Below are 72,089 nucleotides of genomic sequence, written 5' to 3'. Positions count from 1 at the left end.
ATGTCTGAGTGCTGTGCAGTTTGCTTCTGAATTAGAGGCAGAGGTTCCTTATGATGCTTCACTTTGTATACATGCCTGACTTGCTTCTCTGCTTTCATGTATGTGTGTGTGTATACACACACACACTCTTATGTGTATACATATATATATGGCCAGGGATCTGGGTTTTCTGTTTCTTGTGGAAAAATGAGAATTTTCCCGTTTAAAGAAGAAAGTTATAGATTTTCCCTTTTGAAGCAGAAAATCACAGATTTTCCCCTTTAAAGGAGAAAAACCTGGGAGACCATGAGGCTGCTTGGAGCTGGGGGGAGTGGGAAGAGGGCAATCGAAGGCAGGGTGCCGTGTGCACATGCACATTGCTGACAGTACAGCCAGGCGGCGTGGTGAAGAGCAGCTCCCGCACCTCACTGCAGGTAAGTCTGTGGGGGGCAGAGGGTATAGGCGATGCATAGGAGGATGGGGGGTAATACTGTGGGGATGAGGGCATAGGAGACATGTGGGAGGCTGGAGGGGCATAGGCGATGCATTGGGAGGGGCATGCGGGGCATGTGTCTGCCCCAGGTTTCTGTGCTTGCAACAGGGCATGGGGCTGCAGCCAGGTCAGACCTCTGCAGGCCACCTCTGCAGCCCAGCAGGAGGAACCTGGCACAGGAGGGCATTGTGGGGTGAGGAGCCTGCCACCAGGAGCACTACACTGCTATGGCTGTCAAGGTGATGTGCCCCTGCCCAACTGGCAGCACTGGGGAGGAGGGGGCGGGGGGCGGGCACAATTCTGCACCACCATTGCTGTGGCGCCTCACCTTGGTGGTCATGGTGGTGTAGCTGGTGTGGGGGTCCTGGCAGCAGTGGCAGTGTGTAGTTATGCCCCCTCCCCACTGTTGCCAGGCAGGCAGGCAGGCAGGGGGTACCTCACCTTGGCAGCCATGGAGGCAGAGCATTTCCTCCTGTGCTGGGTTCCACCTGCCGGGCTGCAGAGATGGCTCCTGCTTGGTGTTGGTCTGGCCACGCTGCAGCCCTGTGCCCCGCTGTGGGTGCAGAAATCTGGGGGGGCATCTACCCCTCCATGACCCCCAAACACATCACCTATGGCATTGCCTATGCCTGTACACCCCCAGCTCCCCACACAAACCCCATGGAGTGAGGGGTACCACCAGAACTGGGGTGGGGTGAGGGAATGTGAGTCAGGAGTGAGGGGTACCAGCAAGGCCGAGGGAAGTCAGTTGGGAATGAGGAGCACCAGCAGAGCTAGGAGGTGTGGGGGACTGCGGGTCAGGAGGGATGGGCACTGGCAGGGTTAGGGGGCTGCAGGTCAGGAGTGACGGGCACCACCAAGGCTGGGGGCATAGGGCACTGTGGGTTGGGAGTGAGGGGCAACGGCATGGGAAGGGGCAGGGCATTGGCATAACAGTGCTGTTCAGTGCTACAAAGCAGTGGCGGGGCGGTGGGGAGGGGGGGTGAATGAAGGGGGCAGGGGAAGCTCTGATTTTCCATGATAAAAATCCCAAAAGCAAATGCCAAAATTTATAGGTATTTATAATTTATTTTATTATAATGATTGAGGCACTGGTAAGCTTCCAAATTGATTTAAAATTGTAAATATATCAATAAAACATTGTGTTCATCTGATACCTCTATATATATAGCGGTGTTTCATATTAATCATGGAAAAACCTGGATTTGGGGTTTTTTATTAGGGAATTATGGATTTTTTAACAGAGAAAACCAGGATCGCTGTATATGCTGAAATGCTATGCTCTAGAGCAGCATTTCTCAACCTGTGGGTCATAGTTTCATAGTTGGTAGGGTCGGAAGGGACCATCAAGTCCAACCCCTTGCCATGGCAGGAAAGAGCACTGGGGTCAAACGACCCCAGCAAGGTGTTCATTTAGTCTCCTCTTAAAGACCCCCAGGGTAGGAGCCAGCACCACTTCCCTTGGAAGTTGGTTCCAGATCCTAGCCTCCCTGACTGTGAAGTAGCGCCTCCTGATATCTAGTCTAAATCTACCCTCTGCCAGCTTGTGACCATTATTTCTAGTCACTCTTGGTAGTGCTTGGGGGAACAGGGACTCCCCCAATGCCTGCTGGTCCCTTCTGACTAGTTTGTAAATGGCCACTAGATCCCCTCTCAGCCTTCTTTTGTGGAGGCTGAACAGGTCCAGGTCCCGTAGCCTCTCCTCGTAGGGCATGCCCTGCTGCCCCCGATCATGCGAGTGGCCCTCCTCTGGACCCTCTCCAGGCTGCCCACATCCCTTCTGAAGTGCGGCGCCCAGAACTGGACGCAGTACTCCAGCTGCGGCCTGACCAGTGTCACATAGTGGGGGAGGATCACCTCCTTGGACCTGCTTGAGATGCACCTGTGGATGCATGACAAGGTGCGGTTGGCCTTCCTGATCACGTCCCCACACTGTCGGCCCATGTTAATTTTGGCATCAGTAATGACTCCAAGATCCTTTTCTGCCTCTGCACTGATGAGAAGGGAGTTCCCCAGTCTGTAGGTATGCTGCTGGTTCTTCCTCCCCAGCGCAGTACCTTGCACTTGTCAGTGTTGAAACCCATCCTGTTCTCATCCGCCCACCCCTGTAACCTGTCTAGGTCTGATTGCAGCCTATTCCTCCCTTCTAGCATGCCCACATCCCCCCACATCTTAGTGTTGTCTGCGAATTTGAACAGGGTGCTTTTCACCCCCTTGTCCAAGTCGCTGATGAAGGTGTTGAACAGCGCGGGTCCAAGGACCGAGCCCTGCAGGACCCCACTGCTCACATCCCTCCAGGTCAAAAATGACCCGTCCACCACCACTCTCTGGGTGCGGCCCTCCAGCCAACTAGTGACCCATTTGACTGTGTAGGTGTCGATGCCACAGTCCTCTAGTTTTTTAATGAGGATGGGGTGAGAGACAGTGTCGAAGGCCTTCCTAAAGTCCAGAAAGACTACGTCCACTGCTACCCCTGCGTCTAAGGATTTTGTGACCTGGTCATAGAAGGCCACCTGGTTGGTCTGACAGGACCTGCCTCTAATGAACCCATGTTGGTTGCCCCTAAGCATAACCTCCCCTGCTGGCCCCTCGCGGACATGCGCCAGGATAACTCTCTCAAAAAGCTTACCCAGGATCGAGGTAAGACTATCTGGCCTATAGTTTCCTGGGTCCTCCTTCCTCCCTTTTTTGAAAATGGGAACCACACTGGCCCTTTTCCAGTCCTCTGGCACCACACCAGAGCATCACGAGTGCTCGTAAAGCCTTGCCGGGGTCCCGCAATGATCTCTGCTAATCCCCTCAGCACTCTGGGGTGGAGGTTGTCAGGACCTGCTGATTTAAATATGTCCAGTCCCTCCAGAAGTTCCCTGACTAGGTCCTCACTGACCCTGGGCCTGGGTGTGCCTCCCCTGGGGTCTATGGGGGTCCCGGTTGGGGGGGATGACCTGGTCCCTGCTCAGAAAAATGGAGGCAAAGAAATTGTTAAATAGGTTAGCTTTGCTGTCTGGTGAGATGACCAGATTTCCTAGCGTGTCCTGCAGAGGCCCCACGTTACCCGGTACCTTCTTATTACCTCCTATGTATTTAAAAAAGGACTTCTTGTTATCCTTGATTCAGGTAGCTAGTCCCAGTTCCAGGGGAATGGGTCCAGGGGACAGATCACAGAGCACAAGAAAAAATGGAGAAAGAGCCTGATAAACAAATGCCAGTAAGAGGAGCAAGAGAGAAAATCCTAGTGCAGTTTTATATATTCACTGCATTCACTGGTAGTGATCCACCAGGGGGAGATAAAAAGTAACTTGTTGCTGGTGGATTATGGTAGAAGCCTGGCTCCATAAGATTTATTTATCTATAATAAATATAGAAGGCAACTATAGCCCAAGGAGTGGTAAGTTCTAGGATGTACCTCTAGGACCTATTTTTATGTAAGTTATGATTGGAATTAAGCCTTGACTTCTTTCCTTCCTAGCTTTCTAATGAAAGGCTTTTCATTGGAAAATCCCTCCCTGTTGCTAACATTACTGCTCCTTTATGGTCAGTAGCATCAGTTAGGGTAGGGGCGTCAAAGATATGGCCTGTGGGCTGGATCCAGCCTGTGGGGCCTCCCAGTGTGACCGCCCAGTCTGACCTGCTGGACTGCACTGTACACAATGCCTGTTCTGGATGCTCCATGATATTTGCCCCACACAGCCTTACCCCAGACCAGCTAGAGTACCTGTCAGATCACGTATGCTGGGTAGGGAAGAGAGGGTCCCTGGCCCTGTGCCACTTATCTAGCCCATGGGGCCAGTTGGGTTGACACTCCTGAGTAAGAGCAATGGTAATGGGAGACACAGGTGTATTTGCTTCTATGTAATCTGGAAGTGGCCTAAACAGGTTCAAATAATGTGGCATTAAAAATACTGACCATGGAGTGGTGCCTTATTTACACTATGGTCCTCTGATGTTGCAATGGTGGTAACATTTTCAGAGCAACCAATCATCCATTTTCAGCTCTAATCCTGCCATGTTGTGTAGAAGCTAGCGGATAAATTGCACAAGCAAGAAAATGAAATGAATTTCCAAAAGATACACAGTTGCCTCCAGTTGTTGATAAAGTTGTAAAATCAGGGCATGTCTATAGTGTTCCTGCTTGTAACAGGCTCTGCTCAGTCACTCTTGGTCTATAGGCACCTGTAACAAAGTGCATGGCTCAGGCCAGGGGCTGAAGCTCAGCTGCAGAGGGTTAGAGGGTAATAGCCTGCCTACCTACCTAGGAGTGGTGGGCCAGCTGATGGGGATGATTGGGTGGCCCTGGAGGAAGTTAAAAGCTCCCAGACAGCTGATACTGGAGAAGGAGGAAGCTGACAAGAAAAGTATTGCTGAAGCTTGGGCCTGTGGGCAGGTTTTACTGGTGTTTTGTTTCTGTTTAGTTTGAGTAGGAAAGGGTGAAGGCTGGGTCCTGGGCCTGGCTGAAGGAACAACAACCTACTATAACACCAAACCAAGCTTGTTGGATGAGCTTTAGTTGAAGCATCCCCATTGCTATTTTGAAATGTGGGACACTGATTACTTGAGATGTGAGTGTTTTAATTTTAAGTGGCTCCCAAGAGCTGTGCTAATTAAAATGCTCCCTCTCCCCCCAAGTCCTGGAGCACCTGTATAGATGCCCCTTGTCTGGATTGCTTTCACAATGCTCTCACGCTTTCAGTGAGTTTGTGGGAAGGACTCCAACGGAAAAGGGGTTGGAACAAACCCTAGCAAAGGGGTGTGTGTGCATGTGTCCTTAGTTGTACTGATAATTATTTGTAGTAGTTTAACTTTTAACAATGATTTCCCCTTGGCATGTTCCTAATGTGCTTACATCTTGGCTCAACCCCAAGGTTACTAACTGAGCTGAAAGTTTCATTTTGACAGACTGTTGCTTCTTCCACATCCTGCCTGCGAAGAGAGAATTTCACTGTAGCTCCAACCTACCCCAACACTTTTAACTCGCACCAAGCACCTAATACTGCAAATACTTATTTATGTATTTAACTTTGCTACAGCTTATAGTTCCATTGCTACCATAACAAAGCAATATGCATCATGTGTAGGTGTCTAGCTGATTTAGGGCACAATGCTGTAGCTGCTGTTGAGATCTAGATGCTGATATCCAGACAGTCCCTGACCAAGGAGTTTACAGTTTAAAATTGATAGCCAATCTGTAGCCCATGTGCCACAAGTGGCATGGGCAGCCTGTGTGGCAGATGGCAAATTAGCTATGGGACAAACAGCACAGTGGCAGATAGGACAAGAAGCAAAAGCAGAGGAGCAGATAAGGCAGGAAGTACAGGGAAGGAAGCAGAAAGTAGAGCAACAGATAATGTGGGGAAAAGGAGTCAGTGGCCCTTTGGGAGGGCATGGGGCTAACTTGTGGCCCATGCCAAAAAATTTGGCCTCTGCTAGATTAGAACATGAACACACTGAAGTTCAAAGGAAACAGTTATTTTAAGTATTTGTCATCTCTTTATCTGTGTTTTATTATCTTTGGGAGGAGGGAGGAAACAGTGGCTCAGGGGAAAGCATCTCTGATTTGAATAAGGGCGGGGGGCTTGAAAATGGGAACTGGGAGGTTGTTCCATGCATAGGAGGCAGTATGGAAGATAGGTGTGTTAGTAGGGGCAAGGGTGATAAGATTTTTTTTTTAAGATCCAATGTGTGGGCTGGTCTGAATGGGTAAGGATGAGAATTTTAAATTTGATGAAGTGAGCAAAGGGGCATGCTTCTTGCAATTAAAATGGAAGAGGGACATTCTCTGTTTGGGCAAGGCAGGTCACGTTGGCTGTGATAACTTGAGCTGACTGAAGGGAGGGATATTGGTAGGGAGAGGCATGTGCATCCGGGAGCCGGGGATCTTGCCTGGCTGTCACCCTTCCCTTTCTCTGATGTTTTTTTTTTTCTTGGCTAGAACCTTTTAGCTTTTTACTGTGTCCTGTTCCCTTCCTGCAGCTGGTTTTTCTAGGACAAGCATTTTCTGCACAATAATGATTATGCACCTAGTTCTCTTTTCTGTTTGCTCCGCTTAAGCTCCATCTGCTGGTAAAACCTGGAATCTGTATAATTTTTCAAACTGAGCCAATGTCACCCTAAATCTATTTTTCCTTGGTTTGAAAGGATTTAACATTATGCATGTTTATACAATCATAGTCCACTTGTCTGCTCAGATGAAAGATTAAATTTGTTGGCAACAAACTCAGCAGCTCTATGGGGAAATTCAGGTTAAACTCTGTATTTGAAACAATATATGTTTGGCACTTAAACAAATAATTGTGCCTGTGTGGGGAGTTATTGTTTACTGTGCATTCTTATCAGCATGGAAACTGCTGAGCAGGTTTTAATTATGGTCTCTGAGCTGGTGCTAAACACAGCTTGTCCTTGCCTACACTTCCCGATAAAGTGTGGACGGCCAACACTTGCTCGGCTGACAACCAGATGATTTTGCTGGTTACCGACCAAAGTGAAAGTCATCTTGATCCCATTTACAACTTGATGATATATGGCGGTACATTCCATAACTCGGCCATAACCTGAACTCTTGCCTTTGGACTTTAAGACTTACAAGCAGGCTGCTTCTGTATTCTGGGAATCTCTTCCCAAAACTGGAGTTCAGAATAAGAACTATCCTTTTCTCATGTCAAAAAGGACATCAGTCACTTGGTTTCTCCATGTTGAATATTAACGCAGTGTGTCTTCTGGCACACCGATGGAATTTTTTTCCTACTTTTGCTGTCCGGTGATGAATAAAGAGATAAGGTTAATCCTATGTAGTTGAACCTGTTCAAGGAGCCGCCCTGGACATTGCCATGGAAACAGATTTTTTCAGCCTACAAACATAATCCTACTTTTAAATACTGCACATGGGCCAGCATCACCAATGACTTGCAAAGTTACATAAGCGCAGTGTTGTAGCCAGCTTCGCAGAAGGCATATCCATCAACTTCTATATGCGCTAGGGCAGGGCTGAAGGTCCTGTTGCCTATCCCACAGCTGTAAGAGGGAAGGGGACAATAAACTTTGTATGGGGAACTTCCTTTCAGGAAATGTCTACAGCTGAGGTGAGGGCAAATTGCATCCTTCTGTGCAGATGCCCCCACATCCTTTGAAGGATCCAGTTCTGCCCATACCTATTTCTTCAGAAAGTGACCACACGGGCCTTCCAGTTCATGGCTCCACACTGCCCCTTGGGGGTAACTCTATGCATGGGCTGGGGGGGAAATAGCAGCTGGGGACAAGTAGTTAGCAGCATTATTTGGGGGGAGGGGCAGAAATCTGCTGTGAATAATATGGATTTTCCTGCAATTAGCCATTCCTTTTTAACTCCCTCTGCAACGTTGACATGCGCCCCCCAAGTCTGAGAAGCAGCAGAGCCAGCTTCAATATTAACATTTTGTTAGCCTGCTCGTTTTATGCCTGTACATAAAACCCACGGTCATAACCATGTGCTAGGCTTTCATGTGCTTTATGCACGTGCCCACTAGAGAGAACCACACAACAAGCTCTCGCATGTGTTAGATCACTGGGCTTTGTTTGTGCATCAATGAAGTGTCGTCCCATTAAGGTGATTCTCGGCAGTGTATTTGTTTTATCCTTTTTTCCGGTTCCACGTTTGCTTTGATATTTTTTTTAACAATAACAACCAGAATAAAGCTCTGAGGTTTAATATAAACGTCAGTTTTGTTTCAATATTGCACTGTTTTTTAAAAAAAATTCTTCAGCTATAAGAAGCTGGGTTGAAAACAAGGGCTTTGCAATTCTCTTCCAGCAGCACTTCTCTTCCAGTGTCACACACAACATCTTTTTGCAACAAGATGGCTGACACCTCCTTCAAACAAGATGGTTGCTTTAAGACTCAGGCTCTAAAATGGCTATATCAAGTTGTGTGCCTGTGGGTTTGTTTTAATTTTTTTTTAAACTTAAGCCCATGCATTTCATAAGCTAGGTCTAGGGACAAATGCTTCTTACGTCTGAACTCATACTGCTGGTCTGAACAGACTGGCAGTTGTTGGTTTTGGGGGTTTTTCAAATGGAGAATTAACCTACATTTAGGCAGAAAATGTGACCTAAAGCTACTGGACATTTTTACAAGGAAAAATGCTACTCTTTAAAAAAAAAAAAAAAAAATCAATATTTTCCCAGGGGACTTAATGTTTGAAATGAATTAACATTTTGAAATGGACTCTGTGCATGTTTCTGCTTAGTGAACTTTCATGGAAAATTACTTCTTTTTGTATATGGTAAAAAACTATTTTTTCTGTGAGTAATAAACACGGTTCTTTAGAGCTTGCTACATATACCAAACGAGTTAGTTGCTTATGCAATTGTGATATATAGGGTAACTAAACATTTATGCATGTGAGCAACTTGCCTCAAATTGACCTATTTCTTTGATGGCACTTGCATACATAAGGATTGCAGGAGCCAGCCTTCTGCTATCAGCTGCATGTTGTTTGGTATTACTTGTCACTAGTTTGATACTCACATAGCACTGTTATTCTTCAAATGCCAATTATCTCATCCCTGAACTTCAGATAATCTTTTACCACACATTAAACCCCTTTGTTAAAGGAAGCATCATTAGCTGCCACGCTTCATTTGGCTCAGTCATTAGCTGGACAGAAAGAAACAAGAGATAAGAGGATTGGAGGAAGAGAAACGTTATGAACCCGGGCTAGTAAAGGGAATGTGCAGGCTGGGTGATTCTGAGTGGTATTGATTTAAAAAAAAAAAAAAAAGATCTTATTGTTGTTGTAAAAAGCAATGATTAGGCGCAAATTTTAGCAGTTTTAACTAACAACTTGGATGCCTGACAGCATTTTTAGCTAGCACTTGATTTCTTTTAATCAAGTCTAATTCCTTCAAAGATAAGTTAGATATCAAACAGAACTACGGACTAGATACTAACCTTGGTCGTGAGGATCTTAGGCCTTTAGGCAATCAGGCTAGATGATTACAATGGTCCCTTTTGGCCTTTATGTCTATGAATCAGAAATTACTATGGAATTGAATAGAAAATAATAAACTTTAGGTAGGCTTCATTGGAAACCTTTGTATAAAATTTCATATAAAGACTGTATTTCTGCTATTGAATTCTGTAACTCGGTAATATGTTCTGTAGATTTTAGAGTGATTTCCAGAGATGTTCATTACACTTCTGTAGGGATCAACTGCCCCCCCCAAGTTATAACAAACAGGATTTTAATGTGGAGGTGAATGTAGCAAGAAGTATTCATCACTTGACTGTGATCCCTCTGTTTATGTGCTCCTTTCTTCAATCCTTCTCTTTCTTCATTTAAGTAGTAATAAGGGACACTTTCACATGCATCTGTTTAAGCACTTTAAAATAAACGAGCTGATAAAAAAAATCTGCTTTTTGCAATACGTTTTGCCAAAAAAAAGCAACAATTCTGAATTTCAAATATTTGCACCAGCTCTAAACACCAATAATACTATTTAATAATTAATTCAGATGAAAAAAGTAACATTACTTTTTAGGGACAATTAATTTTGAAAAGCTTTTTTTTTTTTTTTTTTTTTTTTTGGAAGTGTGAATTTGAATACATTTTCCTTATTTATCCTGTGAAGTGGAAACATAAGTCAATGTAGAGCTGGCCTAACATTTTCATGCCAGAACTGGCCTAACATTATCACATTTAAGAAGCAGGATGATTTATATTACAAAGGCCAAGCCAAACACTTTAAAACATTAAACATTAATTTAGTACATCTGCAAAATCTCAAATATTAAAGATGACTAAAAAACGATCAAGAACAATTCTGGAATTGCACCTCTTGTTTTGGGGCAAAATGCAAATTCTTTCCCCTATTTAAAATTAAAGGGAAAAAAACCCTGTTTTGTTTGAGAGAGCAGTAGATAAATTTAAGAGTGAAAAATTAGTCACCACCATGACTAATCTGTGAAATACTGAGCCTTGAAAAGCATCACCTGAAATTGCCATTTTGAGCCTGTTTCTTATGGCAGCCATCTTATTAGAAGGGGATATCAGCCATCTTGTTGAAAAATGTATGCAACAGCTTTGTTTTTCTGTTCTTTGAACAGGTAAGGTATTGATTGCCACCCAAAACCATGATGAATAATTTTCCATATTTAACTATTCTCCAATTGAAAGATGTATTTTACAATTTGATTTTTGTTATTTGATGTTTCTATCTGCATGATTAACAAATAAGCAAAATGAAGCATGGTATCTACTGCTGTCTTGACTGAGTAGTTTAATGTGTAGCACGAGATTGTCTGAATGCAGGGCAGGACCAAATTGCTGTTTAATAATGTTCTAGCAGGCATCAAACTACCAAATCACACACAGTTGATTATTTAATTTGCAATACCACGTTAATTTATAAAACAACAGTCTGCCTGCATAGGACTATGAAAAATAAATGCCTTTTGTTACACAGCAGTGACATGACAGGTAATGCAGTTGCTTAGGGGGAAATGACAAAACTTTTTAATGTCGGTTAGCTAAATCAGCTAGGTTCTGCTGACAGTTCTTAGTATTATCATCAATACTAAGTATTTTTAGAAGATGCCTGAAATCAGCAACAACATCCAGGTACAGTACCTTATTGTATGCAATACCATGGAGTATGGTTTTCCTTGACAAATATTTCTTTGTTGAATTTGTAGTGTTTGTCTTCATCAGCTTTTTTAATTAACATGCCTGTTATGTACCCATTACTTTTACTAGGCCCAATTCTGCACTGCTCGGGCCAGTGCTGTGTAATGTTGTGGGTACTGTCTGCTCTGTGGGATAGGTGAGGCAGTCCACAAGGAAACTTAACAGTTGCTACATTCACATCTGGAAACTCTGGAAAACAATATGTATCACAATGTTAGTAACAAATTATTTTGAAAAAATGAATTGGTCACAGCTTTATTGTACTGGATTGACTACATGACAGATTCTGCACCTGTTGCAATCTAGGAAAATGTATTGAATGCCGTGCCAGAAAGATCAAGTCCTTTGTTTGCTCAAGAGCTTCTGTGTCAACAGATCGTTCACTTTGGTATTGCTCAGGAAAACAGCAATGAGAGAAGCTAAAAGTGTGGCCGGAGTACTGGCATAGCAGGAGTTAGTGATGGTGGAACTGCTGGGGAGAGATGGACACCCGTGGGGGCAGCCCTAGAATCAGGACCTGGCAGGACAGGGATGTAGATCTCCATACAGAGGTCTCAGACTATAAAGATGAAAATCCCCCTGCCTGCTAACTACCGTCTCTCCACAGATTGGTGGGATTGTCACCACTTGTAGCCTGACCTGTGATGGTGCTGGTGGGGCCGGTTATCCAGCTCAGGTCTACCCAAGGGCAAGCAAAGCCAATTGTATCCCGTAGGCTGGAAGCCCCCCAGGCACCCGAAGCAGTGGCTGCAGCATTGACAGCTTCCCTTGGTACCAAGGAATAACACTGAGGAATAACCTGGGAGTATGAAAGCTGCACGTGGCAGATCAGTGCAGCGTGGCCTAGTGGCAGGTGCTTCCAGTCGAGCCCTACTGACCCAGGAACCTCAGCGTGAAATAAGTCAGACCCTGTGGCCCCACTCCCATGCCTGCTTTTGATCATTCCCCGTGCTCCTACACCCATGTGCGTGCATGTGATGCTGTACACCCATCCTTTTAACAGATCATTGGTATTTTCAGGCCCCTCCTTTTAGTAAAAGCAGCTAATGGTTTTTGCTTGTTCTCAGAGGAGCCCTGTTCAGAGGCTCTCTCCAGGTTCACTGAGCCTGGAGGGAAAAATGAAGAAGGAAATTTTTTGTATCTGAAAATTTAATTAAAAAAAAAAATTGGGTGGGTTTTCTGTAGTTGATTTTTAGGTTTTTTTTTTTTTTTTTTTTGTGGGGGGGCGTTGTTTAAGAAAGCAGAGAAGCCAGCCTTAAAACGTTAGGTTATTTCATAATACTCGGGTTTGCCTTTATCTCATGTAGGTATCTTGAACTGCATTGGGGGTCTTAGAATATTGAAACAGTGCTATGCTAAAATGGAAGCAAGAATAAACATTTGCATCCATCTGCTGACACCTGTGAGAAGAACAACTTCTGCAAGTTTACATTCTCATTGACCGTGAAGCTGAAAGGGTGGTGATCCTGCCACACTTTTGGCTTCTCTCATTCCTTGGAGTCTCAAAATAGCAGATTCCCTATGCCTGAAGAAGGGTGACTGCGCCCAAAAACTCCCCAAGAACTTTTTTCTGACTACTCAGTTGGTCTAATAAAAGATATCATATTTACTCAACCCCCCCCTTGCTTGCCTATGTCCATTAGACCCTTGAGAGCAGCCACCAGCCTGATCCCCCTCCCTGCCAAACCAGGGGTTGCAAACTTACCCCCGTGGGCGTGAAGGGGTTAACAAGCAGCCGCTCTCCTGTGGGAACTACACCTCCCAGCATGCACCGCTCCCTCACCCTCCCCTTCTGCAGGGTGGCCTAACTTCCCGGCATGCAGCTCTCGTGCCCGGCTCACGGCAAAGGACTCCAGCACCCAGCAGGCAGTGCTGTGCGCGGAGGGGCGGGTTCCAATGCCCTTCTCCAATGGGAAGTAAGGGGGGAGGGGTTATGCAAATCAGACCTGGCCGGGTCGGGAGCCTGGCGGCATCATCGCCGTCGCTGTGCGGTCGTGTGAGCGTGACGTCAGCGTCAGCGCGGCTGGACACGAGCGGCAAGATGGCGGCGGTGCTGCTGAGGAGCTGCAGCCGGCGGCTGCCCCGCCTGGGCCTCGTGCCGGGTAAGGGCCTGGCCTTTCCGGGGCGCCGCGTCTGAGCCTCGCGGGGCTGCGGCCCTCGGCCCTGCGCGAGCTCGTGCGCTGCTGCGGAGGGAGCCCGGGGGGGGGGAGGGGAATCTGATGCCTGTGACTCCCTCCCCTCCCGTGATTCCCCCTCCCCCCGTTTGACCCCTGCGCAGCCGAAAGGTGAACCCAGCCGCGTGGCAGCAGCGGCGGCGCAGAGGGAGCCGTTGTCCCCGCGTTGCCAGGGCTTAAATACGAAACGATCCTTTTGGCAGCTCGAAACGATCGGATTCACTGCGAAACTCTCGGGCGCTGAAAAGAGACTCGGGCAAAGAAGTCGTGTTCTTCCTGACCTGGCGTTGCTCGCTGTCAGGATGAGTGAGTGAGAGCCGGGGGTCCTCCACAGTGGAGCATTTCTTGTTATGGAGGCCAGCCCTCGCAAGGAAGTGCTGCTGGCAAACCCCAAAGTTGGTTAAGGCTCCCTGAGAGGGACTACCTGTGCGGCATCGATTAGCGGTCTAAAAGATGACCGTATGCTTTCATTACTTTTACTATGATCGTACAGGGGTTGGCATTTATTGTGCAGTTGCGGTAATGATCGTACACCTGGCGCCGCGGCGCTGCCCCTCAGCTTCCCGCGTCCTCTCCCCGCTCCCTTCCCGACTCCTTCCTCAGGCGTTAGCCCCCCTCTCTCCCTTTTCGTGGCTGCTCCTCAGACCACCCGTTCTTCTGATGCCGGGTCGCTGTTCCCCGTCCTGTCTCTCTCCTCTTTACCGCAGCCCTGCTGGCTGGTTTTAGCCCTAGCTAAAAGTCTGAGCTCAAGCGCGGTCCTGCGAGCCCCGTTGTGAAATGACTGACGTGGAGACGCTGTCAAGACGGCCAGGCTTTGACGTGTCTGAATGAGACACGACCGTTTAACCATCACGGCAGCAGGACGAGGGACGCGCTATTGTCTGACCCTTTTGACCTCTTGTTGCAAATGCTCCTATGACTTGTCCTTACAAGTTTTTTTGGTTGTTTTTTGTTTTAAAGCTCAGCCCCTCATACCCCCAAATCCAAGTTTTTTTAAAGTAAACAACTGCTTGTGAATTAATTGCCTCTAGCTTTTGGTTCAGGTTTAAATTATTTGGAAGCCCTGGAAACTGCAACCTTTTAACATCGGGAGTGAGGGCTGCTGTGTCAACTTACTTGGCCATCAGAGGTGCTGTGCTGGGTCAGGTGACCGGCCCAGGGAGCCCTGGTATCCTGCATCAAAGAGTGACACAGAGTACAGGCTAAGGGGAAGAGGGCATTTATGTAGGTAATGTCCAGACTGCTCTGTCCCTTGCCCTTCCTCTCTTGCAGCTTCTAGTACTTCAGGTAGTGACTTGATCTTGCAGTTGTTCACAAGTGACCTTGAACCCTGACCTGCACGATTCAGTCACTGTTGAGGGAATACAACTGTCTGGGGGTCAGACTTGATGAGCTGTTCAGGTCCCTTCCAGTCCTAGAAACTATGAAACTAAACTGCATGGCTGTGCCCAGTCCTTGCTTGGCAACATGGTTCCTTGTCCATTGTGGTAAGTCCACTCATTTTGAACTCGTCACCCACAAGTTGGATTTTATTGACGTTATGCTTCTGCTGATCTTTGTTCAGTTACTGCAATACAGGTCTAGGTTTGGGCTTAATTTGAATTGTTGATAAGAATGAAAGTAAGAATATCTTGGTACTGATAATCTGAGCTATCCAGTCTTTGTACTCTATTCTGCATCTTAAATGAAATGTAAACTGCTAAGCTATGACAGTAAATAAGAACATTGTCATCCTTATGGCATCACCGTCATGATAAATGAAATGTTTTTTGAACATTTCATATTACAGGAGAGTTGCCTTACTAATACATAGTATAATCACATTTTTAGTGCATTATATTGGCATGTAAGTCACATGCGCTTAACTGGAACATACAACTATTGTTAACTTAATATTTTATAAGAAAAAAGCCCATTTGTAGCAGTTTTGTTTTGCTTTAGTGCCAACATAATCTTAGTTCCTCTTCCTCCAGTACCTAAGTAGTCTTAATGCTTCTTAGAATCCTGAGTGTTCTGGTAAAGATCAGGTCTTACGCCTCTGCGGTGACTTGTTTCACATTTAGACTTTTTTCATTTGAGCACTTTAAATAGTTCAGAACAGAACGGTATGCAGTCTAATCAGTGCTGAAGTTTGTAAGGGTGTGCAAATTTTAAAATAAAGGATCCAAGTTATTCCCCTACTGGCTTTCTGTGAGGCAAGATGTTTATCTACAGCTCTTGTTTGCCTGGATGCCTGCCTTGGTTCCTAAAGAGGTAATCCTAGTTGATGGTTTTTTTTAAAGGGTCAGTGTCAGGAGATAAAGGCAGTAGATCCTCTCTTTGTGTCAGGTGATATAGGCAGTAGATCCTCCCCTGTTCGTACACATTTGGGCAGCTTTAATGTGCCAGGAGCAAGAAGCATAACTCTCCTTTCTCCCTGTTCTGTGGCCGATACGTGATTTGTTCTCTTGCACTGCACATGACTACAGGTCTGAGATTGTAGCACAAGAGGCTCTTCGGATCTAAGCAGGCTTAAAATTGAAATGAAAATATTGTGGAATCTTTTAACGAACTTGTGTTTTGCATCTGAAGTACAGTGCCTCAGAATATATTTCTAAATAACATAGTTGTTTACAACTCGCTTTAAAGTCAACCATCTTCTTGAACTTCAGTCTGTACACTAATTAATTTTTTTTCCAGGTAACTTGGGAGAGCAGGCTTGTCTCAGCTGTACATCTCTGCGGTTGATAAGGAACACGTAAGTAATTGGAAAAATAATGATGTTATTTCTCCAGGGTTCTAGAACTGCCCAACCACCCTAAAAAAGGATGTTGCAGTATTTGAGATTTAAATGATGAGAGCCTGGAACCAAAGTTTTAATAGTGTCAGTGGATGTTATTCAGAAAGAATTGGCAAGGTTTAGACACGTTCTGGAGGACCAGGAAGACAGAGAGAGACATCTGAGTCAAAGATGACTCCTAGGTTATGAGCCTTACTGATGATCAGAATGGCAGTGCTACCCCCACTTTTCTTCATCACTGGGGAACAAGTAGGTTTTGGTTGTTGTAGAAGATTAGATTCAGTCATATAGAGCACAGAGGTGTTAGTTTGTGCAGGAGATGAATCTGGAGGAGAGCCATAGATTTATGAATTGCCACTTAAGGCCGGTGGTAAAATTTGTGCTTGCAGATGAAATTACCCAGAGATAGTTTGGAGGAGGTAGGAGAAGAGACCAGGGAAGGAGGCTAATGATAGAGTCATGTGGAACTTGCACAGAAAGCTGAAGAGGATCCTTTAAATAAGGGTTGTCCAACTTCTAAACCCCCAGGGTCATGTGTCTCAGAGACTGTACCAGTTGGGGCCATGTACCCTGGGAGGGGTACCAGACAAGGTATGGGCTATTGGGCTGCTCACCTCACAGATGTTATCCTCGTACCCCCACCCCACCATCTGCACTGCTGTATCACATGAGCAATCCCCCCACCCAGCATGATCCTGATTTCCATGTGTCCCTGTCCCCTTCTTCCCTCTTCCAGCCCCAGACTTACCTTTAGCTTCCTTCCCTCACAGTTATGGGGAGAAGGAGGCAGGAAGTGGCAGTCAGAGGAGGGAGGGGAAACCTGGAGACTGGCTGCTGTTGCAGCTGGAGCAATGTGGGGAGTAGCGACTGGGCAGGGCTGCAAATGTTCTACAGGCTGCCAGTAGGACAGCCCTGCTTTAAAGGATATGGCAGGGATGCCTAGAGAAATAGGAAGAGAACCAGAAGTGAGACAGGCCCAGAAGCGGAGAGGGGACAGAATTTCAAGAAAAGGACCATAGCTGTACAGTTGATTGTGGTGGGCTTGACAGGTCAAAGACATGGATGAATTTTTGAAGTCTTTCCTTAAATACAAACATGATCTGCTGTCATTGTTGGTGACCCCTCAGGTCAAGTAAAGGGTTGTAGATGTGTCCATTGATGGCTAAGAAAGCCGATCCTAGAGCTGCAGACTCTCTGGCAGATGCCACAGGTGGTGGTTAAAGGGAAGGTCAGATCACAGATTTCTCCATGTTGTTTCCTTTCCTTCCATTTCTGTCATTTTTCTGCCTCCAGGATGAGATGGTTTTCCTCAAAGTAAGATGTACTTTCTCCTAGAAGGGATTGCCATGTAGTGCTGTTCCAAACTAGTTTTTCCCAATTGGTGGTATCATTGCTACACTTAATGTTCTCGTTGAGGGTGTCCTTGAAGTGTTTCCCTTGGGCCCCATGTGTTCTTTGTCCTTGGCTGGATTGGGAGTATAGCACTTATTTTGGTAAATGTACATTAGACATGTGCACACAATGCTCTGTCCACTGCAGCTGATGTTGCATAGTCAACACTTCCATGCTGGCGGTGTTAGCATCTGTGAGGACACTGGCATTTGTGTGACGATCCTCCCACTTTATGCCAAGGATCTCCCAGAGGTAGTGCTGTTGAAGGTGTTTCAAGCTTTTTACGTGGTCCCTGTAGGTCACCTAAGCTTCACAGCTATAGAGAAGAGTTGGGGTTATCACAACCTTATGTAGTAGGAGCTTTGTTTGAGTCCTGATGTTGTGATCATTGAACACATGATGATACAGTCTTCCAAAGGCAAAGCTGGCACATTGGATCCTATACTGGATCTCCTCATCAATGCTGGTTTTCTTTGAGCGATGGCTGCCTAGGTATGCAAAGTGTTCAGCATTCTCCAGCTCTGTCCGTCAACTAGGATCTTTGTCTGGGGAGCTGATTGGCCTGGAGCCAGCTTCCATGTCCAAGAAATCTATTTTCAACAATTTCTGTAGTCTGTATCGGAACTTCTCACTTTGTAACTATTTAGTTTCTGTCCCTTATTACAAGCACAAACTGACCTCTGTACATGGACTCAATGTGCCTGCTTTTAATAGTATAAAATGCAAACTCAAAAATGATGCTTTGAGGCTATTTTGTTAATCTCTCATCATTTTAAGTTATGCATGTTGTTATGTCTTGTAGCCTTAAATTGGCGCTGGACATCTTATAAGCAGTATTCTTCATACCTTTTATCTTCTCAGTAGAAGAATATTGCCAACTTCTTCCAAAGAAGAATCTTTCAGTTTATATATACTTTTTAATTTTCTTCTAGTGATGGTTCACTTAAGTTTTCAGAAATTAAATTTTGTCCCTGGAATAAGTGGTATAATGTTTGCAAAGAAATGCTTTATTTTTCATATGTAACAGTGGTCTAATCCCTGCTTTAAGTGCAAAATTTAGTAGAAAACAATAATAAGCGACTGCTTTTTCCCTGTGGTTTAATATGGTATATTAAACGATTCTAAAAGTATTTTAATTTGTTCATAGTAGTCAGGAAAGAATCTGAGGCAGTTGTCCTGGGGAGTACCACACTTCAAATAGCTCTACAGTAGAAAGAGATTATAGCCTGCTGCTTTAAGGGTATAATGGTATCCATAACATTTTAAAGTCCATCATCAAATATGATTCAAAGCCAATGAAATTAGAGGGAAGAGTTGTACTCTGAAAAGGTGGTGTATAGGGATTAATGTTTCTGTGTTGTCAAGATGTAAAATTTGTGATTTTTTAAGTTTAAAAGAAATTTTTTTTTTAACTGCCAGTCCCTAGGAACCTATGGTGGGATCTAGAAATAAAGCTGTGGGGGTTTTCTTTATATGCGGTAACCTATGTATGGTAACTATTGTGAAGGCCAGCTGATGTCCTTACTTGCACCTGTGCAATCACAGTGTCATGATGGAGTGTGCTGAAACATCCAGTGTGATCAAACCGATCAGCTGACCCTGACTGAAAGCTGAAAGGAGATACAGTTTGGCTAGTGTCACAAACTGTCTGCCCTGGGCATGACTGGTATCTGGTTATGTGCCCTTATTTTTTCCCCCAAGAGCAGGGGTTTGAGAGAGGATGGTAATCTGCAAGTTCTCCAGGTTTATGAAATGTGTTTTCTCATACTTTATGATACTGTTATAAAGCTGCAGTTCTTCCACAACCTTCAGTTAAAAATTGCAATATTACTGGTACAAAGTGACATTCCTGTTGAAACCCCTATGGAAAACCTTTCCAAATTCCAGCAGCTGCACTGATCACAACTTAGAGAGGCTAGCTTTAAAAATGTTCATGTAATTTTTTGAGGTTTTTTCAGGATCATATTTGGTTTTTGCTCTTTTTTATACTCCTGTTGGGCACATTTGTGTTTATCGGGCAGATATGCCTTTTTATTAAAATCCAGCAATTTAGGTTATTCTTAAGGAAATACCAGTTGAAAACCATGCAATCAAAACACTTTAAAAATATTTTTATAATATAGTCCTGAACTTGGGAGTTTAAGGTTGACTTTCAGGCCCATTAAAACTGACCTGTTCAGGTTTCTAGTGTTTGAATATTGCTTCTCGGGATAAAGGGAGGTGCCTGTCAGTTCATTTCTCTTTTTTACCCCCATCGAGTTTCAAATGTTGGTAAAAGACTTGACACTTTATGACTCTTCTTTTATGTTCTCTGTCATTATATGGTGCTAAAATATTTAGGGATGCTACAGATGCTAAAAAAAAACCCACCAAAAAAATCTGGTGCTTTACTTCAAACTCCTGGCGCTTCTGCGTTGAGCCCCGCGCATGCCCAGAAGAGCCATCATGTTAGTTGGGCCTGGCTCACCCAATGTCTGTATAGATTGGGCACTTTAGTGCTGCTTTTTTGGTGCTTTTATCTAATAGCTGATTGGATTAGCTTTAGAAAAAAGCTCCAAAAGGCCCTGCTGAAGTACCCGATCTATGCAGATACTGCAGAGCTGGGTCAAAGTAACACGCTGGTGCTTCTGGTAAAGCGTGCTTTTTTTTTTTCCCCTTTTTTTTTCTTTCCTTTTTTTTTAACATCTGTAAGCAGCCAGGTTGGATTATGAGACTGAAGGGTGCCTCTTGCATTAAGTCCAAGGAACTGCACTGTGTAATCCCTCCCATACAGTGATCAAAATCTATCTCATAACTTGGTAGCTTGTTTGCCACTACCTGAAGGCTGTTTGAGAATCTCGTTCCTCTGTTAGTGAGTAGCTTTTCTTTAGTCTTCTGCCTAAATATTTATTGCCCATTCTTGCCCATTTGTTCTTGTGCCAGCATTGTCATTTAGCTTAAGTAGTTCTCCCTGCTTGGCATTTAGCTTCATGATATATTTATAGACAGCAAACATATCCCATCTCAGCCAGCATTTTGCTAGACTAAACAAGCCAAGCTGTTCAGATTTCTTTGGTAGAACCATGGTGTCCATTCCTGGATACATCTGTTAAATAATAATAAAATAATAGAACAGGGAAAGCTAGCTCTTGATTTTTGTTAGTAAAGCAGATGGAGAAATGTGTATGCCAGTGGAGTATTTAAACACATACATAGCAATCCATAACTGCTGACAGACAGGATTTCTGAGGTGGTTTACACATGTTAGTACTGTACAACAGACTTATCTTTCTGCCTTCTATCAAAGTTAACTGGCTTGTGTGCTCCTGGCCTATGCTTCAGGCCCAGCCTGTCATCGAGTTATTTATAATGAGCAAGGTTTTCTCTTTGCACTTCTTCAGTAGGGGAACACACTTCAGGATGCCAGTAGGGGAACACACTTTTCCAGCCTACTACAGGTCACAGGATAGGCGCTGTGCTATACAGTTGCAAATGTGTAAGGTGGTAGCATTCTCTCCTACGAGCAGTTTCTCTTGCAAATATTGGACTTGAGCAAGTAGCTTCCTTTCCTGGGCCTCTTCCACCTAGAGGGCACTTAGCCATATGTGCACATTTGTATAGAAGATGACATTGCAGTATGTGGCATCAGGGTGTGTTAGTTTATATACTCTGTTTCAATTGTATTTAGCATTTGTACCTTTTTCCCCCTAAAAACAAAACAAGTGAGTCAATTCTTGGTAGTTAGTAACCATTATAACATACCATTTTGTACTTAAATAGAGCCTTTACACTAAATTTGGTACTCACTTTTCACAGGAGGATACACTCCTGTGAGAAACTATATCTAGCCACCAGGGTGGATTGATTTAAATCAAGTCTGTTTAAATTACTGATTAAAATTGATTTAAGTCAACATGCCAAAAGGCCTATTTATAAAATTTATTTTTTATCAACTTTTCGTGTGTGTGTGTGTGACAATAATCTAAACATACTGGTTTACAACTAAATACAGCTTTTATAATAGATTTGGTACATATGTTTCTTAGGTACACAAACATATATAATTTAACATATTTGAATTAGAAATCCTACATTTTAGGATGCCATAATATGGTGAAATATATATTTTTATTCACTAGATAAGATTACATTTTTGCTCATATTTGTATCAAGCTGCATTAAGATGGCAACTTGAATTTAAGCATCCATTTCAAATGTATTAAACAAAACTTTAATGTTCTAGATACAGAAACTTTTTTAAAAATCAAAACATGGTGCACATACAACTAACTAATTTATTAAACTCTAGTATTAACTGTTATAGTTGTGGCAGAGTGCTTCTTCAGCGGTGGCCTTGAAGCCCCTGGAGCCCTCACTTTCTGGGCAGTCACCACTTCATTTGCTTGCCATGCCTTGATATTTATTATTATTATTATGAGGGAGGCTGCTCCAGAGCTTCCCAGATTACTCTCAAATATCACCAAGTGCACTCTGGTCCCTGCCTTATGCATTAATCGTATGGCTCCATTCCTCCCCTACACCGTGCCCTGTGCCTTGCAAATGGCATCCTCATTGATGTTTTCTTTTCTTAGCTTCTCACTAGGCTCCGGACCCCTCTGTGTGTCCCTAGGAACCTCCTCCTCCCCTTGCTTCCTCCCCAAACCTCCAGACTGCTTTAGCTCCTCTCTGTGGTGGTGCTCCAGAGTTGCAGTGCTGCTGCTGAGGTGATGTTCTCTTAGCAGGCGCCATATCTTACTGCTGGGCATTTCTCAGGGCCTGGGCTTATAACTAGCTCTAAGCCCTGCCCTCCTCCTGAGTCAGGTGACTCCATCTACCTGGGCTGTCCTCACCTGTCGGCTCCCTGGGTCAGCTGAGCTTCAATTAGTTCTGGCCTGCACCTGCTGGCGATCTCGCAGCTCCTGCATCTCTTAAAGTGGTGGCACCACAAGCGCCCTGTCACAATAGTATTAGAAGTATGAACTGTGGGTAGTGAAGTAAATCAGTTATTTCAGGTCACATTGGGGGAAATTTTCTAAAATGCCAACGTGAAAGTTGTTTGAGCTGAGTTTGGATCCCTTGGCTGCCTTCAGAAAAGCAGAAACAAACTGGTTGTTATGGGAGTATTTTGCAATTTCACCAACGTTTTCCTTTATTCCTGGAGTACTTAAATCTTTGACTAAAAGGTGCATCAAATGAATACTGTATCGACATGTTGTAAGTTTCAGGTTTGCTTCATGCTCTTTTAGGTTTCTTCTCATCTTTGCTAGATCTGCAGCATTACCTGTGACAGTGTGCACATGCCACTTGAATTTTGCTCACTGTTTGTTATAGCTTTTACTGCTGCTATTTTTACATATGTTGCAGTATGGGCATTTCCTGATATATCAGTTGTTTCTGAGAGGTAACCAATCCATTGTCACATGAGGAAATGTTATTGGATTGTTGCGTACATTGCTCCATCCATCAAATTTAACACTTTTCCCTTCGATGTTTTTGCACACTGTTCAGTTTTCTTCTCATACATTGTATCCAAAAGCCTTTCAGTAGTATCTGTTTTGCTGGGTGGAGTGTAACCTGGTCGTAATGATTGAATCATGTCAGTGAAATATCTGTTCTGAGCATGATGAAAAGGAGAGTTTATTGCATGCATAAATGAACTGAACAATCTTTTCATCTACGTTATCTTACTGAACTTTGGTTTTATTATGAACTCATTCATAATTTTACTGCATAATGAAGAAAGTCTCTTTTTTGCATACAGGTAATTCAGTCTCAGGTATGTTTAGTTGCAGTACTCCTGGTGATACTAGTAGATGATTCTGAAGTTGCAGACACTACAGATAATGGACATTCCTAATTTCTTGCATTTAAGCTGGACCCGGAAACAAAATGGTTAAAAAGTCACTTTCACTGAATATTCCTTAGTGCATTACTTAAAATAATGGGATTGTAAATGAAAGATCTCTCCTACAGCAGATATTATTTAAACAGTAACTAAAAAACATAATTTTTCCAAGCCCAGTTTGATAGGGAAAATATTAATTTACCAGCATTGCAAGATATGGAAAGTAACCCATAAGAATGGGTGGCTCAAGACATGACTACATCACTTTCTTCAAGTTCATTGCCTTCTTCCATCCAGGAAGAGCACACACCAACTGCTGAAGCTTCCTTAGCCTGACAAAGGGTTTTTGAACCCGAAAGCTTGCTTAATTACTATTCTCCAACCATTTGAGTTGGTCTAATAAAAGATATCAAATTCACCCAAGGAACCTTGTCTGCCTGTTGCCTTCTGAGAAGCATTTTTCATAATGTTGTTTATTTACACTTTGCATTTGGCACAAGTTCCTGTCTTTCCCAGTGGCACAGGGATTTTTAAATTATTCCTAGATAGTCTTTTTTGTGACCTGAAGCCATGGCATTTTTTTCCTCCAGTTTCCAGGTGTTGAAATCAAGACTAGTGTGTGCCCCACAGAATGTTGTTCCTTTTCCTTCCCTGTTTTGAGCCCAGGGTTGGTGTTTCTATTACACACAATGCTCTTTACTCTACTCCCTCTCTGTCCTCCATACAAGACATTAACAACAAACCAAGATCCCTTCTCCCCTCTTTCTCACCCCCCCCAAAGCCTCTCCAATCCCTTTCCCTTAACAATCCATGCTTTCTGCTATTGTAACCCCATGGCTTTGTGTACTGTAGTATTTTAGTTTAGAGATATGGACAGAGCATTGTAAGTTAATGTTTATAGGGGTCCACTGATAGAGATTTTTGAAGCCGATATTGATTTTTAAGTATGCATATTGGCCGATACTGATCCGATTTCTGATATGTAGCTCTTCAGCTTGAACAGCTGCATCCAGCTGATAAGTCTGGTGTGGGAGAAGGGGAGGGAAGAGGTGTGGAGGGGGCAGATCAAGGCCCCTGCGGTGAGGGAGGGAATGGGGCTGGGGCAGGTGCTGACAAGCCGGGGCAGAGGGGTTGCGGGGCAGAGCCAGGAGCAGCTTGTTGGGGTGGGGGGACGTGTGCCCCCTGATCTGCACAGCATAGGGCGGGCTGCAGCTGTGGTCTGGGGCCAGGGCTAGGGCGGGTATAGGACCAAGGTGCAGCTCATCGGGGGGTGTGGAAAGGGGGGAAAGGGCAGCTCCCACCGCTGCGCATGGCTCATCCAGCGCTCCGGTGCTTGTCTGGTGGCTCCCGCCGCTTGTCTGGGAGGGCCTGGGGGAGGGAGAGGGGGATGTGCCCCGGTCCAGCCCACCCTGTCCCATGCAGATCCGGGGCGTACCCACCCCCCCAAACTGTGCCCTCTGGGGGAGCAGCAGGGGGAGCCACCAGACAAGCACTGGACGAGCCCCCCCACCCTGCACCCCTTCAATGAGCTGCATCTCTGTCCTGTGCCTGCCCTGGCTGGGCAGCCCCAGCCCCTGCCCCAGCCCCAACCCCACACCTTCCCTCACCACGGGGGCCTTGATCTGTGCCCCCGCACCCACTCCCCTCTCCCTTTCCACCATACCAGACTTACCAGCTGCACGCAGCAATCAACACTGCTGGCTCTGCTCCTCACTGCCTACATACTGCACTGCAACTACATGCAAGCATGGGCATTAATTGGACAAATTATTGACCATGGTGCCGATCCGATATTGGACTGATTAGGGGTGCACCTCTAAATGTTTACATCTTTGAACATACGCAAACCTTGTTTACCCGAATCCAAGAGGACCCCGAATTTCAGTTGACCACACAATAATTAGATTCTATACATGGATAAAGTATGCATTTATCATAATTTTCCATGTATAGAATCTAATTATTGGAGGACCGTCTTACATTCATTTCCTCACTGCTTCATGTGGTGGGAGGACAGGTAATGAAAGGGGCAATAATGACGCAGATGGTGTGGGGGCATGTGGTAGGATGTGCTGGTGAGGCAGGTAGTGGAAGGGCAGTGGGAGGCAATAAGGGGGTTGGTGATGGAGGGAGCAGCAGGGGACAGGTGGTAGGGGCAGGCAGTGTGGAGGCCCCCCTTACTTTTGCTACAGCACTAGCAGACTGCGTGGGGCACTGAGCGTGGCTCCAGCCTGATCCCATGGCAGCAGCACAGAGCTGGCACTGCTGCCACAGGGCTGGACTGGAATTGTGCTTTGTGCTCCAGGCTGCAGTGAGGATGGAGCATGCTGGCGCTGAAGCAAAGATAAGAGGGGTTGTGATGGGTGGGAAGGGGTAGGAGGGAGGGGTGGGGGGAAGCAGCATACTCTCTTCTAAGATAAGGGGCTTTCCCTCCTATGCTAAGGGGGGCGGGGGCAGACATTGCCTTTTAATCAAGTAAATACAGTAACTGAAGTACCTAGAACTAGAGGTGCATATATCGGTCCATATCGTATTGGCACTGATAAAGGAAAATTGACATTATTGGTAATTGGCTTTTTTTGGCCAATGTTGCTGATAATGCCACCAATAAATACTGTGTGCATGTGTGCAGCTGCAGCACGCACATGGCCAGGAATGCAGCTGGGCAGCTTGGAGAGCTGCATCTCACTGGTAAGTGTGTGGCGGGGAAGGGTCATGGGGTTGCAGATTGAGGCTTTCGCAGTGTGGCCCTGCTTAGGGTCTCCATGGAAACCCGCCTGAGGCATGTGGGGAGGGGCTGCTGGGAAACAGAGTCCGGCCACCAGGCAGATCCGCCATTTTGCCCACCCCTGAGTTGGACACAAAAATAATTAAAATAGCTTGTCATTTAAATAAAATTGCCTTAAATATGCTGGATACATACAGACAAAAGTAAATTTAAATAATTTAAAACTGGTTTTAGTCGAAGGAAGTATTGCCTGTAGAAATAATTTAACTAGTAGTTTCTGATCGCTGTTCTTTCAAGATCTCATCCTCTTGTACCCGGTTCTGATTTTTAGAGTGGAAGTGGAAGACGACCCCGCTTTTCCAGTATCCAGTTACACTTTCTTATCTTTGAATGAACTGAAATTAAGAAAATTCTCTATGCTGGTGGAAGTAGCTACTGCTGTCAGAAATCCGTTTATCATTTCAGCTAATTCTAGTGAGGGTGCTTGTATAGTGATTTTCACTGTTTCAATGACTGGACTTTCTTTCAAACGTGGGTAGCAAACATACTGCTTAATAAATGTTAATGTGTTCAGATTTTTATACGTTGTTATAATTTCAGAATGAATTTTAAAAATAAACAGTTAAATAAAAAATACTTTTACTGGCCATTAGACATAGAAGGAATCAAACAGATTTAAGTAGTGCGGTAATATAGTTCCTCTCTGAACTGGCAGAAGACTAATGCCATAGAAAGGATCCATGTTTTACTCTCACAAACATGAAGACACAGATGAGCTCTACTGACGGTACTTTGCAAGGCCTCTGTTGCAGCAGGCATTGCTTAACCATGCATGTCACGCAAAACTAGGGATGTTTCCATCTTTCCTACAGGTGCAGACTCGTATCCTATCCTTTGCACTAACTAGTCGTAGTCTACAATGCTATTGTGACAGGTGCTTTGGAAGTGCCTGCAAACAAATACTTAGAGTAACTGAGTTATGGAAAATATTAGGACCGCAAATAAAATAGCTTTATTTTTGAGTTTTCTTTGTGGAGAAGAATCAAAGCTATTTCTCTAAGCTTTTTAGAAGTGACTGTTTTCTATTTCAGTAAATACAGAATGAAGTGACTTAAATTTCTTCATTTTAATAGTATATTTATTACTTCAGTATTTTGTAATAATAGGAAAAGTGCTAAATGCAGACCATCTTGAATGTAAGGAGTAGTTGTGATATATGCATGATTTAGTGTTGTTGTTTATCTATGGATCAGTGCCTCCATAGTCACTTTTCAGACTACATTTAATTCCAGAAAAGGAGCAGAAATGGTTAATGATCTAGTATCCTGTTGTCTTGTACAGACTGTTGGTAAGCTTGAACTGGATGCTTAAGCAGAACAAAAAGCTTCTAGAGAAAAGGAAAAATCTAGGCTTGGAGATAAGGGGGGAAACTTCATAAGAGTTGGTTTATATCAGACTAATTTTCCCTTAAATCTAGCAGTGTGTGATTTCTCTGCAAGTGTGCTATCCAAATGGGATGCATGGAGGGCTTTAAGTTGCTTCTGATTTTCTAGATTTATTTCTCCATCTAACTTTTAAACAGAAAGCACTTGCTTCTTCCCGACCTTCCCCCATCACCAACAGTGTTGTCAGAAAAACACTGTAGGTAAGATTTTAATGTTATGAAGTGTAATAATCACCTTTTTCAAGTGAAATTTAACATATGGATCTTAAATCCTAAATATGCAGTAAAACGTTCTCGAAATATCTGCCATTAACTGTTAAATCTTAAATGTTTCCCTCTCTCTCTCTTTTTTTTTTCCCCCCTCTCTAAGGAATGTCCACTTTAAATGTTGTATTAGTGTCCATCCTGTTTACGTTTACTCCAGAAAAGTTCATGATAGTTTTTGGACTAAAGGCTCTGAACGAATGTACTTAACAATTGCGAGTTCTCCTGACTCACGGACACCGCTTGAAAGTATAGGCATTTTGGGGCCCCGGTACCTTCCAGTTCGGTGGTGGCATTCTTCACGTCCCCTTTATGATGACTCCATGGTGGAAAAATCACTGAAGTCTTTAAAGGATAAAAGCAAGAAGTTGGAAGAAGGAGGCCCTGTATATAGTCCAGCCGAAGTAGAGGTGGTTAAAAAATCGCTTGGACAGAGGATTGTGGATGAGCTGAAGCACTACTATCATGGCTTTCGATTGTTGTGGATTGACACAAAAATTGCTGCGAGAATGCTCTGGCAAATACTACATGGCGCCACTTTATCTCGTAGAGAACGGAGACAGGTACTGAGTACATATCCATATTGTTTAGTGCTTTGAGTGAGTAGACTACTTGCTTGGGTTAAACTGAGTGGGTTCCTTGTTTCTTGTATTCCCTGTATTTAAAATATATAAAAATATACTGGTATCTCTAAGTAAGAAATTTGACTGGGTATTTGCAGCTGATGGGAGGTGGGGAGGGGTACATGGTCCAGTTCGTCCAATATGTACACACATGTATTGTTTAACTTAATTCTTCCTTACTCTAACTTTTTAGCCCTAACTGTAGAATTTTGGTTTTCTTAAAATTTTGGAACAGAAAACAAATTATGTTAAAGCATAGACTTTACTGGACAAACTTATTCTATCTGCTCGTTTTCCCACTAAATAATTGGAATGTCTTTTGCTTATTGTAGCATGAAACATATATATGTATATTTTTATCGACAGTGGCATCAGGGTGTTTGATTTGTTATTATGTTGCTACAGCATGAATACTTGTTAATTTAGTGACTGATACTTTTTATTTTGCAAAGTACAAACTGTTTATGAAAACTAAAAAAACCCTTGTATACGTGCAGTACAGAAAAAGTAATTTAGCTTTTTTTTATGACAAAGTATGTATTTAGTGTATTTATGCACTTTAAGTTTTGTAAACTGTTTTTTCCTAATACAGTCATTATGTGAAAAAAATTTTTTTTTTTTCTCAGCTTTTTCTAACATACAAAAGCATTTGGAATACTGGGGATAAACAGTTTAACAAAATCTTTGAAATCTAAGCCATTTGAATTATTATTAGGCCGTGTAAAACAGAATGGATAAATGCATATTCTTTTTTGTATGCACACACAACATACTAATTCAGAAGCACTTTGAAGCAATATACATCAATTATGAGACTAGTTCCAAGTAAATGGTTTTTTTTTCCATTCAGAGTTTGACATAAAAGATATATTCCAATGTGCCAAGACACTGGAGCTACATTCTCAACTGATTTTTAAACTAAGCTTATAACTGATATAAAAAACTTGTTTTTGAGATTCTTTAATGCAAGAACCAAAAATACACGTGTTCCTAAAAAGGTTTTAGAAAAGTTTGATTTTCTTTTTTTTATGATGTTACCTGTCATTCATAATACTCTGAAATCTCCAGTCAATAGACACTCTTTAAGAGCTTTAAAATGCACTAATTTTCTTTACTATAAAGTTACTGATTTTAAATAACAAATCACAAATGTTTGTTTCTGGCAGTAGAGAATTGATGTTGGCAGTGTCCCTGTAGCTTTCAGAGCTTAAGCCCCAAGGATAACGGGTAGACTGAGCTCAAACTGGACATGGGGTGTGTCCACACACGTGCTTTAATGTGCAGTAGCCTATTTTACTGCACATTAAAGCAGTGTTTAAAAACTGCTGTTATGCTAATGTGAAGTAAAATAGGCTACTGCGTGTTAGTGTCACCTAAAAAGCATGTGCTTCCACTACTGAGCATTAAGGTAGCCTAATGCACATTAATTTAGTACTTCACAGTGGAGGTACTAAACTTAATACGCAGTAGGACAATCTCATTAATGCGTGTGTAGATGTGCCTCAGATGTGTGCAAGATTTTGTCAGAACTAACTAGTTGTGTTTCAGATTTACTTCAGAAATATATGAATGTATTCTTAGGCTATGGGTACATATGTAGTTAAGTCAGCTGTTTGCTCTGGAAATTCAAGAGAAAATTTTCTTTTACATTTGACTCACACGTACAAAACCAGGAAGGTCCTTGGGTATGAGATTGGGACATCTTTCAGCTGAGATGTTTAATACTGCAAGAACATGTGAAAATTGCTCAGAAGATCACTCATCCTTTTTATAAGCATCTTTGTACCATGTTTACTGGAAGCCCACACGCCATTTCTCACCTCCACCACTCCCCAAATCAGCTCTTCAAAATTGGGGTACATTTTTTAAGCTGATTTTGTTTTCTTTACTGAAATAAGAGCAGTGTAGAATAGAGCAAACAGACATTGAGAGTCAGGACTGCCAAGATGGCTCCTATTTCTCCATGGGCCTGCCAAGAAAAGGGGTGGTGTCCAGTATTAACCCTCTCAAAACTGCTGGTGAGGCAGTAGCTTTTGGCAGAAGAGCCACTGAGTTGGGAGAGGGTGAGTGAGCTGCTGCATGCAGTCTGCAGGACCTTGATGAAGCTTGTAGTGTGGAAACAGCATTTTATTATTTACAGGAAGCTATATAAAGAACTTCTTGCTGTAGAGAAGTAAGAGACTTATTACTGCAACAGTTTGGCCTAGTCTTGTTGCTGTCCTGCCACACTAGGAAGTTCCTGCTACCGCATCCAGACTAGACTGTCTCCCAGGATGCTACACCTCTTGGACCCCCTACCTTTCCAGGAGGATTTACAGTACAGTCTGCCATATTTCTGGAAAAATCTTTTTCTCCTACATTCTGCCTTCTAAAAACAAGGTGCATATTTTAAGTTGGGGATGGTGATATGTGAGAATATATTATATTTAATGAGGGCATTGGTGCTTTTGTGAATTATAGGTAGGCAATAAGAAGATTCTCGAGATTTAAATCTCCATATATGCAAACCCTGTACCAAAGGCTTATTTTTATTACATTGGCTTTAGGTCTTCAAGTTAGCCTTTTAAGCCTTTTTAGGCTTATTTCAGTTTGGCTTTACTCACTCTTAGTATGAAAAACATCAAACACTACTACAATTGGAAAAGATTAGAGAAGAAAAATCTTCCACTTGATGTTTTGGACACCACCTTCAGAACAACACATAACACTCCCCAAATGCCTGACAGTGTCAAATACATTGACAGGTCCAGGAATTGGATAGTCCCTGTCACTACCCTGTCCGTTGGCCATACTACTCATGTACGGTCACTTTATCACCTGTGTAATCAGTTTGTGAAAATCTCTCCTATGAAATGGGAGCACCAAGCATGTTTTAAAATAAAACAAATGATAGACAGGTGTAGGCACGTAGGGGCTGTCCCCTGGACAGAGGGTAGGTCTAATGCTTGAAGCTTCATTAACTCATTTTCTGCATTTGGTAAGTTGGTGGGTGCTCTTTCAGCTTACAACAGTGTTCCTTTTTATGCTGACTTTTTTATACTGATCAACTGCATGCAACTTTTCCTAGGGAATAAAGGGCACAACTCTGAGGGCACTTTGTGCCATTCAGAATTAGGCCCCTAAATGCCAAATAACTTGAAATATGTCTTTAGTTCAAAATGTACCATGAAACATCACCTCTGAAGTGCAGTGATTTTTTGCCTAATAAGATTTGGCTCTCTAAAGCAGAGCATCCAGTTTAATGTTATACACTAGCAGAAAACTTGTCTGGGAAATTTTTATCTGATTGTTTGGATATTTTAAAATAGCAAAAATTATTTACTTGTTACAAACATTAAAACTGGAAAGAAAATAGATTTGATTGTAGATGACTAGTTTTTGTTGAAAAATGTCAAGGTATTTTAATATTAGTTTAAAAATCGCTTTGATATTAAACAGCAGGATTTCTAATTATATTGGCTATTTTTCAACCTTCAAGATTTCATGTAAGCTGTGTGCTGTTAAATATAGCAGGATATAAACGGAAAGCTTCTGTATGAAGGTGGAAATGCAGCATCACCTCAGCAGCTGGGGTTGGATGTAGGAAGGAGACAAGTCAATGAGAAAAGCTGTATTAAATGCACACAGCTGAGTTAGAAACAATATTTAAATGAAATTCTGGAACTACACATGGTACATTGACCATTCGTGTAGGTGGCTGTAGTATCTTGATTAATACTTGAGTATTTTGTTTTGGAAATGCTAGAATCATATTGAGTGTTTGGGCAATTAAGATGTCAGGGCTGACACCATGACGTCTGTTATAAAATCTTGTTCCCTAGTAATGGTCCAGGTGTTTGTCACCTAGACAAAAATAACAGCACATTCTTCTTTGTGGATTATATTTTATTCAAACATGGCATGCAGTCAGTGATTATGGGCTTGATTTTTATTGAACTAAATAGTTGCATAAAGTTACATTTATGCATTTTGGCTGCCAACGGGGGAGGGCACCATGTTCTGCCAAAAGAAAAGGTGGTGGCAAACAAACAGTTTGCTTTTTCCTTCTTCTCTTCCCCCATCCTCCTCTGTGTGCGTATAATCACTTCCTTCTGGGTCCCATTTTCTTGCTTTGCTGAGAAGAGTATAAGGAAAGCACCTCTGTGCTGCTTATAAGGAGAAAAAGCTGCTGACTGACTCATGTGATACTCCGTAGTTCTTATCTCTGCAATCTGAGTTTTGCATTATAAAAAACCCATATACACCAGTGTAGTCTAGAAGAGAGGCGGGCAAAATACAGTTTGTGGGCCGAATCATACCTTTTAGTGTATGATTTGGGTTTTTTTTGAGTTCTAAGGTGGCAGCCCCCCTCCCAAAAAGAGTATTGCTTGTGGGGAGGAGGCAAGGGGAGGGACTTCTAGTGGCAAAGGTTAAGGTCAGGAGTTAGGGTGTGAGACTTCCAGTCATGGTGATCAATATGGTGACCATGTATCGCTTGACAGCTTACCAAAACTTGTTAAGCAGCCCTCCAGCCAAAATAATTGCCCGCTCCGGTCTGGAAAGCTAAATAAATCTAAGAATAATTTTTTTGAATTGTTTTATAAAAATTTTAGTTTTTATACATCTTCTTCATAAGAATTGTATATGATTAATGAAGAGTGAGGGAGTGTAATATGCTTGAGTGTGAAATTAGAGTTCCCTTAAAGTTAGGGTACCAGTAGATGCACTTTTTAAAAAAAACCTCTTTTTGACAGCTTTCAGTTTTTGAAAGAAATCAGCATACTTATTGAGAAAGTAATAGACACCTTTTCAATCATGACATTAAAATCTTCTGAAAAAATAGGGTGATAATTATTACCTATGCAGAGCTTAAGTAGTAGTAAAAACAACCATTCTAAAACTGGCATAATTAAAAGAAACCAGCTGAGCAAATATGGACACACACAGTAATATGGCTAAATTGTCCTAATTCTACCTTTTTCAGAGAAATGTGTTTAAATAGTCCACATCAGCAGAATCTGCAAGTGGAACACATATTTTTATAGCAATTTAGTTCATGGTGACGCCTTTTTTCAGAAAAAGAAGAGGAAAGGAAAAGGAAACTTGGGGAGGTAGAAATTATGCTGGTAACAAGAAATGAGAGAGCTGCCAATATTCTGGGTATAAACCGACTAGATCAGGGGTGCTCAATCTCTAGCCCACGGGCCAGATCTTGCTCCCAGTGCTGGGTCATCTGGCCCCCAGGGCTCCCCATGGATATGTGGGGTGTCCTGTGGGCCGTAACCCTGCATGCTAGACTGGGTGCACAGGGCAACATGAGACCCAATCTTGGTGCAGAGCCCCTGGAGCACGATCCCAGCTTGGCGGACCAGCCCAACACCATTCGTCTGGCTTGTGAGGCTGATACTATGAGTACCACTGAACTAAACTGCCCCTGATATCATGATCGTATGTTCACATATGATAATTCTGTGCAAAATATGAAAATAACCTGATTTTAGCATGCAGCTTCAGTAATTGCAGCGCTTAAAAAGTATTTATAAAATAAAAAAACAAACAGTAAATAATTTAAGTGTGTGTTGTTCATTTTTGCAAGACTTAAATCCTCCAGTGTGTGTACACACATGCATGTAATTTGGTTGTGCAGATGTGGTATCCTTTCTGTTAGAGACTGTTCATTGCATTGGCTATCATCGTTGCCCTTATTTCACAGGTACGGAAAGAGATCGAGAAAAATTAAGGGATGTGTTTTAGGACAAGGCAAAAATAGAAGCCAGCTGTCCAAGAGCCCTAGTGCTCGTGTCATGTTAAGTTGTACGAATAGTGATAGAAGGATGAGCGATGTAGAAATGTTGCTGCAGAAAGACTGGGTCCTGTTTTTAGATAGCTGTTTTATTAACAAGATCTGACTCATCAGCTACTGTTCCTTCATGATAGAATTGTCCTTCTTGCAGTGCATTGGTCATCCGGTACTTTCCTTTTTCTTCCCAATTCTAAGATTTTGTTCAATGTGTGTGGCTCCTATATCAAAGGCCTTGCCTAAAGTGAGCTTTTTATTTACAAAAGTGCAGCATATTGCATCTGGGGTGATTGTGCTAGTACAAAAAAATCCACGAGGTAATAGTAATTTTGTCAATCAAGCCACTTACTGCCCTTTGAAAAAATACCAGTATATTTTCTTTTTCTGTGTACAACTAGAGACAGCAAGGATTTATCAGTTAGAAATGCATGTGTTGGATCACTGTAGCATGGCAGTAAAATGCTGACCTTTTTGCTGAGTTTACTAACTGCTGAAGGGTTTGACTGACCTGTGGTTCTACACTTCTCTCTGTCTACACACTTTAAGCCTGCCAATTAAAACACAGTCTTTAAAATGCAGTATAATTCAAATCGATATGAAATGTCGCTAACTGAGGATGCAAAGTTTTCTTAAAGTAATTCTTGTTTGTTTTTGTTTTTCTTAAGAAAAAAATATAAGGTTTTGCAAATGAAAACTTAAATGAGTTAATGGCCTTTAGCAAAATCTTATCTTTACACAAACTGGCAAATGAGTTATATTTCTGCCTTCCCTTTCTTTCCTTTCTGGAAGTAATTATGAGCAGATTTCCAAGTAACCTAACCACAATGAGGTATAGTAACATGACTATAACAGTTGAACCATTGCTTCCATCAAAACAAAATCCTGTCAAAATGTTGGATTTATAATTGGCTAGTAGGGATCTTGCCCTAAAGGTATCAGGCCATAGAGGAATTAGCACAGTTTCTGCTGCATTGCAGAGCTGAGCCAAAAAGTGAGAAATTGCATAGGGTGTTTTGATGAGTATCATGAAATTTCCATGGAGCTGCCTCTAGTAGGGAGGATAGGTTAGGCCATAGGCACTGAGACTGAAAGCAGCATGTATTAAGGGCATAGATCTGTGGACCCAGGGTAGAGAGGGAGCTGTAGCAATTGATGAATTACAAATTCAAGCTACAGAGTGGTTGTATGGGCTTTTTATGTCCTCTTGCCTAGCATTTTGAGAAAGTGTAATTCTCTAATGTCTTGTTGGTTTCAGATGAGCCATTTCACTTAGACTTGTCAGAGGTTTGTATTTCACCCTAAATAAGCCACATACCCCTTTGTGTTTTATGTGGTATATTCATAACCCCCCCCCAATGTCCCACATACCCACCCCTGCCCCACACACTGGGGGGCTGGGGGCAGGGGCAGTGGATCAGGAGTGGGGGGGGGGGGTACTGGGTTGGGACTGGCCATTGATGTTTAAAATTGGGTCCTGGCCCAAAAAAGGTTGAGAACCACTTACCTTAAAGGATTTTAAAAGAGATGCTCATTTCCCAGTCCCATTGGCATGCAGTGAGGTTTATTTTGTTCTTATTCTGTAGTTAAGAAGTGGTGAAACATTGGCACTAAACTGTAGTGTACAGTAGTTAAAAAGGTAAACACACATGAAAGTAGCTTGAACTCTGTCCTGTCCTGCCATTTCTGTTGTTTTAAACTTCCTTTTTCAAAATAAATGCATTTGCTAGTTTAAATATTAATTAAAAAATGACTCATATGTACATTCTTGTTCTCTCTTAATGCATAACATTTTTCTTCCAGTTCCTTCGGATATGTGCTGACCTCTTTCGCCTGGTCCCTTTCTTAGTCTTTCTTATTGTTCCATTTATGGAGTTTCTACTTCCAGTAGCGGTTAAGCTGTTTCCTAATATGCTTCCTTCAACTTTTGAGACAAAGTCTAAGAAGGTAAATTGCAATGTGGTATGGATTGGAAAGCCCATCAAATACTTTAAAGAAATTTGAGTTTTTAACCTGTTCTTTGGATGAAGTGTGTGTCCTGTTAGTTTATCAGCCAAAAACCCCTCAAAGAAACCTTTATAAGCAACTGCCATGTTATGGCTCTTGATTGCAGAGTGCTAGCACTTTCAGGTTATGAACTGATCATTGTTTTTCTTAAACACTTGTACTAGTTTGTTAGCTAGGGAAAATGTTTTAGCATCCTGCCAGCTAGAATCCTGTTTGTATGTCTGTGTTAAGTAACATAGAGTGAGAATATCTCCAGTCTTTCAACTTTTGATTCAGGCCACCTTGGCTGTAGAGGGGTTCCTGGCCATCTGGGAAAGGCAGATGGATGTGATGCTAACCACATCACTGCCTGTGAGCCATTGACTAGGGAAATTGGCTGTCCTAACTATGCTAGCACTTACAAAGCTTTTATATCGTTATGTGAATTGATAACAGAATATTCTGAGGCATGTTCTTTAAAGTAAATCTTGAGAATAAATACCAGTAATTTTAGGATAACAATTCTTATGTTTCAGATTTCTTTAATTATTCATTAGAAGCTAGAAAATTTAGACTTTGGGTTAAGTTTGCAGGAAAATCCAATCTAGATATTATGGAAATTTACAATTGAGGACTACCTTTCAAGTGTCCAGGGGGTGTGGAGGAATGCCCCTATCTTGTGTATGAGTTCAGGGAAGGACAAAATCTTGTTTCTCATTATAATATTGATCTCTCAGTGTTGAATCTCATTTGTTTGAGTTGCCAGTAACTTGGAATTAAGTAATACCACCACAGCTAGTACCACAGCAATTTTTGCCCACTCAGTTGCTCCTAAATATGTTATAGGTGGTACTTATCCATCTGAAATTTTGGTGAAAGTATAGCTAAGATACTCTGGTTTAGAGAAGCCTATGAAATGCCCTTCTGAATGGGAAGAGAGGGAGAAGGGAACCTTGGTGACTATACTTCTGGACAGGCTATTTTAAGGAAACATGCTTGTATTTTACAGGAGGAGAGATTGAAGAAAGAACTGAGAGTAAAACTTGAATTGGCTAAATTTCTTCAGGACACCATTGAAGAGATGGCTTTGAAGAACAAAGCAGCCAAAGGGAATGTCACTAAGGATTTTTCTGTCTTCTTTCAAAAGGTAGAATAACTTGCTCTCTGTTCTTGTGAAAAATAAATAGTTTGATATTTTAAATTTACTAATTAGCAATGTAAGTGGCAAATAAGATGGTTAACTTGTGGTGTAGTATTGACTGCTACCTATCACAGTCAGGTTTTCTTTATTGATTATGTTGGACTTCAGCTCACATCTTTTTAGCATAGTTATTACTTTATTCCCCTTCCCTCCTTTTCCCCCTCCCCCCTTGTCCAAGTTATACTTCAGCTTCCTAGAATCCCATTATCCTTACCTTTAGTATTCTGGTTGACACTTCACTTTATCCCATACATTTTAATTAATCTTAATTCTTAAAAATAACATAGCTCTTCTCCATGTCATTCTTTTTTTTTGTGGTTAATAAGCAGATGGCAATGCTTAGCTCAGTTGGTAGGGTGACTGGCTGCAGACTGGAAGGGCTTAGGTTTGATCCTAGGTGAGGGTGGTGGGGTTTCACTCATTGTTTTCTTTTCCAGCATGGCCCAGAGACCCACCCTACCTGCTGGGTACCAGGAACTACCTGGGGTAAAGGCAGCTAGTGTGTAGTGCTGACCACATCACCTACTTGTGCTGAGATTAAGAAACAGTGGAGTCTGCACTGCCCCAGTGAGCCTCAGTGGCCTGTAAATGGGGTACCTTTGCCTTCTAATAAACAGATTCTGATATCAGAGGCATTGTATGACTGACTTCTGAATGCATAACTGTTTTCATGTTTTTCTGGACATTGGGACTTCAAATAGACAAGCTGAGAAGAGAAATGTAAATTCTTTTTTAGTCAACTTCCGAGAAGTTACTTAGTTTTAGGCAGATAAGCTTACTAAAGTTTGGGGTGGTTGCTTTTGCGAAGTCTAGTGTGCAGTAGAAATAGTTTGTTAGTATAGCTATGTTGACAAAACTTATTAGTGTTACTTACCTTGTATCAGCAAAAGAGTTCTTCTGTACATGATGCATCTATTATGACAAAAGCATAGTAATGCAGAAAAGTATGGTCTAGAGCTTTTCCCGGTGTAGAAAAGTATACATTAAAAAAAAAAAAAGGTCAAACTCTAATTAATATTGCTATACTAATCAGAGATTTAAGTGTAGATATGACTTTAGCATACTCCAAGTAAATGGACTTGTCCTGTGCTGGCTGTACTTTGGGATAAATGAGCTATGCAGTGCACATTTATTTCTGTTGTGATAGTGCTCAGAGTTCCCAAGGGCTTCTGAGCATGTCCACAACCACCCAGCAACATTGGAGCATGCACACAGCCACCCACGCCCTGGCACTACCACAATTCCAGGCACCTCACTTAATCCAAGTCCTGCGATGCTCCATACAAGGTGTTCCTTTGTCTGTGTTACCTAACAAGCTAATCCAGAATGTGCGCGTAATAGACTCCTCACAAAATGCAATAGCCACCACGCCTGTCCTGCAAAATACGGCTGTTGGAGGAGGAAATGACGATTGTGGTGATTCCTCTTCATCCAGTGGTTAAGGCAGTACCCATGGATGTGAGAAATGCGGGTTAAATTCTTCCTTTGCCAGAGAGGTTTGAAACCCACATCTCCACTCCTCACCACTAGGTTATGAGCTGTTCTTGGGGAAGGGGGAGCTATTGGCTCCTCATTTTGAAGCTGTTTCGGTTCATAATGGAATGGGTTGGAGAGGGGGAGTGAGGCATTGACTGTACTCTAGTGGTTAGGGCTACCCAACAGGGGAGTTCCCACTTCCTGCTCTGTTCATCCAGTTACTTTGTTAATGGAAAATATACATCAGCATGGGCAATTATTTTAGGCGGAGGGCCACTTACTGAATTTCAGCCTGCCGTCGAAGGCCGCATGACAGCAAGGGGTAGATATATATTAATTTTCTAAATCTTTTAGAGGCCCTGGGGGCCGGATAGAATGGCCTGGTGGGCCATATTTGGCCTGCGGGCTGCATTTGGTCCACCCTGATATACATGAAAGCCCTTCCCAGCACCAGGGGAACCCAGGCCACTTCCTGCCAGATGAGAGCCCGTGTGCCTGAAGATTTATGCTCTGTCTTGGTGATTCTTTCTGACTCAGTAAATCTTTTATATTCTACACACAGCTTTGGCAGGAGGGTTGCGAGTCCCTTGGCTCTAGAGTGACCTATAGCCTGGTGGTTAGGGCACTCTTGTGGGTGGGAGATGTGGGTTGGGAACCCTTCAGATCAAGAACGGAATTATAAACTGAGTTTCCTGCAGCCTGAGTGATCACTGACAATGAGATTTAGGAGAAAGGGGGGAATTGCTCATTATCTGCCCTGCTGGCTCCAGCTGTGTTTTGAGAGAAAGGTTAGGCACCCATTTTGAGGAGAACATAGTTTCGTAGTTGGCAGGTTCTGAAGGGACCTGAGCAGGTCATCAAGTCCGACCCCCTGCCATGGGCAGGAAAGAGTACTGGGGTCAAACGACCCTGGCGAGGTGTCTATCTAGCCTCCTTTTGAAGACCCCCAGGGTAGGAGTGAGCACCACTTCCCTTGGAAGTTGGTTCCAGATCCTAGCCACCCTGACTGTGAAGAAGTGCTTCCTGATGTCTAGCCTGAATCTACTCTCCATCAACTTATGGCTGTTATTCCTTGTTACTCCCGGTAGTGTTCAGGGGAACAGTGACTCTCTCATTGCCTGCCGATCTCCCTTGGCCAGTTTATAGATGGCCACCAGATCCCCTCTCAGCCTTCTCTTGTGGAGGCTGAACAGGTTCAGGTCCCGTAGCCTCTCCTTGTAGGGCCTGCCTTGCTGCCCCCTGATCATCCGGGTGGCCCTCCTCTGGACCCTTTCCATGTTGTCCACATCCCTCCTGAAGTGCGGCTCCCAGAACTGTACGCAGTACTCCAACTGCGGCCTGACCAATGTCATATAGAGGGGAAGGATCACCTTCTTGGCCCTGCTTGTGATGCATCTGTGGATGCATGACAAGGTACGGTTAGCCTTCCTGATGGCATCCCCACATTGACGGCCTGTGTTCATCTTGGAGTCTATAACGGATTATCAGCATTGAGGGTTGAGAATCCCTGAGTGAAGTGTCTAATCCTGGAGAGGGAGCGAGCTTCAGATCTGCACCTATGCTCAGTTTCCTGTTACTTAGTATGGCAACATTCTGCTTGGTATACTGGCTTCTAGGATTTCCATTCTGAGGCACCGGATACAGTAGTGACAACTCCCGCAAAACAACCACGAGACTCCTGATTTCTAATCAAATTAACTCTAACTCATGATCTCTGGATAGAGAGATCAAATCTTGGGATTTTTTCTTCTGGTGCATGTAGAGAGCTCCATGCTAGCAAGTCTGTGGAGGGGAAGGGGTGGGGGCACAGGGAATGGGCCGGAGGTTGCAGATCAAGGCCCCCACAGTGAGGGAGGGAGTGGGGCTGGAGTGAATGGGGTCTGGGGGCTGGGGTGGGTCATGTGGCTCATCTAGAGGTGTGGGGGAGGGGTGGGTGGCTCCCTGCCACTGCATGCACCCCCGGGGGAAGCCATGGTGGGGTGGGTGCCTCCCGGATTTGTGCCCTCCGCTGGGGCGGAGGTGGGCTGCGGGCTGGGGCTGTGTGCTCTCCTGGCTTTGCCCTAGAAGCTGTGCGCTGGCTGCACCACATGTCCCCTGCCCACCTGGCAGCGTCACGGCAGAGCCCCAGCCCACAGCAGGCATCCCACCTCCTCCTTGGGCACAAATCTGGGGGGCACATGCCCCTCCTACCTCCCCCATGGGTACATGCAACAGCAGGGAGCCACCCATCCCTCCCCCACACCCCTGGATGAGCCACCTGCGGCTCTGTTGCCACCCATCTCTCTGTCTGCCCCCTACTCCCAAGCCATAGCCCTCTTCCCCCCTCCCTCCCCCCCCAGGCTTGTGGGTGCCCCTCATTCCTGACCCACATTGCTCCACATCCTACCAGGGCATGTGGGCCCCCCTCCCCCCACACATAGCCACAGGCCCCTCCCCCCCTCTTAAAAATAACATCTCATGATTTAGATTTCAAATCTCTTGATTTTTTTTTAAAAAGTTTGTCTCATGATTTTTGATAGGGTGGGGCTGGCAATACTGCAGATATCCCCTGCTTGGTGTAGGGGGTGTAAACATCCGTCTCGGAGCTATGGATTATACTGTGGGGAGTAGATGTTCAAGTTCCTTTTCGGTGTATGGGCCTAAGCCTCTCTCTGGCTCAGTTCCCCATGGAAAAATTATGCTTTCCACCTCTCAGAAGTTTTATGAGGCTAAATACACTACAGTTTTGGAAACTGCTCGCATATTACATTAATGGACCCAGGTAAGTACCTTGAATAGAGACATCACCAGCTATCAGTCTAACTAGTACCACATGTTAGCATTTTACAGAGTCATTTACACCTTAAAGCTAATCCTTTAGCACTAGGGGCTAGAGAGGTATTTATTCATTGTGTGCATGCTCGAAAATTAAGGCACGCTCCGTGTTTTGTAGCCCCTGGGAACTAAATGCACGTTTTAACTTGTAGTTCCTGTAGCTGCAGGAGGGAGATGGAGTGCTCTCTTTCCTTTGATTTCAGCTGTGAGCTCCTATCTGCTACACAGAGGAGTCTGATAGAAAGCTCTGGCACAAGGAAAGAGGAACTGTTATAGGCTGGGATGTGTGGTAGGAAAGAAGAAAGGGAGCAGGGAAAGTCTCTTCTCTCTAAATAATTCCAGTTTCCAAATAATTCCAGCATCTTTTCTTGCTGGCCATAACTTTCATCAGCGGAGAGGAATGTGTGACTTTGGGATTTCATTGTAGTCTCTGCTGGTCTGAAAAGCAACTGTTTAAATTTAAATTTGCAAATTTAAATTTGCTGCCTCTTGGCTGTTAAAAGAATAAGAATCAGAGTACTTGAGCTTTCTATCTACACTGTGGGGTGGGGGAAGAGGAAATATTACTTTACATTTGAATTGCTAATTTTGAAACCATCAGAGTTGGTTGACTTCTGTAGAAATTGATTAAGTAGACTTGCATATTCAGGCAGGAAAAGGCACCCGTTTAACTGCCATGAATGGGCAAGATAAATCCTGCCTTTGCTATCACTTTCTGTGTGTGGGTGTGCGCTCACAACTATGGATTTGCCAATGTTTACTGTTTACTGGAGGACTTGTATCGAGGGGCTGCTGACAACTTTCTTTGCAGCGTGGATTTGATGTAAATCAAATTAAGTTAAATCATGATTCAAATCACTGTTTAGCAGGGTGGATTTGCTTTAAATCACGATTAAAATGATTTAATCATTGTTTTCTACAAAAAATGCATTCTTGTTGTTTGACATCCTTTATTCATTTAACTTTTTGAAACTTTGCACTTTTAGAGAAAGGTAAGGAAGGGCTTGACTGTGTGTACACAAATTTGTAGAGACACAATATGACTGATGGGTGGTAGGACAATAGGACTGATGGATCAGGTCTGTTATCACTCATCTCCATATACTGCTGTTAGCAAGGATGTTATCTCTGGAGACACAAATCCACAGTTTGAGAACTGAAGCTAAGCATCACAGAGATGCTTAATGGGATCTTCTAAACTGAGCACTGAGTCCCATTGTGTAGAGTGGTTTTCTTTAATCTTTACTTATCTGTAAAGGAGCCTCTGGGAACCCCATAAGATTGGGCCCCGATATAGTTCATAGCCTGTTGTGACCTTTTATAAAACTTTTCTAAGAAGGTTACATGAATATATTGTCTCAAATAGTATATAATTAGAGGTTATAATGATGATGATGATATCTTATTCCATGATGATATCTTTGAGATTTAACAAAACTTAAAACTATCTTTATATAGGTTTATTCTTTTAAAAAGCATCTTAAATAAAAAAATATATGATTAAATAAAAAAATGTGATTTAAATAAAAAAAACAATTTATCTGAATTTTTTTTTTTTTTAAATCATTGATTTCTATCCACCCTGTTTCTTTGCCATCAAGCAGACTTTTTATATCAGACTTGCCTTATCATGTTAGATAGTGTGGATACCTACACTGAAAAAAAGCTTCCTCTTCACTTTATTTTGATATTACAGCTGGTCTTGTGGTGGTTTGCCTACATTTTGGGAGCCATTAATCAAAGCCCTAACATGTGCGTCTTGAGAGTTCCTGAATTTTCAATGCATTCTGCATTTTGAACTGGGAAATCTTTTTTGTTTCACCTTTGGAAGTTGGAAATACTATTTTTTTTATTTTTCCTTTTCCTGTAATAGTTGTTATAAATACTTCTGAGATTCAACCTTAAAAAATTCCCCTTCAGCTCTGAAGTTCCCTTTGCAGGTTACTGTAGCAGATCAGTGCTGCTAGTCTTTGCTGAAGGTGATGAAGCAGAGCAGATGGGCAGTCCTATGTCATAAAATGTATTTTCTTATTTTGTCTGTTATTCTCCAGTCTACTCTCTCTTTAGTACAGGAGTAGCTTTGAGATTAATGGGCTATATGTCCCTTTTACCTCCCAAATTTGTGTGTGTTTTTTCTCTTTAATAAATGATTGTATGATTGGGGAAGGAGAAAACCCTCAGTCTCAAGTGGCAGCAGGGTGTATAAAATTCCAGATTTGCAGCTGACTGACTCTGCAACAAAATACAGTGGTGCCAGTTTTATTTATGGGTCTGGGATGCGTGAGATATTGGCCCAAATAATGGAACTGGCAAAGCATAGAGCCACAACTCTAAGTCAGGTTTATGTAGTTAATGTCAAGTCTGCCAACTTCGTGTGTCTCTTAACGATTAAAGAAATAAGTGTTGGAAAAATCCATTTCAGATCTACAAACTATTAGATAACTCTTTTTTAGACTTGATGATGGATTGTGGTTGGGTGACTGGGATTGAGTCTTTAAATAAAGCTGTACCATTAACTTCTCAGTTCCGATGATCTAAGTTGTATAACAAGTAGTGCATGAAATGCTGCCTTTTTTAAATAAAAAAATGCAATTTATACTGAACTTCTACTACAACCTAAAGTGTTCCCTGAATAACTTTTCCATACTTCAGCATCTGAATTGGTTTATTGGGAACTGCCAGCTGGATGTTTTAAATATGTAGTTAATCATTTTATAATCTCATAGTGTCTTTTCATTCAAAAGGATTCCAAGTGTTTTCCTAAGCTCCTCTTTATACATGGGAATTATTTCAATTTAAATGTAGCCACATCTGCATTTGAGTGTGGCAACACTATGTACACATAGTAGCAACTGTATATATTATAGTATATCGCATCTACTATAAAATAGAAAAGCACAGGAAGTGAACTATAATACCATATTCAGTGGCAACTGTGTGGAGATTTGGGGTAGGTTAGGGGTGGGCAGTTATCTTGGCTGGAGGGCCATTTTAGGAATTTGGGTGAGCTGTTGTAGAGGGGGAGGGCTATTAGGCCCTAGGCCTGCCCACCCTGCACCCACCACAGGGGGCGCTGGATGGAGCAGATGGGTGGGGTTTCCATGGAGACTGCCTGGGACTCCCATGTGCAGGGTGCATTCAGCTGGGTGGATGGCATAGGGCCACAGGCAGGGGGGAGCAGTGTCTGGGAGCAGGACAAGAAAGGGACTGGGGCTGGGATCGTGGGGTAGTGGGTTGTGCCTGGACTGGGCAAGGCCCTGGGACCCACCACAAGCCAGATAAAATCCCTTGGTTGGCTGGATCTGGCCCCTGGGCTGTATTTTGCTGACCCCAGGGAAAGGAAATCAACCAAATTTAGCATTTGATGAGGGCCCCAAAGATGACAACGTATTGGTTGTAAAAATGCAAAGCATCCTAACTGTCACAATTGTTGACTTTTGATTTTATTGTCTTGAGCACTGTAACGATCATTAATTTTCTCTTTGATTTGTATTTAGTCAATAAAAAAGAACAGTTTTCATTGCTCCTTCCTGCAAAATATGTGTTTTCTTTGAGTACCCATGCTTAAGGTCAAACATGATACTGCCTAGCTTGCAAGATCTGATTTAGGTCACCATTGTGGTTCCCAGGTTACACTGAAACAAGTAAAGACTTAATCCAGTGTTGCTTCTGCCATATTAACACCAGCCCACCCCCATTGCAAAATATAGGCTCCTTTTGCTGAAAACCTGATATTTGTTAGGAAAGACAAAACTCTTCCTTGGTATTTAGAATGCTTTGAATTTTGACTTTCATCTGACTCAGATCTCATTGTGTGTTATCAGAAATGCCATGAAATATTTTACTGTGGAGCTCTTAACTACTTATTGTTAAAAATAGGCATCTAACCATGAAGCTTGTTTTGAAAAAATTGTTTTGTTTCTCTTGCAGATTCGAGAGACTGGTGAAAGACCTAGTAATGAGGAGATCTTACGGTTCTCTAAACTGTTTGAAGATGAGCTAACGCTGGACAATCTTACTAGGCCTCAGCTGGTCGCTCTCTGTAAACTCTTGGAACTTCAGTCAATTGGGACAAATAATTTTCTGCGCTTCCAGTTGACGATGAAGTTGAGAACCATAAAAGCTGATGACAAAGTAAGTCATGTTAAACCTGGTGTGAAAAAATGCTTAGCATTATCACTACTGTAATATGCCAGTGCTTTCTTTATGGCCATCTACTTATATTGTAAATTAAAATAAAAAATTACAGTAATTCAGCCAGAAGTCTCAAGGCTTAAAAGAGCACTTTAAATTTGGGGGAATAAACGCTGCCCCTTCTATTAAAAACAATGCAATGCATTCACTTAGACTTTTATTTTCATCCTCATTTTAAACTTTCTCAGATCGCATATCCCAAATATTATAGTTATAAAAACTTGATTGCGCAGTTCGGAACTTTATGGTCATTCTTGAAAGCTGCAAGATATTGACCAACTCTTGTTTCAAGCACCAAGACTATTTGCTATTATCACAGCAGCCCCTAGTGGTCACTTTAAAAAATCTAAATATTATGGCTATATACTACAGTATCTAGCATTCTGCTAACTCTTAATTTGTTTGCTACATACAAATGTTTGTTTGTTTGACTTGTGTAGCTAATAGCTGAGGAAGGAGTTGATATCCTGACTGTTAAAGAACTGCAGGCAGCATGTCGAGCAAGAGGTATGAGAGCTCTTGGTGTAACAGAAGACCGTCTAAGGGAACAGCTTAAACAGGTATGTGACCTGCATGATCTAAGAAAGGTTGCTAGACAGAGTCAGGAGATCTGGGCTCTGGTACTAACTTTCACTGTTACCTTGAGCTAGTCATTTCACCTCTTCTTCTTTTTGCTCCAGCCTTTGTTTTGTCCACTCTAGTTCCTTGCTCAAATAGCTGATGTAGGGATTTTACAGAGGGGAGGGGAGAGCGTTTATATGGTGCCAGCCACAAACAGACTTGAATCTTTATAGTCACTTGCAGAAGTACTTGCTGCATTGAACTTTTTAGACGTAAAATACATCTAGAATAAGTTTCTCAGCAATGTTCTTAATTTTTTTAGAAACAAGAATATTTGCAGGGCCTGCATTGCCTATGAGCTTGGCTGCTTCTAAAATCAGTACATGCACATTTGAATGCCTATTAAGCTTACTACCCAGCCTCAATTTCCTGATTTATTCCTAAAGTTGGTGAATATTGCTACATAGTGCTGCTTTGTACTGAATGGCAGTTGTTTAGTTCTGAACCATTAGGAAAAGAGGGAATGTCTTTCAGTTGAGTTTAAATCTTTGCTAGGGGTGACCTGGTAACTATTTTTTGGCCAATACTGATGGCTGATTACTAACCAGCCAGATTGGCCCGTATTGATCCAATAGCCAATATGCAGCTTGGCAGCTTGGAGAGCAGCATCTGGTCAGTAATTTTGTTGGGGGGAGGAGCAGGGACGGTGATTGTGAGGCCCCCATGGTGAGGGATGGAGTGGGGCAGGTGCTGTGCAGCCAGGGCAGGGCACAGGATGGAACCACAGGTGGCTTATCTGGGGGGTGGCTTCTGCCAATGCATGTATTCTGGGGGTGTGTGCCCCCTGGATTTGTGTGGGGGGCGGGGATGGGCTGCCTGCTGCAGCCTCTTTCTGGCATGGAGGCTGAGCTGGGGCTGTACTTGAGGTGGGGGGCACTGGGAGACTGGAGGGGGGGCGGGGGCTGCAGCCACCCTGAAATTCCCTATAGCCCCCTTCCAGCGCTGCCATCACCCACCCTGAGCGCAGACCTGGCCCAGCTCCTACCTGCCCCCACACTGGGAAGAGGCCGTCACAGTCCCTGGCGCTGAGCCCATAGCGGACAGCCTGCCCTTGCCCCACACACAGATCTGGGGGGGCACATGCCCCCATGCCTCCCTTGGGGGTGTGCGCAGAGGCGGGAGCCACCTCTGCTCCCTCCCCACGCTGTCCAGACAAACCATCTACAGCTCCGTCCAAAGTCCCACCTCAGCAGGGCAGCACCTGCCCCTGCCCCAGCCCCACTACTTCCCTCACCATAGATTCATAGATGTTAGGGTCGGAAGGGACCTCAATAGATCATTGAGTCCGACCCCCTGCATAGGCAGGAAAGAGTGCTGGGTCTAGATGACCCCAGCTAGATGGTTATCTAACCTCCTCTTGAAGACCCCCAGGGTAGGGGAGAGCACCACCTCCCTTGGGAGCCCGTTCCAGACCTTGGCCACTCTGACTGTGAAGAAGTTCTTCCTAATTTCCAATCTAAATCTGCTGTATGCTAGTTTGTGGCCATTATTTCTTGTAACCCCTGGGGGCGCCTTGGTGAATAAACACTCACCCATTCCCTTCTGTGCCCCCGTGGTGAACTTGTAGGCAGCCACAAGGTCACCTATCAACCTTCTCTTGCGGAGGCTGAAAAGGTCCAGTTTCTCTAGTCTCTCCTTGTACGGCTTGGACTGCAGGCCCTTAACCATACGAGTGGCCCTTCTCTGGACCCTCTCCAGGTTATCCACATCCCTCTTGAAGTGCAGTGCCCAGAATTGCACGCAGTATTCCAACTGCGGTCTGACCAGCACCCAATAGAGGGGATGTATCACCTCTTTGGATCTATTCGTCATGCATCTGCTGATGCACGATAAAGTGCCATTGGCTTTTCTGATGGCTTTGTCACACTGCCGACTCATGTTCATCTTGGAGTCCACTAGGACTCCAAGATCCCTTTCCACTTCCGTGACACCCAGCAGGTCATTTTCTAGGCTGTAGGTGTGCAGGACATTTTTCCTCCCTAGGTGCAGCACTTTGCATTTCTCCTTGTTGAATTGCATTCTGTTGTTTTCTGCCCACTTGTCCAACCTGTCCAGGTTGGCTTGCAGCTGTTCCCTGCCCTCCGGCGTGTCCACTTCTCCCCATAGCTTTCTGTCATCTGCAAACTTGGACAGAGTACATTTGACTCCCTCATCCAAGTCACTGATGAAGACATTAAAGAGTATTGGTCCAAGGACCGAGGCCTGCGGGACCCCACTGCCCACACCCTTCCAGGTCGAGACTGACCCATCCACCATGACTCTCTGGGTGCGGCCCTCTAGCCAATTCGCCACTCACTGGACTGTGTAGTCATCCAAGTCACAGCCTCTTAACTTGTTCACCAGTATGGGGTGGGATACCGTATCGAAGGCCTTCCTGAAGTCTAAGTATACGACATCCACCCCTCTTCCTGTGTCCAGGCATTTCGTAACCTGGTCATAAAAAGAGACTAGATTAGTCAGGCACGATCTGCCTGCTACGAACCCGTGCTGGTTTCCCCTCAGCATAATTTGTCCTGCTGGGCTCTCGCAAATGTGAGCCTTGATCATTTTTTCAAAGATTTTGCCAAGGATGGAGGTGAGACTGACTGGCCTATAGTTGCCCGGGTCCTCCTTCCTCCCCTTCTTGAAGATGGGGACCACATTGGCCCTTTTCCAGTCCTCCGGGACTTGGCCCGTGCACCACGAGCGTTCAAATATTCCCACCAGTGGTTCTGCAATGATGTCGGCCAGTGCCTTCAGCAGCCTTGGATGGAGCTCATATGGGCCTGCCGACTTAAAGGCATCCAGTTCTTCCAAGTGACTCTGCACCGTCTCAGGGTCTACGCATGGCAGTCTGGTGCCTTGCTGCTGTCTCTCTACAACCCCAGCGAGAGACTTGTCGTGCCCCTCGCTTAGGAACACTGAGGCAAAGAACTCGTTGAGGAGTTCAGCCTTGTCCCCCCTGTCTGTCACCAATTGTTTCTGCCCATTTAGCAGGGGTCCTATTCCTCCCTGGGCCTTCCTTTTACTCCCTATATATCTAAAAAACAATTTCTTGTTGTCCTTTACTTGGGCTGCCATCCTCAGCTCCATGGTAGCTTTGGCCCGCCTAACTGCCTCCCTACAAGCGCGAGCAGAGGAGGTATATTCATCTTTGGGGATCTCTCCCTGTTTCCACTTCTTATGTGCTCCCCTTTTGGCCCTTAGGCTGCCCTGGATTTCTCTGGTCAGCCAAGGAAGCCTTCTGGCCCCTTTCCCTCTTTTTCCTCCACCATGGGGGCCTTGATCTGTCCGTCTCTCCCTCCCTCTCCCCCCCAGCTCCTTCTCTTCCCCATGGCCCTTCCCCCCTGACAGACTTACCGGCTGGATGCTGCTCTTCAAGTAAGCGGCTGTGTTCTTGGCCACAAGGTATTTATAGGTTGCATTATCAGCCACATCGGCCAAAAAAAGCTGATTGCTGATAATGTCAATTTTCCGTTTTATTGGTGCCAATACAATATGGACTGACGTATCAGTGCACCTCTAATCTTTGCCTACTGCTCTTGTTAAGTATTTGTTTTGAATGATAAATTAATTTTTCATGCTAGCCTGAAGAACAGACTGACTGAGCCAAAAATGCACGTGGACTGAAACAAGTACATGCAGGTCATTCGCATCTTACGTGGGGGTTATGTTCTAAAGTCAGTGCGTAAGGCGAAAATTGCGTATAGTCAAATTGCGTATTACCGTGCCAGCGATTTGACTAGTGGTGACTTCCTCTGCCTCTAAAACCTCCCGCCACTGCCACAGAGCCGTGCTTAGAGCTATGTGGCCGGCGACAGCGGCGCAGCACGGGGTGGTGGTGGGGATGGCTGTGTGCTGCCCGGCCACCACCACGCTGCCGCTGCTGCCCAGCGACCTTCCACACAGCTCCGGACATGCCTCCATGGCGACAGCGGGAGGTTTTGGAGGCGGTGGCCGTCACCGCCATAATGGGCCTCCGGGTAAGCGGTAGCACCGCGTGCAAACTCAAGCCCCACCCCCCTCCCACCCCGCATATAGTTGAATTTGTGCAAGTTAAATGCATGTATGATGTGACTGACCTGTATTTTTAAATTGCCCCCCAAATGGCTAGAAAGTTACCTTTTAATTATGCTCTGTGAGGTTAATCTTAGTGGCAGCTTATGTAATGGTATCACTTTTTCCTAAAAGAGTTGGGTAGAGGCCTTTTCTAAGGGAATTGCATAGAGGATTAGGGCAAAGCATTTCTCTCAAGGTTGAGTTCGACAGCTTGGGATATGTGTCACTATGATTCTTTTCATTAACAGTGCCTTTTGGCTAAGGATCTCAGTTGTGTTTGTGTGTCCCATTGTTTGTGTTGTGTGTGTGCACATATGCATGTATTATATGCTCCATCTGTGAATTAAAAAGGAATCTTCTATTTGTTGTGGGTTTTTTGGTGACACAAATATAGCATTACTGCTTATTTTTTGAATTTACAGTGGCTAGATCTGCACCTGAATCAGGAAATCCCTACATCATTGCTTATTTTATCCAGAGCTATGTACCTTCCGGATACCCTTTCACCAGCTGATCAGCTCAAAACAACACTTCAGACACTACCAGAAAGTGTGGTAAGTTATGCTTTAGGTAACCAATAACTCTCTTTCAGAAAAACAGCTGAACATAGATCTTCTGCATATAAGCATTAATCATACTAGTGCTACGTTTTAGCTTGTTATTGGCTCCAAGGTTGTTCATTAAAAGTATTAACATTCTGGTATACTTAATGTGGACAGTGTCTCAATTTAAAAGCACATAGAAAGTTGGCCCAAGAATAAACAGTTGCAGATGCAACAGACTGCAAGCTCCTGCAAGCTGCCGATGTAAAGTATAAGCATCTCTGCCTGCAAATTAGTACCTCTGTCAGTCTAAGGCTGAGAATATAAAGCAGACATAGTCCATTTTTATTTTGTCCATAAAGATTAGGTATGCACATAATTTTAGTATCTATGGTATCCAGAGTCCTGGATTATAGGAGAAATTGAAGTGAAATGTTACTGTTTTTTTTAGAAAGGGAGGTTAGCCAACTTATCATTTGTAAGGCTTTTAAAGAGCGTCTTGCCTCTGAAATCTTCTATTGGAAACCAGTCAGGAAAGGTCAACATTGACTCAAAATACTTAATTCCATTTGGGGCCTTTGAAATCATCATTATTAGGCACATTTAGTTATGTTGAAAGCTAAATTGTGTCTTGCAAGTAGCCCTCTTATGGGTTCCCAGAAGACACAAGTTTGGCTTTGACCAGTTTTATCCCCAATCCCTGAATGTAAAGTTTTTTTCCACTTCAGTAGTCTTACTAGTATTTTCTTTGGCTTTGTACTCTGAAAAGAAGGGTTTGCTCTATAAACAGGACCCTACAAGGTATTTGAGCTTTGAGACTAATTAGAAAATAGTCCTTAGAAAATATCTTGCAGCATTTTTTCCATTGGGCACTTTTCATGTGAGCTCTTTTCCTGCCCTTTCCTGCCCTTTTCAGCCTTGAAAGTAAAACATCAAAATCCTTTAATTTCCAGGGCACGTTAGCTCTGACACCTTGCTAATTTTCAGTTGACCATCAATTTTATAAGACAGTCATGCAGTATCTGCCTAATTTTGCCAAGTATTAGCTGCATAGTTCTTGCACAGGTTCTTGTTAATGTTAGCTAACATTAATTGGCTAATTTTATAAATCAAGTTCAATCCTTTTTAAAAAAAGCAGCCAGCTCCTAAAGATTGGTACAGGATGAAATATTCATTTTAATTTAGATTCACAGTTGCTGTGTCAAAGATGGAATTCAAAAAGCATTGCTAGCTTTTTACACAACATTGCCTTAACAGTGTCAGCTCTATCTATCTGCTGTTCCTACAACCAGCTTTTTGCTGCTGCTTTGCTGTCCCCTCTGTATAGAGTCGCATATCTTCAAATCCCTTCAGATTCACATCTTCCATGATGGAATAAATTAGCAAAACTCATAGGGGATGAAGTCAAGACTGTGATAGGGTCTGTTGCTAATGACTTTAATGAGTTCTTGTTATATAATGTACATGTTCTGATTCCCACTTTCCTACATCTCCTGTTGTAAGATTATTAATATGAGGACAGCATTTTTCTATACCAATGTACATCTACAAATGTAGATCGGTGTCTGTATGTCGCTCCATATATTTACTGGGGTAGAAGTTTGCAACTTCTGCCAATTTCCTTTTTTTTTTTTTAAGGGAATGGATTTCAAAAGTCTATTTTACAATTTTGTCCAGGAAAGAGTCTTAATGGGGGAGCAGGAGGGAAAGAGGGACTTTAACAGCATCTTAGTGGTCTTGGATAAAAAGAGAATGAGAAATGTTAATAGCGTCAGATTGGAAAGTTAGTTATGTTCTTCAAAAGAAACAGAATCCTTTTTCTCTAGAGTGCAGAAGTGTATATTTTGTTTTTGTTTGACAGTGTGTTGACTGTATGTATATCGCTTTTCCAATTTTTTGTTTTAGGCCAAAGAGGCTCAAGTCAAAGCAGCAGAAGTGGAGGGTGAAACAGTTGATAATAAGGCTAGGCTGGAAGCAACACTTAAGGAAGAGGAAGCTATTAGAAAAGAAAATCAAGAGAAGAAGATGGAAAAAATATCTGAAGCCGCTGAGAAAGCTAAGGAAATACTTCAGGCTGCAGCCATGGTAGGTGCTACTTTCAGCTGTTGAGAAGTAAGCACATCAGTAGTGTAAACCTTTAGCTCATTATGGACATTTTTCATTTCTTTTGAGTTTTATAATCTCTGTTCTAGTTTCTGTCTGCTAGAAACAATGCTGCTGTTTAAAATTAATGACAATGTTTTTGTGAATGGGATTTTGAAATTCAGAAAGAGGCGGAGCCCACTGTAGGTCTTGAAGCAGCTGCTGTACATGCAAAAAAAAGTGAGATGGCTTTAGATACTGAACAAGAGTTGACCAAAGTGGATTTGGAAATGCAGACAGAGATCTTGAAGGACACTGCACCAGTGTTGGAAGGCATTAAGGTAATATTATATATATTTTTAATTCAATATTTGAAAAACATGTACATCTGTACAGAATATAAAAATATAATCCAGGTAAGAGTGATGATGATTTGCCTACTTGTTTGTCTTTTTTTTAACCACTTCCATTCTTTGTACCTTTCTCAGAATTTCATTGGTTTGAAATCTTCACAAGCTTGCTTATTTGCTGTTTTACCCTTTAGCCTCAGACCCTTTGATTCCCCTCAAGTCATGTGTAGACCAAGAACTGCTTTTAACACTGTCCACAACCTTAAAATGTTTCCAGTTTGTAAAGGTTATATGTCTGGATTGAGGGTCATTTAAATGTGTTAGACCTCTGCACTTTCCTTTGATTGTATTTATTATTTTAGATAGCAACATTTTGGAGTGGTAAGTGGGTAAAGGTGGGCTTTCAGCCCTGAAGAATGTAATCTCCAGAATTAAAGTAAGTTCCTTTACGCTGGTGTAAGTCAATTGTTGCTGAATTTCCCTAAACACCAATACCACTTTCCAAAGCAACATTATTGATCATGTTAAAATTGCCTATTCTTAAATATAAAACTATTTTTTAGTATCAGAGATGGCATCATTGCCTTTGCTAAATGTAAATAATAAGGAGAAGTTAATAGCAGGATAATGTTAGCCCCTTCCTTGGAGGTATTTAAGAGGAGATTGGACAAATATTTGGCTTGGGTCATCTAACCCGAGCACTCCCCCCTGCCCAGGGCAGGGGGTCAGACTTGATGATCTAATAGGTCCTTTCCAACCCTAAAATCTACGAAATCCATGAAATGCCAAAAAAGTTGTAAAGGTAGCATAAAAGGTACTGATTTAGCCTTATCTAGTGGAATGTGTACCATGCTACGTAACACAGAAGATTGCAGATGGTCATACTGAGTAGCTAATATATTTCCGATTCTTGAGGCCTGATCCTATAAGAGGTGTAAGCAAATTGGTTGGCCTCAGCAGAGTCTTCATTGTACCTCACATACTGTGTTTTTTCACATTTATGAAGAATAAATGTTATGACTTTTTAAAGGGAAGCACAGAATAAACTGCAAAAGCATTAGGTTTACTGATGTTTGGGAGTAAGTCGTGAATAGGTAAGCAGAAACCCCTAGAGCAGGGGTGTCCAACCTTTTTAAATATGGGGCCAGATCACGAACTTTTTATCACCCAGTGGGCCGGCGAGCCATATTCAAAGACCTCACAGGAAATGAGGACTCCAAGATGAACATGAGTCGTCAGTGTGACGAAGACATCAGAAAAGCTAATGGCACTTTATCGTGCATCAGCAGATGCACGACGAACAGATCCAAGGAGGTGATACTTCCCCTCTATCGGGCGCTGGTCAGACCGCAGTTGGAATACTGCGTTCAGTTTTGGGTGCCACACTTCAAGAGAGATGTGGATAACCTGGAGAGGGTCCAGAGAAGGGCCACTCGTATGGTTAAGGGCTTGCAGGCCAAGCCCTATGAGGAGAGACTGGGGCACCTGAACCTCTTCAGCCTCCGCAAGAGAAGGTTGAGAGGTGACCTTGTGGCTGCCTATAAATTCATCACGGGGGCACAGAAGGGAATTGGTGAGTGTTTATTCACGAAGGCGCCCCCGGGGGTTACAGGAAATAATGGCCACAAGCTAGCAGAGAGCGGATTTAGACTAGACATTAGGAAGAACTTCTTCACAGTTAGAGTGGGAATGGGCTCCCAAGGGAGGTGGTGCTCTCCTCTACCGTGGGGGTCTTCAAGAGGAGGTTAGATAGGCATGTAGCTGGGGTCATCTAGACCCAGCACTCTTTCCTGCCTATGCAGGGGGTCGGACTCGATGATCTAGAGGTCCCATCCGACCCTAACATCTATGAATCTAGGTCGGCACCAGCCAGCAGAGGCGGTGGCGGAGCCATGTGCCGCTCGGGACTGACTGGCGTAGGTAGGGGGAAAATGCAGCTGAGCCCCTGCTGCTCTGGCCAGGCTTATCCTGTCCCGAGAGGCGCATGGGTACTCCTCTTCCCACACACTGTGTCGGCAACGTGAAGCTGACATGGTGCGTGTGGGAACCTTGTCCTTTACCCAGACCTTCAGCAGCCATTAGGAAGCTGCTGAGGGTCTGGGGGAGGGACGGGGTGGGAACGAAAGTAAACCACGTTTACTTTATTGTTTCCCATTTGCAGCACCGCAGGCCACAGAAAATGCCTTGGCAGGCTGCATGTTGCACAAGCCTGCCCTAGAGGGACCGAAATTCAACTCAGGAGTAGGAATGGTTTTGAAGGATAACTGATCCATGAACTCAAAAATAGCTGGTATGATTGGATGGAGGCAGACATTTTTTTTTCTCTCTTCCTAGCTGCTTGTGTTTTGGGGATTAAAACTTACTATAATAGAGTAATTAGTAATAAGCAATCTTAGATGCTTCCTGCTGTAATTTTGTGGCTTCTTGAAACCATTTACTTTGATCCCAAAGATGGCATGATGTGAGTGAGTGTGCTAAATGACCTTTCTCTGTTTTGCCTTCAGTTTGTATTTAGATACAGTGTATTGAAATGGTGTAGGGAAGTTGATACCTTGATATTAATAGAATACTGAAATTTCATTTCGGACATGAAAATTGGACTGAATACTTTCTGTTTTGTGAGTTGTTCTGTGGTCGTTTCTTGAAAGCGTGAGACGCGTGGTCTTTCATATAGTACATGAGTTGTAAAAACAGTTACAACATTGTTTACAACTTGTTGGTTTACAATATTCTTGAATGTGCAGTATTTAATTTAATATGTGATACAAGATTTTCATAGATTCATAGACATCAGGACTGGAAGGGACCTCGGAAGATCATCGAGTCCAACCCCCTGCCCCAGGGGCAGGAAGTCAGCTGGTGTCACAGGATCCCAGCAAGATAAACATCCAGTTGACTCTTAAAGGAATCCAGAGTAGGTGCTTGTACCACCTCTGGCAGCAGTCTGTTCCAGGCCTTGGGGGCTCGGACTGTAAAGAAGTTCTTCCTTATGTCCAGCTTGAAACGGTCTTGGGCAAGTTTGTGACTGTTTGACCTTGTCATCTCATGGGGCGCTGGTGAACAGGCGTTCCCCCAGCTCCTGATGTACACCCCTTATATACTTATAGGCAGCCACTAGGTCCCCCCTGAGCCTGTGCTTTTCCAGGCTAAAGAGCCCCATAGCTCTCAGCCTCTCATCATAAGGCCTGTTTTCCTGCCCTCTGATCATGCACGTGAATCTCCTCTGGACTCTCTCAGGCTTCTCCACATCCTTTTTAAATTTGTGGAGCCCAAAATTGGATGTAGTAGTCCAGCTGCGGTCTCACCAAGGCCGAGTACAGTGGGAGGATGACATCCTGGGATTTGCCAGAGAAGCACCTATGGATGCAAGTCAGAGTTTTGCTCACTTTGCTGGCTGTAACATCACATTGGTGGCTCATTCATCTTGTGGTCAGTCATGACCCCCAAGTCCCTTTCAGCCGTGGTGCTAGCAAGAGCAGCACTGCCAAGCCTATAAGGTGTTAAACTCTTTCAGATGTGATTCCCTCCTCTTCTCCTTTCCTGATAGCAAATATGTGGAATAAGGTATTCAGTGGATCATCAACTGCTTTTGGTACATTAGTGGTTGATGGTTCCCTTGCTTGCTGAGTTGAAAATTGCAGCTCTGATGATCTAACTCCTGTCACTTTGATGGGAAAAGCAAAGATTACAGTCAGATTTTGGAGATTTTTGGATGAGAAATGTCAATTCTTTTGTTCTGTTTGTCAACAAGTGCCTTCACTAACAATGGTTAGTAATATGCTCTTGCAATGACAGCTAATATTTGTGCTTAATGTTAGTTTATCAGACAACTGGGAAAAGGGAGTTTATGAAACAGAAGTCAGATTTCCCTGTTATTAACCAAGTAAAATCCCTTTTCATCACATAAGCTACTAGAGCCACAACCAATCACAAATAATCATGTAACATGTTTTTTACATTTTTTTTGCTATTTTGGGGGCCAAATACTACATATAGTTCGTGTAACATTTAGTTATCCCTATAAAACTCTTTTTTTCTGTCAAGGCTTGCTGCAGGCATAGAAAAAGACCAATTTATAAATAACAAAATTTACTAAAATGTTACCCAGCGTTTTTATAAGTATTACTGAAGTTTACTAAGTTAGATGGAAAAAAAATAACTTTTGAGTTTTGCAAAACTTTAACATTGGAAACTGAAAGTGACTATTTGTAGTCTGTTCTTTCCTGTGTTGTCTGTGTGGGTCTATTTCCATAGCAACAGGAAGAAGAGAAACTTTTTAAATATGAGGGAATTGAGCACGAGAATCACAATTTGGCAGAGGGACTAAAGGGCAGCTATAGTACATGAAACTACCTTTTGAAATCCAAAAATCCTTATTGACAGTTTTATCATTTCCATCAACCATGGAGTCTCAAAATATCAGTCTGTATTATACAGACTCAAATCTTTTAGATATTCTTGGAAGAAAAAACAAATCTCTCTTTTTTTTTTTTCCCCTTGCTCATTTGCATATTTTAGGGTGAGGAGATAACCAAGGAAGAGATTGACATGCTGAGTGATGCTTGTACCAAACTGCAAGATCAGAAGAAACCTCTAACAAAGGAAAAGGAGGAGCTTGAGGAGCTGAAGGGCGATGTTCAGGAATATAGTGAGGTAAAAATGGGACAGCTAAGATGCTTGTGCAGTTGTTTTATCTGTGCAGTCATACAATAAATGATGTCAGTCTGCATAACATGAAACATTAAAGGCCTCAGTGGCTCAGCGAGTGCGCTTTATTCTACCAGGCAAGAAGCATCAGATCCTCACCTTGTTTGTATAGTCACAAGGTTGTTATGGATGGATGAATAGGAGTGAAAATTGTGAAGAATTTGTAAGACTAATGGATGTGACGAAGTAGCAGCACTTGGGGATATTTTGCAAATTAATCTTCACTCGAGTTCCTCTGTATTTCACTGTTTCCACTGTTCATAGGTGTGATGATAGCAGTAACTCTGCTATTGGTTTGCACAGAACTTCTGTCTTGAAGTGTTTTTCTGTGGAACTGTAGTATCAAATGTAGCTCATTCTGAAAGCTCTTTTTTGCTTTAAAATCTTCCAGGATTTGCTAGAGATAAAGGAGCTGTTTAAGACTGGACAAGAGGAAGTAGTGGAAGAATCTAAGGCAAGCAAGAGATTGACCGTAAAGGTGAACCGAATGATTGGTCAGATGGACAAAATTATTAGTGAGTTGGAGAAAGACAAAAAGACAGTTGATGAACAGCTGAATGGTGGTGCTACCCCACCTGTTGGGTAAGTGACTGAAGGCAGTATGCTTTTTGAAAATTTCATTCATCAGCTCTTGCACATAGTGTGAAACTTGAATTTTTGCCTTAACTTGGTTTAGAGAAAATTGATAGCATGCAAGTTATTCAACGCTTTTAAGTACAGCTCTTTTATGAAAGAGAGGACAAAAATGGCATTGTAGGTTTCATCTCTGTAGCCCAATGATTTTCATTTCAAAGCTGATTAGTGGATAAATAAGATGGTTTCCCCTTTTCTCTGCTGGCCCAGCAGAGAAGTCAAATGGGGTCCTATGGGTATTTTACATGTTGCATCTCCTGTCCTTAATGAAGGCCACTTTATACTCCTTGGATTTGTAGAAATTCCTCTAAAGAAGTGGATTAGGAGGTGTGTGTAGGTGAGGAGACCTCTGCGCAGATCTCTGATCCCTGTCATGCTGTGTTGCAGGGCAGGGAAGCAGTGCAGCTCAGTGAGCAAGCCTGCTGGTCCTTTCTGCATGACTCGGCTCCACAAGGAGCAGAGCTCCGCGCCAGGGGTCTCCTTGCTGCCACTGCCCACCCTGTGCTTCCCCGATGAGAGCAGTACTGGTCCCTGCCACGTGACCTGGCTCCACAGGGAGCAGAGATCCATGCCAGGGACTCCTCGTCGCCGCTGCCCATCCCATGCAGCCCCAGATTTCTGTTTCCTGCGGAGCCAGGTCACACGGCAGGGCAGTGCTGCCGTGCGACCTGGATCTACAGGGAGCAGAGATCCGCACCAGGGTCTCCTCACTACTGCTGCTGCCTACCCCGCACTGCCCTGCATCTGTGCTCCCTGCAGAGCCAGATCCCTTGGCAGGGACTAGCACTGCTCTGCTGGGTGACATGGCTCCTCAGAGAGCAGAGATTGGTTAGGAGGTGTGTGTAGGTGAGGCGACCGCTGCACAGATCTCTGATCCCTGTCATGCTGTGTTGCGGGGCAGGGAAGCAGTGCAGCATGGTGAGCAAGCCTGCTGGTCTTTGCCGCGCGACTCAGCTCTGCAAGGAGCAGAGATCTGCGCCGGGGGTCTCTTTGCCGCCACTGCCCACCCATGCAGCCCTGTGTTGCCAGTGTGGATCTCTGCTCCCTGCAGAGCTGAGTCACACGGCAGGGCAGCAGCGTACAACTGTTTCCCTGCAAGCCTGGCTCCGAAACTCTGAAATTTTCTGAAACATTTCTGAAACGTTTTGGATGCCTCATTTTGTTTCAGAGATGTTTCTGAGCCTTCTGTTTTGATTCGGATTTGGTGTTTAGGTGCCAAAACAGGTCATAACACCTCCGAAATGAAATGGCTGCCAAAATTTTGCATAGCCCTAATGTGTTTGAGATCCTTATGTGTATTGTTTGCTCCTTACATCAGAGTTTATAGAAGTGAAGCCTGATTTAACTGAGCAGTGATACTTTACACACTCTTACAAGCAAATACTCCCACTGTTGCTTTCCCAGGATTTGTTAAAGGGACTTTTCCATTGTCTATAGACTAGCCTTTGAAGTCCAGTAGGATGACTGAGGCAAGGTTAATGTACCTTGGATGAATAAGGAAGGAAAAAGGGAATTAGGTACATATGCAGACATATATGGCAACTCTACTATACTGTGGTATGTGCAAAACAGCATATGGAAACCTCAAGACTAAGAATCTAGGGGAGAATAAAGATCCTACTGCTTACTGTTCCTAACTCATTTTTACCCTTTTGTATTCTGTTTGAGCAATAAACCTGTGAGTTATTGACAGGTTTCAGTATGAAGTACTCCTATCACCTTTAGAGTAACTGTTTCCCATATACAGATTGTGTTTCCCCTTTAGGGAGAATCTCATCAGCATCAGTGAGCTTATCAATGTGATGAGACAAATCCAGAAGATTCCAGAGAGCAAACTAAATAATATTGCCGTGGCACTAGATGAAAACAAGGATGGTAAAATTGATATAGATGATGTTGCTAAGGTGAGTTTGTAGAACAGCTTAATAAAATGAGTCTGGTTTTACCTGTATACAGAATTGTTGACTTGAGTGGCACCATGGTCTACTTCATTTCATATAATTTTTTGTATCTGAATCTTACTTTGCAACTGTTTAGAATTTGAAAACCTGCAGTATTTGAAATTATATATCTGCCTGGTCTAGGTGAGTGCTGTTAATGAGGTACTGTATATTAATGCTGCTATTTTGGAGGATGTATTTGATTCTCCTCCCCTCCCCCCCATTAAGCATCCATTTCATCCTGAACCCAAAAGGTTTCTCTTCCCAGTATCAAACACACCTGTGGAACCTTCGTTCATCCACTGAACTTGATATGTTCTCAGGCATCTTTGGTGTTGCTCCCAGTCAAGCCTTATGTTTGATATTTAAAAAATTATGGATGTACATAAACAGTGTTTTCATATCCTGCAGCATTAAAACAGTATTTACTGAGTGAGCTGATGAGGGTGGGGGATTGGAAAAGGCAGATTTGTGTGTGTGTACATTTTTTGTCCCCTTTTGTTTTAGGGAAATTGTGGGGGTTTTAATGGTTGCAAACAGTTTAGACTGATATGTAGCTAAAACCCTACCATAATGTGTCGTTTCGGTATACTATATGCAAGTGAAATACTCAGGCTTACATATTTACTGGCCAGAAGCTTCTTTCTATCTAACGTTTACCTAATCCTGGAGTGTATTGTGCCACCAGATATATTATTTATAAGTAGCTGCCCCTTCAGTTCCTCTGTTATGGAGCCACAGAATCTTTCTAGTTCTGAAGCTCACATCATGTGGCGCCTAAGAGGGTTGCAGCACCAGATGCATTTCCCCAGAATTACTGATTAATCTGAATCCCTTTCCCTCTCCCACTGCTATCTGAAGTTTTTGGGAAGTGCACACTGCCCACTTTTCAGTGCCTGAATTTTTGAGTAGTTTAGGTTGCATTGTAAACACTATTTGCTTTCAGCTGCTATGTTCCATTTTCCACCTTCCCACTGTTTTGCTCACTTTTTATGTTTCTTCCACACTACACAGTAGATCTAGGAATGAAATGAAAATATGCTGAACTAGCAGGCTGGCTCACTTGAAAGTCACTTTCCTACTCTGTACAGTGACAGTGAACGTGTTGAGGAGAGTGCGGTGTGAAAAATGCAGCATTTGTCTTGATGAATCTTATTTTTCCTCTTTGGAAAATCAGTTTTTTTTCTAAGCTTGTTTTAATTCTATCCCTGTGTCTTTTGAGCTGCTATTGGATTCAGTCATATTTATTTATCCAAATAGAACTTACCCTAATGGATGTGATCTTTTGTCCTGGTTCTCAAAAATTGTACATCCTGTCACACAACACATGCATGTCAGGAACCTTGATTTTTGGTGTCTGGGATAAAATTCATCAGATTGCAGTCATGCAACAAGTGAGCAGTGAGCCTGCCCAGTTGTTCAAAGCATACAGCAGGAAGTGGCAGTCAGACTGTCCACATACAAGGCTCCCATGAGCTGCGCTCCTATGGAGACATCCCTGATCTCCAGTTGTCTGTATCCCAGGTCCTGCGGCACTGGGAGCTTGGGATGGGGAGATGTAGGTGCCAGAGCAAGGAGAGCCCTGCGCTGGGGAAAGCAGACAGCCGCTAGCACAGGGCTGTTCCATGCATTTTGTTAGCCTGTCAATTATTCAAGAACTGGACTGAGACCTACAACCACTGGAGTCACTGAAAAGCCGTTGTGGACATTGAATTAAAAAAAAAATACATTTTGATTCTGAATTCTTTAGTACAACACTGCTAGTAGAAAAGCTCTGGTGTTTTGCTTAAGCTTATGAGAATTACATAATTTTCCCCCTAGTTATAGCTGAGATGGCATTTATAGGTTAGGATTTTAAACTAATGCCTTCTCAACTTTTTTTTTTTTTTTTGTAGGTAGTAGAACTGATTGACAAAGAAGATATCGATATTTCAACCAGTCAGGTTGCTGAGATCATGGCAATGCTTCAAAAAGAAGAGAAAGTAGAAGAAAAAGAGAAGACGAAAGAGAAGCTTGAGAAAGAAGCTGTGGAAGTAAAGAATTAAGTTTCAGAATCTGAAGTTTAGTCTCATTTTAATCGAACAGTTTCTATCTTCCGCTGTCTATTGCCTACGTATTTATCAATTTAGCTTTTGTGATTATGAAAAACGTTATTGCTTTTGAGGTGATTTTAGTGGCAAATCAAAGATATTTCTGGAATATGGAATGAAATGTCTGTTATCAAGGAAATGATTTATCATTCCAAGAAGATGAAAACTAAAGGAACACTTTAATACAGTGTTCTTCCTATGGAATCCTCTGTTTGTACTCCATTTCTGTGCGATAGTGATTCATTGAACTCAATAGTTTGCAAAGCAGTAATATTAAACGAGCAGTGAATCTATCATGAAATAATGTTTCTCCTTTATTTCCTTGCATCATTAAATGGGACCCAATTCTGTTCTGCATTCTCTTTGCCTTTTGCTCAGCATAATAGTAATTTGTCCTTGACATTCAGCTGAAGGCACAGTTGCCTCAATAGTCACTGTTAAGATTATTTAATTTTATTGGAGTTTAGGATCAGTTCTGCTGTAGCCTCATAGATGGAGAACGTAACATCTTTTGATCACTTTGGTTAGATTAACTCTTTTTTTCAGCACTTAGGGAAAGATTTTTTTTTTTTTTTTTGGTAGGACTGAAAGCTCCCCAGAAGATTTTCTTTTTTTAATGTGCCTTCTGCTTCATATAACTGAAAAGTGGGAGTTGCTAATTCTATTCAAAATTCCACTTGGATAGTTAAACTATTGAGGACACAGGAGCCTTTAAAATATTTTCAAACCCTGTTTTGACGCAGACAGTAAATTATATCGTGTGCATATAAATAGTTAAATGTAAAGTAATTAGAAGGGAAAAATGCCAATCATGGGATTTTTGCATATATTTTTTACAAATTGCAGTTATGAAAACTGCTGTTGTTATTTGCCTGGACTCCATGTACAACGTAATGAGTTTTTTACTTCTTGATTTTTCATCTCAGGTATAAAATTGCTAACTGACCAGGTGACAGTCAAAGAACATAAAAATGTTCGTCTCATGACTTTGCTTTCTGTGATATCACCAAATGATGTCTTGTATAAACCAGTGTTTTGATTACATGGTTTGCATTCTGATTGATTGGTTTTATATACTTGCTTCTATAATTATGTAATTAAATTTTGGCAGTTAATGGATCTGGATTTACTACGGCATGTCTTTATTTTTAAACTGAAGATTTAAAACTCAAATAATGACAGTTTATTTTAGTATATTGCACAGTGTTTGATTAGGCTACATTTTCCCCCTTTTTTTCTTAAATACTCCATAGCAAATGAAAGATGAAATTTGTAACTTTGATCTGAATTCTTTCTGTTGTGAATCCAGTACTGCAATGTTTTATACAAACAATCTTTTACAGTTTTTTTTCTAGGTAATCAGATGAATGTTTGTTTAAGCTTGGTGCTAACGGTAGCTATGCTAGGGTGGTGGAGAACAGGGTCTTTACTTTTTGTTATTTGAGAAAATACGTATTATTTTCCTAAATGTTTTGACTCCCAAACATATTTACACATAATTCTTTGTTTTATGTTAGATTTAAATTTAGAATGACTTAAAATGTTTTCAAATCTTCCTGACATTTAGTGGAGCAAAATATAGTTTGGACATTCTCATGGCTTGTGTGATGGACCATGATATTCATTTAATATTCTTTGTACACTTCTGTAGCAAGAGTTTATCAGCTAATTTTAGGAATGGGCTAAATATTAAATTAATGGCTATAGAACTTGTATTTCCTGCAGTTTGCAAAGAAAGCTACTTACATTGAATAATGTGACTGATTCTGACAACTACTGCAGTTGTATTTTATTGTGTAAATTCTAATTTACCCATAGACAGATTGAAATTCAAATGAATATGATCTCTGCAATTCTTAATGTATATTTAAATTAATGGGCATATCTGTTTTATTATAAGGTAATGCTCAGTTATAGATTTCAGCACAAACTAGGTTTCAAGGTGTGAATTTCTAACTTGACCATAACCTTATAGGTCAGAATTTGTCGTACAAGAGGAAAATGTAATAGTTAAATTTTGTTTTAACCATATTGTTTTAAAACAATTATACAACTGACAAAAATTAGAATTATGTATTGGCTTTAGATTAGTTTAACTTTTACATATCTAAAAATGCCTTTGTTTTTAAAAATGGCAGCTTGCTAGTTTATAATATAGTCTTACCAGAAAGTTTTTGGTATCTTTTGTAGAGGTGATGTTAATTGGCAGAAAGTGTGACACCTTTCAACTAAAATGCCTGGTGACTTTTTCAGTGTCACAAATGTGTGTAAAATGCATTGAATGGATTAAATTTAAAATACAGAAAGGTCCCTGAAAAATGCATTCTGTATGAGAGCTGTGTAACTGTTCACTGACATTGGCAGCAAAGTACTCCAGACTGAGCTGTACTTATCAAGGCTTTTAAACACTGTGTCCCTTGTGCTTTTGTTATGTCTTTTGTTCATTTGAAATATTTGTGGAATGAATGAGAAGGGAGCTGTAAAGGAATTGGTGGAATGTTCTTAAAGAACATCTTAATTAAATTCATTGGGATACCTTTATGGCAAACATTTAAATTAGTAGACTCGTCTAAACATGGTATATTGAGGTATTTGAATTTTTGAATCTGGTTTTTGAAAGCAGTATGTTTAAGAATATAAACTGTGTCAAGTTCCCCTGTTATCTAAAGAGATTATAAATCAAGCACAGTTAAGCTTTACAATTTAGTATTAAAGTAAATAATGCAAATCAGTTGTGGAAACAGGAAAGATTTGCCTTTTGATGTAGAAAGTGGGCAAATAGTGGCAGCAGGACTGGCCCAAGTTCTTCAGATTTGGTAAAGATTTAATAGTCATCAGTGGGTTGTCAGTGACTCAAGTGTAGAACCATTCCAGGAGTAGTCTTCTAGCTTTCGTTAAGACTACTTGGGTAAACAGGGTGTTGCAGGCTTCAGATAGGTGTTTTCATTATTTTGTCTATACAAAACAGAAATGAAGTTAACAAGTAGTTCAGGAAGTGTGGTGATGACTTCCCAATATACAGCAATTGGTCATAATACATTTCTGAATTAGTATTTAACTGGGAAGTGTAATTTTTTAAAAAATGAGATGAGAGAATACTTTTAAGAAAGTTTGTAAATGTTATGCTGGTAAATTTATAGGGCAGTAAAACTTTTTTTTAATGGCTGTTCCAAATTCAGGTAACAATCTGATTCGACTTGAAATGAATTAGGTAAAAATGCCATAAGAATCTTTCACTTGCTGAATTACTAAAAATTCCAGTATGACCAACAAAAAGCACAGTAGTAGTACTTCTGCTTTTGAAATAATCAGGACGTTAATTGAATAAGTATGTCCACTTTGTCTTCTCCAAAGCCCACTTTTAGTCAGATCTTGGGCAAGAATTGCATTTTATTGCTTACGCTGTGTAAGCAAGTTTGCTTGCCAGCTAAGTTCCAGAGGCCTAACTTTATAAAGACTCTTCAATAGATTTACATTCAGTATAATGCATTGCCTTTCAAGATCAAGACCTTTGATCATAGGCTCTGCAAGGGTCTAGTTCTTTTTTACAACATGGAATGCTGCTTGTAACTTTTAATTTTAATATCTACACATCGCATAGTGACTTTAAGCTTTAAATATTTTATGCATTTTTAAAACATTTCTTCTCCTTTTTAATTTATTTCAAATTACTGGATATATTAAAGTTAAAGGTCCCATATTAATTTCTACTTAATTTGTGTTATGTAAGTGAGGTTTCTTTATTCAGTTTTTGAGTTCAGCCCACTATATAAGACTCTTTTAACAGCCTGTGCTATGTGCATACAGATCTTCTATTTACTATTGTGTAATAAAAAAAAACTTTTGGAAGTTTATTGAAACTTTTGTCTACTACCTTCTTGTACTCTTGATGCCAGATCTGTCTTTTTTTTGGTAACACTTCTTGATTTTCTTAACTAAGTTTTATTTATTGCTATGTAAATGAGTTGCCAGGCATGGGACTGAAAAATGGTGGATCCAGGATTTGCAATTATTTCTACAGGGAGAGTACAAAGATCTAAAAATCCCAGTTTTCTTACCTCTGCAAAAATCCCATTTAAATGGGGCTTTACTGCCTAAGAAAGGTGAGAAGGATCTAACCTTTCTTTCCTATCTCGGCCATATAGTAGTTAAAAATCTGGCAGCCATCTAGCTTTTTATTATAAGCACATCTTCATTAGTTGATTACTTTGCTGTCAAAATGAATGTACTTCAAACTAAAAGGAGCCCCCTTGAGAGGGATTGATTTTTATTTTGCAGATATATCTGCACATGGTTGTTCTTAATCAGTGCTTCATAGGCAGAAAGCTTTAAGCAAAAAAAAAAAATAAAAAAAAAAATGCTATGGCTCCATATATAATATTTGTATTAATTAACTAAACATTTTTCTCTGAGAAACTTGGAAATTATGAATACTCTCTTTAATACTATTTTTATAAATAATTTCTCTGTGTAGCAATGATTATTATGGCAAATTTATAAGTTGTGTAGCCAGTATATGAAATCAAGGCTTTTTTCTGTAAATGTAATGATATTTATTGTCTCTTACCCTGTCCTTCAAGGGGAGTCACAGAAGTCCTGATGGTCAGAGACAGTTAAAACCCAGTTCAGGAAGATACTTAAGTGTGTTAATAATCTCTGTGAAATCCATGAGGGTCCTTGTGTTCTTAGTATTTCTAACCTATATTGCAGTAGTGTATAGAGGCTTCAGCAAAGGATCAGGTGCCATTGTGGGTAGGCACTAATCCAAAAGATAATTGCTGCCCTAGAGATCTTACCAATTTACAGAAACTTGTCAAAATGGGGACAAAGACCCAGCTCCATAAAGGTATTTAGGTCATTAAGTCTCATTGACTAGGCATTGGGTGATTTAAATATCTTTTAAATGGGGGCCCCCACAGATGACAACACAGATCACTATCTGAGGATTCCTTTAAAATTGGAGTGGTTAGATTAAGTATAGACTTGAAAAAATTCTGGGCCAAATTCTGTTTACACCGTTGTAAGTGAGCAGCATTTAGTTCTTTGGCTTTTTGTTTTGATTACAGGTTAGTGTTTTGGATTAACTTGTCATATAAGTAACATGGTAAAATGGTCTGTAGAGGAATCATAGATGTGGGAGTTACTGAACTCAACGAGCAACCTAGAGGTGTACTTAGTTTCAGTGAGGGTAGGTGTCTTTAATGACCCCCAACAACTGAACTCTGGATCCATCGTTTCTACTTATACATATGCACTGATATATAGGAGTTATAACTTAAATGAGGCAATAGCCTACATTTGTATTATATATTTAAAACAATTGTCTAGTTTATTGATGTGCTGTTCATAAGCAAAATTGTAAAATGTTTTATGGACTCATTTACCTTGTTAAAAGGAAAAAAATAATAAAGGGATATGATTGGCTGAATGTAGTCACTTGTGTCTGTGGTCGAGCAGAAGATGACTAAAACTTGCCTGTGTCTTTATTGGAAGAGAAATAAGCAGTAATGAAATACAAACTAGCTATTTTCACATTAGGCTTACAAATGCAAATATATATTAAAGTAGAGACAGTTATGTAGGGAATTGTGGTACCCATGTGAATTTTACTGTCTTCACTTCAGTAATGCAGGACAAAGTTAATTTCAAAACAAAAGGTGTTTCTTTGCAAATCATTGTCACTAAGTTATCAAGCTGTGTGTAGACCAGCTTTGAGGTGTTATTTGTGGGGAGCAGGATGATCTTGTAGCTTGTCACTGGCCTGAGATTTGGCTTCAGCTAACGGCTTAGTTATTTTTGTAAATCTTTGGATAAGTTGTTCATTCTTTCTCAGTTCCTCATCTCTTTGTCTAGTTAGATTGTAAATTCTCCAGGCACGGATTCTCTTACGTACAGCACCTATTACAACATTCAGTGAGTTGGGAGGAGGAGTCGGTGGGTACCTATTTTCACATGGACACAATGCATTATATTAAAGGCTTCCTAACTAGAATCATTTTTCATTGACTGTACAAAGAAGTTCTTAGTATTAAACTCCTTCTGAACCTCGGCATAAGTGGAAGAGGATGATGTTTATAGGACGTTTCTAATTCCCCTTTAGGCTGCACTCGCTTCCATTTTTGTGTATTATTGCCTATGAATCTTTCTCTGAAGTTAACTATCTTTCACAGGTCAAAATTCTGTGGGGGCTAATTAGTATGTAAAAGCTTACATTCACCAAACCTACTGTGGTTGTCAAACATCAGTTTCTTTCTGCTGGTGCAAAGGATTTCTGCTATGCAGAAGATGGATCCAGTTCAGTTCTGCCTCTTTTTTCCATCTAGTATTTCTCTTTATGTATATTGGCAGACCAGAGCCCTTCATGAATCGTCTGATTTATGTCCTAGTGAATGCTACAGCCAGCACGATGTAAAGTCTCTTGCTCAGGTTGGTAGAGCCTGTGGTTTTTCCTTTTGTCTTGAGTCCAGTCTGGCAGTATTTAGAGTTCCTTCCTCATATTTACTGGTCATATTTTCAGCTTGTTACTTGAGCAGGATCATCCCTCAAAATCTCTGACTTGAGCTTCTAGGAGAAGTTAAATTACAACTCAAGATTGTCTTATTCAAAAGTTTTGCTGCTGCTTCATTATCAAAATAAGAACCAAGGGATCACAGCCAGTTGCGGCAGAGAACTTGAGAATGTCTATGTAGCTTACTCTAGACTTCAAAATGTAAGATATTTTCCACATTTAATCAGGTGATATATCCTGGAGAGGTAAGAAAAACAGTACCCCCTTCTCCTCCCTCATCCAAATATATTTGACTAAGTAATAAGAGATGTATAGGGGCCTTGTTACACATTGGTTTTCCAGTAGCTTGGTTTTTGCACAGGTAGGACTGGAGACACCATCTGAAGTCATTTAGGGGCTATTAAATCCCTTCCAGTGAATGTCTCCTAGTTCTAGCACTTTGTCTAGGTAAACTCCATAACTATTACTCATTGTGAAGCCTGATGTAGATTACTTTGGTCATATGCCCTGTAATGCTCTAGCTCTACCCTTTCCCCTAATACAGTCTGTAGCCAGCGCCCCAGAGGACAGTGCTGGTCTGCCACTCTGTTTTGTGTCTGGTACAGCTCCATCATAGACCAACATGCTCTATGATCTAGGGGTGTACGAAACGGGCCATATTCGATTTGGATTTGGCCTGAATTGGGGACAGTGATTTGATTTGAATCACTATCCTGATTCAATCCGGCCGAATCTGAATCTGCAGATTTGATGCTGATTCGGATAATCAGCGATTCGGCGTAGACACAGCTTTATATGTTTTTTCCACATACCTCAAGGTACCGGGCATAGCTCGTGAACCCTGCGATGGTGGGGCGGATGAAGCATCCTACAAGAGCGCAGAGGGGCCCCTCATGTGCTCGGTGATCGGCCATGGGGAGACCCATGGGTCTCCTGATTCGATTCGGATTTGGAATCTGGCTGGGGTCATCTGACCTCGGCACTCTCTTCTGCCTAGGCAGGGGTTGGACTCGATGATCTGTTGAGGTCCGTTCGGACCCTAGCATCTATAAATCTATGTGCTTGTTGGTCCGAACATAAATCAGCATCTTGCATGCTTCCCTTCCCTTCCTGCTTTGACAGAATACCTTGATTTCCTGATAAGCACTGGCCTGGGAGCTATGGTATTCAGGAGCTCTACTTAGCCTTAGCTGTATTGTCACTCCACAGCCATGCAGCCAAAAGGATTACACTTACTGATCTTTTTTAACTAGTTGGTCTGTAGAGTGGCTGACTAGCCTTTGTAGATCCCTCAGCACTCTGGCATATGGCACACTCTTCTACCCCCTCAGGAGGAGCCTCAAGGAGGGCTCTGCATGTTGAGTGCAAAATGCTCCCGACATTGAACCTACTGCTAGTTTGAAAGACGCATCTCTCTCTGAAAGTTCATGTGGAATTGCACCTTTATCTTCTGCTTCCTAGGGTAAGGGCCAGACTCATCACCATGGATCAACTCCACGTAGACTTCAACAAATGTGCTCAATGGTTTTATTCAAAGGCTGGTTGGCTACAGCAGCTGTCAGAAGCAAGCTAGAGAAACCAGCAGGCATTGGAGCGCTTTCCATTTTTTGATTTTTAGGAGTTCTGTATAAATGCTGTAGTTGTTAAATTCTTGAAATCAAAGGTTGGATTGTTCACTGTTTGCACTAATTGGAGACATACCTAGTCGCATAGTTTTAAGTCTTGAGCAGACATATGGCCTGAATGCACCTTGGAAGCTAAGCAGTCCTGGGCCTGGCTAGTGCTTGGATGGGAGATCACCTCCGAGCGCCAGGCACTAGAGAGCCAAGCCGAGGAGCTGTGGTTGAACAGTTGGTGAAGACTAGACCATAAAAACCAAATGGGGGCAAAACTTCATTCAGTGCAATCATTGCTGCCAAGCTGATGTATGGACGTTTTTAAACGTTATGCTAAAAAATATTTTGGGAATTGACACTGCAAACTTATGGCTATGTCCTGGTTTCGAAAAGCGACTTTAATATTTTTAGTACTCTAAAAGCCATTAAAAGTCAATGGATCTTAAGTCTTTACATGTTTAAATTACATTGATGTTCGGTGAGACTAGGCTCCTTTGCTATTTTCTTTTTAATATATGTAGTAAGGGGAGATATTAAAGACAATTTAGGAAATGTATGGACTTTGTGTGTGCAAGGCTAAAAAGTATCTAGTGACTTTTTATGCCAGAAAGTGCTGAGGACCCATTCTCTGGATGTCAGGTCCCTTTAAGGCTCTTCAGGGTAGACATCTGAGCTTTCTGTAGCTTTTATTTAGAACAAACTGCCAAAAAACCTTTGCATCAATATGTATGAAGCTGGGGCTCAAACATTGCGTGAGTATTTCTTGTACACAAATTCTCATAACACTTTTTACGCTGAAGAAGCCTTAGCATCACTTGACTGCTGAGGAACAGGAGCATAGCGAGTAACTGGCTCAGAGCGATGCAGGAATCTGGCAGAGGCAAGAACAAACCCGAGTTCCTGCATTCCAGGTTGGTGACATTACTGTATAATCCTTCGTCCCCCAACTTGTTTTCATATTTCATAGTATAGTGATCTGGGCTCTGGACTAGTTTCAATTTCGCGTATGCAGCATTGAGGGAGTTAAAGTAAATGAATGGAGCATGTTCCAACATAAGGTTTTGATTGATGCAACAGTAAAACTCCTTTGACCCCAAGAAAGTGGGATCAAGCCGCTTTAAATAGTTGACAGGCCTTCCCCAGCACGGTGACGTAGG

The 72,089-nt window shown here is 42.4% G+C and overlaps 1 protein-coding gene across 3 annotated transcripts; it reads left to right on the top strand.

Annotated features, from left to right (window-relative positions):
• Positions 1-13,126: 13,126 nt before the first annotated feature.
• LETM1 (leucine zipper and EF-hand containing transmembrane protein 1) lies at positions 13,127-68,232 on the top strand. 3 transcript variants are annotated; one of them, XM_019478740.2, is made up of 14 exons: positions 13,127-13,232; positions 15,984-16,041; positions 27,842-28,298; positions 35,938-36,081; positions 37,130-37,267; positions 45,542-45,745; positions 46,246-46,365; positions 50,887-51,018; positions 52,912-53,091; positions 53,274-53,429; positions 57,957-58,091; positions 58,537-58,727; positions 60,526-60,682; positions 62,614-68,232. In XM_019478740.2, the coding sequence occupies exons 1-14, from the start codon at positions 13,172-13,174 to the stop codon at positions 62,761-62,763; spliced, it is 2,283 nt and encodes a 760-aa protein (XP_019334285.1). In that variant the 5' UTR covers positions 13,127-13,171; the 3' UTR covers positions 62,764-68,232. The 3 variants fall into 3 exon arrangements, with proteins under 3 accessions (XP_019334285.1, XP_019334279.1, XP_014463188.1); XM_019478734.2 differs by lacking the exon at positions 13,127-13,232 and adding an exon at positions 14,603-14,791; XM_014607702.3 differs by lacking the exon at positions 13,127-13,232 and adding an exon at positions 14,609-14,791 and having other exon boundaries at positions 60,544-60,682.
• Positions 68,233-72,089: the final 3,857 nt, after the last annotated feature.

The sequence above is a fragment of the Alligator mississippiensis genome, chromosome 2, assembly GCF_030867095.1.
Source record: "Alligator mississippiensis isolate rAllMis1 chromosome 2, rAllMis1, whole genome shotgun sequence".
Classification (NCBI taxonomy): Eukaryota; Metazoa; Chordata; order Crocodylia; family Alligatoridae; genus Alligator; species Alligator mississippiensis.
Note: the sequence above shows the minus strand (reverse complement) of the source record. Positions and strands in the feature narration are given on the sequence as shown.

Coding starts and splice junctions, on each gene's coding strand:
- LETM1 (XM_019478734.2), top strand. CDS start 14,728: ATGAAACTAAACTGCATGGCTGTGCCCAGTCCTTGCTTGGCAACATGG. Junction 46,366..50,886: donor TAAGGGAACAGCTTAAACAG/GTATGTGACCTG, acceptor TTGAATTTACAG/TGGCTAGATCTGCACCTGAA. Junction 53,430..57,956: donor CAGTGTTGGAAGGCATTAAG/GTAATATTATAT, acceptor TGCATATTTTAG/GGTGAGGAGATAACCAAGGA.